This window comes from Alosa sapidissima, chromosome 1 (genome assembly GCF_018492685.1).
Source record: "Alosa sapidissima isolate fAloSap1 chromosome 1, fAloSap1.pri, whole genome shotgun sequence".
Lineage (NCBI taxonomy): Eukaryota > Metazoa > Chordata > Actinopteri > Clupeiformes > Clupeidae > Alosa > Alosa sapidissima.
This window is the reverse complement of record NC_055957.1, coordinates 7,726,869-7,798,957: the sequence shown is the minus strand read 5'-3', so window position 1 is coordinate 7,798,957 and position 72,089 is coordinate 7,726,869. Positions and strand designations below refer to the sequence as shown.

The following is a 72,089-nucleotide window of genomic DNA, read 5'->3' as shown; positions in this document are numbered from 1 at the left end:
TTACCAGACTTTTACCAGTAACATTTTATAATGTCTGACAAATTATAATCTCTCCGGTTACCATGTATAATGAAAATAATTCCCTCCAAACATTTTAGCAAATATGTGGTAAATACAAACTTTATACACTACCCTTTTATTTTGAACGAATATTCATTTTTGATTGAAAGTTAGACTTGCCTACGGTGCATCTAGTTCTGATTCATGTTCTCAGGGAATATGTAGCCTAGGTCTAAAGCTGAAGGGTGAGTGTGACGAAATTTGATTTTATTTGGAAAAATGGCCTAATCATGTCATTCTACTGTGTGTGTGTAATATATATATATATATATATATATATATATATATATATATATATATATATATACACACACATATACAGTATACCCTGCCTACTGTTGTTTAAGGTTATCATAAACAGATGGACCTGATATTTGACCAGCATTTCACCAAATGGTCAGGGAAATTGAAAGCTTGCCGGTCACGCAGAGCGGCACCAATTCTTTCCAACTGAAATGCTGCTGCTCGAAGTACTGTTTTTGAGTTGCTATTAGGTGGCACTCTTCCCTCTGGCCAAAAGTCGATCCCAGTGCCCTAGTGCAGTGACGGTGACACTGTTATAGGAGATGCCGTCCTTTGGCCCTGACGATGTGACCATTAAAGATCCCATGGCAGGGATGGGGGGTTCCCCAGTGTGTGGTTAGCGTTGTATAGGGACATAAGGCGTAGGGGGATACAGCGCCTTGATAAGGGACTAAAAATGCAAGTTGTTGTTGTCATAATTGTTCTTATATGTTGGCAATTATTGGGGGGGTGGGGGGGGGGGTTACCTTAAAATACAACAGTCAAAACATGTAAAGGTAACAAAACTAAGAAATTCTTAGCCTGCATATAAGAACATTTAGGATAAAGTTGAACTACACTAGGTTAAATTAACTGTTTTGTATTAGACCTAAATACAGTTAGGTTACCAGTTTGACTAATTGAGCTGAAACCAATGTGATGTCAATCATGGTGCAAATGGAGGAAGTATGTGATTGGTTGTGATGTCTGAATTCTTGATCTTTTAGGCCACAGACTCTACTGGCTGGCATGAACAAGTTTCTCTCCTTGCTGGAGATCACTTTCAGAAGAGACCCCAACAACTTTCGACCAAGGATCAACAAACTCAATTCCATTAAGGTATGGGGGTGACACTTGACACGATGCTACATTGTAATATTGAAAGGGATATTTTAATTTTTTCTTGGCATTTAATCTGTATGTTTGGACAAAAGTCATTTTCCAATTGTACACTTTCGAGCACCTTGGTTGCACAGCTGAAGTACATTCATCTCAAACATTATGATGTTTTAAAACCTTGAAGTACTTTTCAAAATGGCATTTTTTAATACATTTTGTTCTCCTCCCCATTTTTACCTAAAGGACGTGGAGCAGAAGAAGTCCGGAAACTACTTCTTCCTTGATGACTAGCCACACATCCTTCCCCCATCGCTTTGGCCTGCCGTGCTATCCATCCCACTACAACCGTCTAGCGTAACATGTACAGCTTGGAGAAGAGAGGGGGTCGTAACCTGCTCCGCGGAGGGTCCAAGAAGGGGCACGGACCACAGACCTGCTGCTTCCGCTTCCAGCCTTCACGTGTTGGTGCTCGGCTGGGCCTCTGTCATCCCTCCAGGAGTACCAGCAGCTATATAAAAAAAAAAATGTGTTATTTTATCTTTCTGAATTATCATATTGATTCTTTTTTTTAAAGAAAGAATATTCCTCTCCTCAATAAATGCTAGCTGCCCCACCTCCTCTGCGTGGCTGTACGTGAGTGTATGTGAAAATGTAGAGGTTTGACCCCCAGAGAGCCATTTGGAAAAACCTACTTCACTCCGCTCCTGTCAGCTGAAGTATGATCAGGTTATGACCAGATCCCCACTTTCACCATGGTCAGCAAACCTTTGAAACTGACCCTAGACCAGTGGTCAGGGGCATGATGTATCAACGTCTAATCTCCACTTGTGATGGAGCATTGATATCATAACTGATTATTCACCCTCTATGCTCAGTCCATGCTCCTGGCTTCTTAACATTGATTACAGCCTTTCCCAGCTCCGTGATACAAAACGGTCCTAAGGTATTATGGCTAATAACTATATTAATTATAATGTTTATTACAGTTAATTCCTAGTGTCATTTCCATCTTTGTCACAAATGGAAGTGCACTGGCATTCAGAAAGGTTCCATTTTTTTTCGGTCACCATTAGCTTAGTGTGTATGAGTGTGTTTGTGTGTATGCAAGTACTAAACCTGGGTGGTAATTGTTGAAGCCTGGAGTGGAAATTGTATCCAAACAAATGAAATAAAACCATTTACATAGATTATTTTGAAGACTATTGGTCTTGCTCTCTAAAAATGATACACTTTGGGTGTGTGAATATCTTTAATTGTTAATTGGCTCTAACTACACCTACATGTGAATATCTTTAATTGTTAATTGGCTCTAACTACACCTACATGTAAATGTCAGGCACCTGTTGGTATTGTAACGATTTGACAGCGACACACACACAGTTGTCCAATCAAAAGGTTCATTAGCTGAACGAGAGCAGGGACTTAGACCAAGACCCAGAATACAACACACACTACACATACAGGGGAGGACGCAGCCCCCCACACAAAAAGGATCACACACGAGGGAGAACTAAAAGGGAAACATGTTACAATAAAGACGCTAACTTTACACTCAGAACTAAGGAGAATTAACAACATAAACCCCCCAAACGTTCGCTCTCGTATCCCAGCATGCCTTTCGCGGGAGAACGCTAACACTGTCTTTTTGCGCCGACGCTACAGTATTAATGTTCCGGTCAATGTAAGTAGTTGAAAGACATTCTACATGATACAGTAGCCTATTGACGTAATATAATATGGTATATTGCAATCAGAATGCGTTACTAGACCGTTGGCATCCTAAACTGAAGCTTGGGAGGAGCTTGACAAAATACAGTATTTTATACATTTTAAGTAATTTATTCTCAGTCTACCTATTCAAGCTGTAGCATTTGGCTTGGACACTCCCTTTCACCACTATCTTCTATCTTCTTGTAACAGCATTGGGGTGTAGGCCTATGCATGGATCGTGCTTGACTCCTGTACGATCCCTGCAAAGCACATCACCACCCTGGCCGGCGACCTTGCCAAACACGCTTTTGCTTGTTTCAACTTGTGAAATGGTGTTACTGTAGCAAAAGGAGGATTCAAACAAACTCCATTTCAGTGAGAGCCTACGTGAATATTGTGTGTATGACCAACCAGCAGGTGGCACTGAAGAACAACCAACCAACAGTCATGAGGAGCCCATCCCATGGTACATTATTGTAGGAAATGTGAATTTATCTTTTATTTATATTTTTTTATTTGCATAGATGGACATGTCATACTTTATGTATACAATATGCAGACCGGAGACAAAAGCATGATACCCAACCCAAGATGTCCCTCACGGGATCATAAGAGTTATACAATCGTGTACTTTGTGATAAGAGCATAAAACCTGGTACACATACATACAGTATAGTGAATTATAAGAGAAACATTTTGAGGTATTGGGACATTTCCTATCTCTTAAAGGAGCCCTGTAATTGCAAGCCATGCAATCTTTAAGCCATGTTTTCACTAAAAACAGCAGCAGCAACAATGGCCACAGTCAATATATTTAACAAAACTCTAAAAAAGGTTTGGACAAAAAAAAACTATTATACAAGAGAAACATAGGACATACTGTATGTTGCTTTGATTTGAATCAAATGATGTTTATGGGAAACATAGGGGTCATTCCATGTCAAATCACCCATAATTCAGAAATGTTCTTTGTATAATAGATTGTTTTGAAAAAAAACATTCATGAAAAGTCCATGGGACCCTGCATTTACTCTGCATTGTAACAACAGTCAGTTGTAGCATGTACAAATATGGTGTTTAAGGAAATATTTGTGATGGTCCAGTCTTCCTTCATCATTCATGGAGGATAGATAACAATGTCTTCCATTTCATGTAGCCTACTTGGGAGATCAGTGATGCAGTGCTCTTCCTGATATACACTGGGCCTTGTGCATAAAACTGACCAGAATGACTCCATCATTAAACATCAATCATCCATCATCATCCAACACCCATAATGATCATCAAATGTTTCCATGTATGATCCAAGCCACCACTTCCCATACTTGATAATGCAAATTATTTTCCCGGACCACTGTAAAAAAAAATAATCAACTCGTGGATATCTGTGAGGCAGCCGTGGCCTACTGGTTATCGCTTCAGACTTGTAACCGGAGCAGGGACGTGCACAGGAATTTTGAGGGGCGGTTGCTCTGACCTTAAAAAAGGGCACCCCCCCCCCCCCCCCCCAAAAAAAACTCACGGGCTATATGAAGGACTGAGAATAACAGAGCCTTTATTAAAATATATATACATTTCTATATAGAAGTAAAACACTGAAATACAGCACTCAATCACCTTAACGCAGAAACACATGACTTGAGTCATGAAAATCACCAACATCAATATCCCTATCAATCAATATCCTATCAAGTCACTGATAGGTTTCTCCAAATGTGGGCTCATCATCTGACCAATTACATATTATTGTTATTGCCATTATCATTATTATTTTAATGCCCACTAGTGGTATTTATGTTCTGCTCAGGCAAGATCTTTGAAATGATAGCCTATGTTTTTTTAGATTACAATTATTTAGCATGCAGCTCTTTAACCCTGTACTTTCTAGCATGGTCCTCTCATCTCATATTTGGTGATCATCACTTGGGCCTACCTGCCCTATGTGCCTCCTCCTGGTCCACATTTTCCTCACATGTTCTGGAGGCTTGTGACCGCTCCTCATCTTAAATGTAATGTAATTATGAAACATTGCCATTAGTAGGATAAAATATGAGTCTGATTAATTAATCAATTAGCTTACACAGTGTCATGTCTTTATGTCATATCTTTATCACAGAAAGTTTCTGTCTCACCTGCTGGTTGGCTTTTTCACAGCCAACCCTGCAGTGATGTGCTGCCCTTTGCTGCCTCCCTGAATTGTCTCTCCCTCTCCTGAATCCGCCTCTTTTCAGTGGGCATCTTGGCTTCAAACAATACCCAAAATAGTGAATAGGATTTAAGCATTTAACCACTTTGAATAAAATAATTAATGTGATGCATTACTTCCATCATTCATTCTTGCTAAAACAAAATGTGAGAAAGTAACTATCAGCATACATGTAGCTTAGTTTGCCTAATGCAGGGGTGGGCAAACATTTTGGCTCAAGGGCCACAATGGGTTTTGAAAATTGGCCGGCGGGCCGCACAGTAGGCTAGTAGCATAATTGGGGGCCAAGCAGCGAAGCTGCGAAGGCACCCATTGTGTTTCTACGTTTTCTTATTATTATTATTACGCTTCCGTCATTGAAGTCAATGGCAGCCCATAGAACCGTCTGGTGAAAAGTTGTGAAATTTGGCACACTGATTGGGGACAGTCTCATGATTAATTTCACCATGTTTCATACCGGCACCTTGAGCGCTCTAGCGCCACCAATAGGCCAAAGTTGGACGTGCGTTCACGCGCGTAACTTTTGACTAGATGACCCGATTGTCAAAAATGATGTATTGTTAGAATCCTTGGACCAAGCCGAGTTCAACGCATCCTATGACGTCATTTTCCGCCATGATGGATTTTCCGCCATTTTGGATTTAATCAAAAACACTAAAAAGTTTTCACAGGTCACAAATTTTGTCCGATCATCACCAAACTTGACACACATGATCTTCAGACCAAGCCTCACAAAAGATACTCCTTTTCGTCTTCGGAACTCAAACCGTTCGCCCGTAACAGCCAATCGAAATATGCGGCGAAGCCGCCAAACAGGAAGTGAGCTCATATCTCAGCAACCCATTCACCTATCATAACCAAACTTAGTCCATGGACTCAGGACCCAATCAGGGGGACGCTCAAGAAATCTGGTGACCTTTGACCTCTAGGGGGCGCTGTAATTAAGAAACATGCCTTTTGGCCTGTACCAGCAGTTGCGCTTAGAATTAAAACGCACTAGTGGTGTCTGGTAATACTGTTGGAGGTCCTTAGGCCGACCCAAGCCAACTTGTGATGTCATCGTAATTGATTCGGCCGCCATATTGGATTTAATCAAAAACACGTACGAATTTTCGCAGGTCACAAATTTCAGCGGATCCTCACCAAAATTGGCAGAGAACATCTTCAGACCATGCCTTATCAGTGCATCGTTTTTTGGAACGATTGACAGTAGCATTCGGCTGTAACAGCCAATCGAAACTTGCGGCGAAGCCGCCAAACAGGAAGTGAGCTCATATCTCAGCAACCCTGCCATGTATCATAACCAAATTTACTACATAGGTTCAGGACCCCATTAGGAGGACGCTCAAACAATGTGTTGACCTTTGACCTGTAGGGGGTGCTGCAATTAGCAAAATTGCATTTTGATCTGTAGTTGCGATGTGTTTTATCGATCTTTTATTTTTGGATGTGAAACTGATGACAACATGTTCCATCCAGTTCATTCTAATGCGTGCGTGGTAGGGCGGGGTGGGACGGGCAGAGGTGATTAGGTGGGGGGGCTGGCTGGCGGAGGCGGTGGCAATACTCAGCCCTGTTTCAGTCCTACAAAATCAGTTATGTTTGATGTAACACTTGTTGAAAGTGTTTATCGCGAGTGTCTGCTGAGTTCTATCTTGTCGCCGTGGCTACTCCAGCCTATTCTGCTTGGCCCCCTCATTGCTGCTTGCAGCTATATTGTTCAAGTTAGTTCTGCTGCAAAGGAGATAACAGAGTAGGCCTATTGCCTATCATCTCTATTTAACATGATGTTTTGACATTGTAAACGTTCTCTAAGAGCAGTACTCCCCAAACTACGGCCCGCCACCTCATTTTGGGTGGCCACCCAAAACATGTTCGTAGTATATATCATCCGGCCCGCACGGGAGTACAACATCGTCAAACTAAAACCTCCGCAATTTCCCCCATTCATTCTCTATGGCGAGTCTTAACAGTACGCATGTAATACTCTTTTTGTCCACCGGTGGTTGTTTTGGCGCTGTTTTGCGTTTGCCATCGAAAACGGAATGAAATGTAGGCCTATACCTGCAAACAATGTAAGAGGCCTATGCTGACTGCATCAGTGCTCAAAGTATTTTAAAAATGTATCAATTAATTGTTAATAACTAACTAACTTCTATTCAAGTCATATTTCTGGGACTTTCTGGGATAATTATTTCTATTTTTTATTCACTCGTTCAAATGTTCATACAAAGAGTTCACAAAGTTCTCATCAGGTGACTGAAAGTTAGAATGGTGGTCATTTCAGACCACTTCAGCACTTCATAAAATTCTCATAGTTTGAGAACTTGAAATTATTTGTAGGATATTCACAACTTGAGTTGTGTATGCAAAGACACAGAATTCAGAGTTCACACATTTTTTAATAAAATATACTTTTGGGACTCCCTGCTAATACTTTTGGGAATGCAAACGTTTTTTTATTAGTATTATTTAATTTTACACTGATATGGCATGATGATAATATAAACACAGCTAACAATGATATTAGCCTAAATTGCAATAGCCTATGATTAAATGTAATAGAATATTCAACTAAGGTAGACTGCTGTTGTTCACAGCACTAAGCTATTTATGGTTACTGATATAGAACTACTCCGAGTCTCTGGCCCTCTCTTGGAGCCAGGCATAGTGAGCTGGCCCTCGGAAGAAAAAGTTTGGGGAGCACTGTCTAAGAGTGAAAAGCAGTTTGCGATAAAGCTAACCAATGTCGTCTCTGTCACAGGAAAAAAATAGCGAGCAGCCTGATAACCAAATTAAATGCTCGGCGGGACGGATGAAAGTGCTTGGTGCGCGGGCCGCAGTTTGCCTACCCCTGGCCTAATGCCTACCAAAACTGGCTATGTGGTAACGGGCTGCTTGTCTGCGAGCTATCTGTCTGATTATTTAGGCTAAACGTGGCAAACTCAGCCTGGATTTATGAAGATTTAAATTAATTTAATAAAACTTGATGATGATCGTTCGTTTGTTATACATCACAAACTCACTTTTTCCGACAACGTGGTTTCGCGACAATCTCCTTCTAGGCCGCTCATGCAGGCTCAGCTCGGTCGCGTGCAGCGCTGCAGCCACGTAAACAGAGTTTGCCCTTCCCCTACTGACTTTCACTTTCGGTGCCCGAATGGAAGTGAATTAGGCTTTGCGATTTTTTTTATCTAGGCCTACGTGAAATTCTGCATCCATTGTACGATTTATTTATTTATTTATTTTCCTCTCGGAAGGGCAACGTGAGTCGAGAAGGCCATATGAGGAGTTGCCCGGGCAACCTGAGCAACCCCCCTGTGCACGTCCCTGAACCGGAGGGTTGCCGACCAGACCAAATTTCCCCTCACAGGATCAAAAGAGTATACTTATACTTATACTTACTTAACTCTTCTTTTATAGCCCATTTGAAAACATCGACTTCAACATCAGCAACTTCATTTTTGATCAGTATTCCAGTCTAGTCCAGGGAAATACATTGCTTGGGATTGCCCTATATGTTTTTCATCTATATTTTCATATTTCATATATATTTTGTAGATAGATGTTTTTTTTTTGTAGTTTCTTTATTGTGACCATTGGTCCTGCAGCCTTTTTCAGTGTTAAAAATGTCTTAAAACTTTAAACTGCAATTACAGTTGCCAGGCTAACAGGGCTCTTGTATGAGATGAGGAAAGGGTCGAATATCTTAAAATGTTTATGTTATCATACACTGTGGGTGTGAGTTTGACAGCGTATTTTGCAGACAGAGCATGCGCACTGTGGCCAGAGCGAAGTCAGACACATGAAGAGGGCAGAGTAAAAGATAGGTAGACAGATCAGAATTTAACACTGGTTGCATGTGATTGGTTTATTCGATTTCACTGCACTGGAGAGGTCTCGCTCATTTGAGAGTCCCCACCTTGACGTAGTGGCCCTATATATATGTTCCCTGCTTTTATCACAAACTGCACGATTGGTCCAATATTTAGGACTATATCTGTCAGACCTCACACAGTTCCTCATAGCCACCACTAGGTGGAGACATTATTTTCAAGAACCTGTTATCTGGCCTTCTCAGCTACCTGTGAATTAATGAGTGGATTCACCTGGTGGTCACATGACTAATTGACAGAGTATATAAGCTGAGCTGAAAATGACTGCAGTGCTGCGACATGATTTTGTGCCTGAGCAAGCGCACAAGGTGGGCGCTGCATAGCTGAACTTCTCAGTGGATACTATCTTGAATTTCCCCTGGGGATCAATACAGTATCTATATCTATCTATCTATCTATCTATGTTGGATTACTCTCTGGAATTGGACTTCTTTCTCAGATTGTGAATTAAATTTTCATGGACAGTTTCTTGTGACTTTCCTCTCTGAACTTCTCTGTGGACATTTGGATTACTATTGTAAGTGGACTTTGCTTTTGTTGTGGATATTTACCTGTGAACTGAACTGTATCCTGAAGCTTGGACTTACCTCTTGTGAACTGTGTGCTCTGGTGACTATTTTGGTGTGATTGAGCCGTTTGTCTTGCACCTCTGTTGGATTGAAGAGACTCATTTCTGATAATTCTCTGCCTCTGCGTCTGTTCTCAAAACCACCACCTGACAGCATGTCGCAGCCACAAGCGAGCACAGTGGATTGCGAGGGACTCAATCAGATTTTAGTTAATCTTGGAACTTTACTTGGCGAACAACAGTCTTTTATTCCAACACTTAAGCGATTAATCTGACCCGCATGGGGGAGGCCCTTCCCATACAAAAATGTGATGTCAATCACATATATAATGTATATGTCACTGTATGCCTCACACATACATCACATGTATTTCAAAATATAGCAAAATTGGCCGTTTTTATATATGTCACATATATTTTCCCAGATATACAAATATATTACAAATGTCAGTTGCATATATGTTAATATATGATATGTATTTGTACGCATACCAATATATTGTAAATATATGTCTGGACATATATTTGCCCTCATATAAGGTAAATATATTGCAAAATATGTAATGTTCTGCTATGTCACATTTATAGACATATGTCACAATATATGTATCAGAAATATAAGAACACACAAAATATTTGTTTAACCTTTTATTAAAGTTTAGTTTTTCCACACAAGCAGTGAGTAAACTCTCCAGGTAGAAACTTTTTTTTTTTTTCCCCTTTATGGAAGTGGCACACATTGATTTGGCATATGCAGAATGCACTCGGTGTTCTCAGGGCAGCAGTCCTCACAAATCGCCACCTGCAAACGGGGAACAGAGAAGATTAATATGCTGTAAAACACAGAACATGAAAAGGCCATCACTGAAGCACTACTATCTTCACATGCATCTTTAATAAACACACGCCTTGGCACAAGTAAGCTTAAATAAGGGCTATGAGATGAAGAACATGTAGCCTAATGATCCATACATCAGAATACTTGATTTGGGAAAGATTCTTGAAAGATTGGAGTCTTTTAACTAATGCCCCCCATTCAAGCTTTACTAAAAAGACTATCTTTCAATAATCTTTCCCAAATCCTCAGAGTCTTCTGTTGTAAGGATGGCTTAACACTACCCTTCACAAACTAAAGATCCATTTAGGCCTACTAACATTCACGTTAGCCTGCATGGTTATTAGCAGCCACTTTAAATGTAAGTTAGCTGCAATATCTAGGTTAGCTAACTTACTCACACCTAGGGTTGCCAACTTTCTGATATGAAAATAAGGAACTGGGGGGGTTTCGATAATACACTTCAGTAAGTACACCGGCATCCACTTCAGTTAGTGGGGGGGGGGGGGGGGTATTGAAATTATGTATGTATTATTGTACTAAATAGTGCATCATTTTACAAAATTGTGAGCTATTATTTACTAAAATGCGCACATAATATACTACATTCTATAGCCACTAGCCTACTCATTTTCTATCTGGTGCAAAACAATCATTTCGATGCAAAAACACTTGATAAAGAAATAACTGTTTGTAGCCTATTATACTCAAACCAAATAACTCTGAAAACTGAACTGGCGGATATGCTGTCATAGAAAAAAAATATATTGAACGTCACAAGCAGCTCCAGAAGCTCTGAATTTGGTGAAGCCTTATTTTATTTCTGGCTTTTTTTGGCTATTCTGCAGCAAGTAGGCTAGCCTATTTGTTTATCTTGCACAGATGCACTGTAAAACTCATGACAAGACATGTCCTCTCACGCTACGCTATCAGTGTAATATACGTGACTCGCAGTGGCTCAAACGAAAAGTGCATTCTCTGTTAGGATAGTGATGACAGACAAACTGAGAGGGATAAATGACAGCAGCAAAGTTTCCCTTTATTTCATACAAATCGTGTATTTTTCGTTCATAGTCTAACTTATAATACTGATCTGTCATGGATTTGCACGAGTTGTGCAACATCGCTAACGTTAGCAATATTAGCTCGCTAACGTTATCGATAGCTAATTGATAACATTAACGTTAGCTAATTCTAACATGATGGTTAGACTGTTAACAAACGGATTTTATTCGTTCATAATCACACAAAAAAAAGAAGGTTCATTCGCAACTGTAGCACCTTGGCGGCCCCTATCATTGCACTCACGAAAGGGGCGCAGTCCAGAATTACCTGGACCCCTGAAGCACAGAAAGCCTTTGAGGAACTGAAGGAAATAATTTTATATGACCGTTTCTTGCCCCAGACTTGGTGGAGGCTTAGCCACATTTACATTTAGAGGGTATTCTCTTTCTCAATGCAGATGTAGGTGTGAAATGCTCCCCACTGGCTCCTACCATCTGTCAATCTCCTCTGTTCTGTCTTTGGGTTAAACAAAGACCTTATAGTTAACTTTAGCGGAATTATATGTTTGTGTCATTAACTGTAAATGTATTCATGTTTGGTATCATTTTTATAGTCTCAGTACAAGGAGTACAATGAATTAAGTGTAAGAATGTTTAGAACATCCTGTATAACATTTCTACCTGAGGAGGCTTCCTAATATGTTAAATAGTGAGTGGGTGTGTGTGATGTGTCTGGGTGTGGCTGACGGAAACGGTGGGAAGAGAAAGCCAATCAGAGGACGTTGTACCTATGATCACCACGTGAACCACACCCTTGCAAATTGAGCATAAAAGGCCAGCCTCTTCCGGTAGTCTTTAGAAGAGAATATACTGAGAATCTGGTGAAATCCATGATGGGGTGAAACAAACATGTACTTCTCTCCCTTGAGGGCCACTGGCCCCTCATTGAAAAGAATAAAGCCTGGATCCTGACCTTGCATCGTCCTGATTGAGTCTCAAGAGAAATATGGTAGTAAAAATATACTATCAGAGCTGAAGCACAGGTTCACCACTGCCCCCATTTTGACTCATCCCAACCCTGACTTACCGTTCATTGTGGAGGTGGATGCCTCTGATATTGGAGCAGGAGCTATTCTCTCCCAGAGGTTAGAGAGTGATGGCAAAGTACACCCTTGTGCCTTTTTCTCTCGCTGATTCTCTAGAGTGGAGCAAAATTATGATGTGGGCAATCGGGAATTACTAGCGGTAAAACTGGCACTGGAGGAATGGAGACCGTGGTTAGAGGGGGCCACACATACGTTCATGGTCTGGACGGATCATAAGAACTTAGAGTACATCAAGGAGGCTAAGCGCTTGAATCCCCACCAAGCTAGATGGTCACTGTTTTTTACAAGATTTAATTTTACTTTGTCATACCGTCCAGGTTCCAAGAATACAAAGGCGGATGCACTCTCTCGGCAGTTTGACCCCTCTGAGGAGGACCGTAATCCTGAACCTATCCTTCCCTCCTTTTGCATTGTGGCCCCAGTGAGAATCGCCATAGAAGAGAAGGTTCGCCAAGCCCAAGGTCCAGCACCCCCGCCAGAGGATACTCCCACAGGTTGCCTGTTCGTTCCCCATTCTGTGCGGTCTGAAGTTTTACAGTGGGGTCACAGCTCCCGATTGGCAGGTCATCCAGGAGCAGAACGAACCCTAGAGTTTGTCAGGAGACGTTTCTGGTGGCCCAGTGTCACTACTGATGTCAAGGAGTTTGTGGCAGCCTGCCAGACCTGTTCCAGTCAGAAATCCTCCACACAACGTCCAGCTGGACTACTGCATCCACTCCCCATCCCTCAACGTCCCTGGTCTCACATTTCGATGGATTTCATCACAGGACTTCCCGAATCTAGAGGTAATACAGTCATTTTTGTCATTGTGGATCGTTTTTCAAAGGCTGCTCACTTCATTCCTCTACAGAAACTCCCGTCGGCCAAGGAGACTGCTAATATTGTGGTACAAGAAGTGGTACGTTATCACAGCGTGCCCGCAGATGTTTTGTCGGATCAGGGACCTCACTTCTCCTCACGCTTTTGGAAGGCATTCTGGACTTTATTTAACACTTCTGTGAGTCTCTCCTCAGGCTATCACCCAGAATCCAACGGCCAGACCGAGAGGATCAATCAAGAATTGGAAAAGTACCTGAGATGCATCACGGCTGAGAATCCTTCTACGTGGAGCCAGAACTTGATGTGGGCAGAGATGGCACATAATCAACTGGTGTCCTCTTCTACAGGGATGTCTCCATTCAAGGTCCAGAATGGGTTTCAGCCTCCCCTCTTTCCTGACCGAGAGCAGTGGCAGTGCCATCGGCAGAAGCAGCAGTTGCACGATGCAGACGCACTTGGAGGAGGGCTCGTCAGACTCTGTTAAAGATGTCTGCTCGTCATCAGAAGCAGGCCAATAGAAGGCGACAGCGGGGACCATCTTTCAAAGTCGGGCAGAGGGTTTGGTTATCCACTAAGATTCTGCCGTTACGGACTGAGTCCAAGAAATTCACTCCACGGTATGTTGGTCCATTTCGCATTATGCGGAGGTTCAATGCAGTTGTGTACCAACTGGCCATTCCCAGGGCTCTTCGGGTGAGTCCGGTTTTTCACGTCTCTTTGTTGAAGAAAGTGCATACTTCACCTTTGTCTCCTCCGGTGTTTCGTCCCCCTCCCCCTCGTATGCTTGCAGGTGGACCTGTATACACAGTGCAAAGGCTGCTGGACTCCCGCCGGGCTGGACGTGGTTGGCAATATATGGTGGATTGGAAGGGCTATGGACCAGAGGAGCACTCCTGGGTTCCCTCTAGACACATCATGGACCCTGGTCTCATACGGGACTTCCACACCGCTCACCCTGATCGACCTGGGCCGGCAGGAGCCGGCCATTAGAGGGGGGGTACTGTCAGACCTCACACAGTTCCTCATAGCCACCACTAGGTGTAGACATTATTTTCAAGAACCTGTTACCTGGCCTTTTTCAGCTACCTGTGAATTAATGAGTGGATTCACCTGGTGGTCACATGACTAATTGACAGAGTATATAAGCTGAGCTGAAAATGACTGCAGTGCTGCGACATGATCTTGTGACTGAGCAAGCTCACAAGGTGGACTCTGCGTAGCTGAACTTCTCAGTGGATATTACGTTGGATTACTCTCTGGAATTGGACTTCTTTCTCGGATTGTGGATTAAATTCTCATGGACAGTTTCTTGTGACTTCCCTCTCTGAACTTCTCTGTGGACATTTGGATTACTATTGTAAGTGGACTTTGCTTTTGTTGTGGATATTTACCTGTGAACTGAACTGTATCCTGAAGCTTGGACTTACCTTTTGTGAACTGTGTGCTCTGGTGACTATTTTGGTGTGATTGAGCCGTTTGTCTTGCACCTCTGTTGGATTAAAGGGACTCATTTCTGATAATTCTCTGCCTCTGCGTCTGTGCTCAAAACCACCTCCTGACAATATCGCTGTACTATATGCTACTGTACAAGAAAAACAAAGCTGTTTCTCAGTGCAGGGCCTTTTAGCTATATTGAGGTTGCTTTTTGGAATTGAAATTATGTGAGTGGAGTTGAGCTCCAAGATGACTAAATACAATATGGCCCGAGTGACTAGAGATCGATTCCCATCCCCCAAGAGATGTCTCTTAGGTGACATGCACAACAGAGAGGTTATCAGAGGGCAAGAGCTCAGCTGCAGCTGGTTGGCCAGTCTCGGTCCTAAGAGCTCGTAATTGGACTTGATCGATGGCACTCTCCAAGGGCTAAGAGAGTGTGGGGGTGGGGAGGGCGATGAGGAGAGCTGTGTTGGGGAGAGGATGGCTTGCTCTATATTCTGTTGAGAGTAAAATCTGATCCAGGGTGAGCCTGGCAGAGATGAGCCAGTGAGACAGCTAGTTAACCAGGCTAACAGCTTGACCTTTGACCTGTGCAGCCCACAGCTGTTGCCTGTTGCAGCAACAGCTGGTACTGAGGTGGGGAGATCAGCGTGGTGTCAGACAGTGACCTCATCTCTCGGCACACCTCTAGCCCATTCCTCAAGTGGTTACAGACTGAAGCAAGGTCATGTTGAAGGAACATTTCATTTATTTTAAGCTCTCTGAACAGGTGAAAGTCAAAACGCACAATCTGCATAAAAACCCACCAATTCATATTGGTACCATATGGTGGACAAGAAAAGCTTGGTAATATAAAGTAAAAGAGGGAAAAATATTTCATCATATATTTCATCTTCTTTGAGACTTGAGGAATGAGAGATACTGTAAAGGATGTGTCATTCATATAGTATCCTTTTCACCCCCCAAAATACTGCCTTTGTGAAGAAAATGAGGACCATTCCAAATCCAGGTATTTAGTATTTCAGTTGTGTATAATTTGTGTAATCACAATTCTACAACACCTGGCACTGACTTCAGTCACTCTTCAATTAAAAGGAAATGAAATTACTCAGTTTTTGGTTAAGGAACTGAGGCTATTTTTTGAGCCTCATATGTTTAGGAGGCCATGCTATCACCCCAATACCCCAACCAGATGAACAACATATTCCTCCTGAAAGATGACTTCACCATCCAGTATTGAAACAAAGATTGCGTGGTGTGGCATGTGGCACTTATTGCAAATTATGTTAATCTTATACTCTATAATATCTGCCATCATCAAGATGGCCTGTTCTTTAATGTTCATCCTCTTTGGCTTTAGTGTTGATACATAACAGAAAAAGGATTTGTAAATGTTTCATTCTGGAAAAAATCTTCCTCATAAAAAGGCGGCCTCAACCGATTTCTCACATGCACGTACTTTATTGAGCACAAAAACTACCTCAGCATTATTTAATTTATAAGTGATACTTGGCAATAATTCAGTCAGGTGTGTGTGTGTGTGTGTGTGTGTGTGTGTGTGTTTTGATGTGTGATGAAATAAGAAAATAAATAAAAGGTCTGTAGCATAGGGAGAGAGATGTAAAAGTCATGTGTGTGTGTGTGTGTGGGGGGGGGGGGGGGGGGGTCATGAGTGCTGAGGAGTGAATGAGTGCAAAGTCAGTATAGCGTGAGTTCAGAGTTCAGATGGCCTGGGGATAAAAACTTCTCCTGAGTCTCTCAGTTCTGGCTTTGTGACTACATAGGCGTCTTCTTGATTTCAGCGGTAGGAATAATCCATTGTTAGGATGAGAAGAGTCCTTCAGAATCTTTTGGGCTCTTAGGAGTACTCTTCTGGAATAGATATCTTGTAGAGCAGGGAGTTGAGTTCTTATAGTACGTTCAGCTGAGCGCACTACTCTCTGCAGAGTACTACAATCTCTAACTGTGGAGTTCCCATACCAGGTGATGATGCTACCAGTTAGAACACTCTCAACCGCTGAAGTGTAGAAGGCCTTCATGATGGATGTAGAAACTTTGAATTTCCTTAGCTGATGAAGAAAGTAGAGTTGTTGTCTGGACTATGACAAGGTTGCTAAATGACAAGGTTGCTTTAAAGGGACACCAGGCAACGTTTTCGTGTTAATCATCTTTGTAAGTCGGTATATATGGTTAAAAGACTCATTACAGGGCGAATGAAGGCTCTCTCGCCCGCCCCTACAGCCTGTAGGAAGAATATCCCAATTGCAAGTTCGGTGTATCCTACCCGCCGACCGAAGCAGGATCAGTTTACAGCACAGAGGCAGGCTAACGAAACGCTAGAGATTGTTGCAAACGTGTGTATAATGGCAGAGCCGGCGAAGAAGCAGCGAAAACCCTTGACTGAAGATACAAAGAAAAGGAGAAGAGCTTCAGACCGAGCGAGGGGGGGGTTTCGTAGAGAAAAAGCATCAGGCTTGTCTGGTGTCCCTTTAAATGAACTGGTTTGTGCCACTAAGATGTAGGTGACAACTGAATGGACTACATGTATCAACCTTGTCTCAGAGGATAGTTCTCCTTCAAAATAAGTTGAAGTTTAGGTTTGAGCACATTGCCCACTGCTACTGTGATCTGAAGCTTAGTGACTCCATTCACCAGCAAGTATAAGTATATATACTCTTTTGATCCCGTGATGGAAATTTGGTCTCTGCATTTATCCCAATCTGTGAATTAGTGAAACACACACAGCACAGTGTACACACAGTGAGGTGAAGCACACACTAATCCCGGAGCAGTGAGCTGCCTGCATCAACAGCGGCGCTCGGGAAGCAGTGAGGGGTTAGGTGCCTTGCTCAAGGGCACTTCAGCCGTGCCTACTAGTCGGGGTTCGAACCGGCAACCAGTAAACCTCCAGTTACAGGTCCGAAGTGCTAACCAGTAAAGTGACCACAGCAGCTGTTGTAGTATTGCCAGTTCCAGGTCTATAAGCTCACAAATGTGCAGACATATCTCATACACAATGTTATGGGGTGAGGAAACTCTTAACAGAGTCCCAGGAACTGAGATTTGGGTGTGCAGGGGGCATTAGGGACATATGGGGTATGTGTATGTGTTGGAAGGGGGTTGGGTGGGGTTGTCCAACTGTCTAAAGCTGCTTAGACAGCCCATAGGAGCAGCTCAGCTTACACTTCCAAATACCATCTATTTACAAATGGCACATTGTTCATTTTAACAACTGCACATCAGTGCTGGACCTTTAGTGAGTGTAGTGCAGCCTAATGAAGCTGTCAGCTGGTGTGGGTGTGAGTTCAGGGCACTCATCTCCTAACCTGCATAGTGCTCAACCATAGTGCCTTCACTACCTCTGTGTTATACTGTGTAACCATAGCAATGAAAAGGCAATTAATAGTACATATTTATTGTGACAATTAATGATATCTTCTCAGATATTGCATTGCATTGCCCCGCATAAGGACACATTCTATAATTCTGGACAAAAAGTTGGTGATGTTTGAGGTCAACTACTAATGACATGATAGGCCTACTCGAAAATATAGATGTTTTAGCTCACTCAAAGGCGGGACAGGAGACTAAGCAATTAACTTGTAATGTATTGGATGAAAACCTTCAGTTGTGACACATATAACAGGCACTAACATGAACAAGAGCTATGGACTTTTGTGAGGGGATTTATTTTTTGATCATCCATCACAAAGTCTTTCACTGCCTACTACACAATCACAAGGAATTTGAAGATGAAGACCAAAACCAAACCTTTAATATAAGCCAATACGTTTCAAATTGTTGCAGTGCTGTTTTGCAGGATAAGAATAAAAAAAAAACAATGCTGCCTCTAGGCTATCACAGAAATAAGCCTATATATTTAATTTGTATATTCTGCTCAGTCTTAGCTTACACTTCATTACAAGTAGACTTCCTACAGTAATTCAGGCAATATAGACTTTGTCATTATAGAATCTTGCATCTCGAATCAAATTCCCTAAACGGCTCCACTAGGACAAGAGCAAGTGGGCTATTGCGCCTTCTGGTGTAGCCTTGTATTGATTCAAACAGAATTTACTTACGCTATTTATTTATGGATAACAAGTGGAGCGCAAGGCGGATGCTTCAACTCCTGTAAAGAGGAGCCTGATCCCTGCAGAGCTGACTAGTTACCCTCCAAAAATGTCAGCAGCCAAGTTTCATTAACCCAATAAACAATAGCCTACTACTGCAGACAATTTAATAAAAGTAGGCTACACAGGCTGATTTTGGTTGGTCACAGAAATACCCGAGCAAATAACAGTTACGTCCGGCACTGTTATAACAATATTAGGCTACAAACACACACGTATCGCATTAAAATGATTCCTATAGCTTCTTCATTCGGAATCTGTGACAGACATTGTCGTTTCGTCTGTTCCGTCTACCCTCACGCTCTTGACTCGCACTGTTTTCCCAGATTTCACATTCACGTGCAGCTTACTCGCGCCTCACTCAGACATTCTGTCGCCAGCCGTGTGACGTAACCAGCGCGCTCGGGGCTTCCACTTTCGTTGTTTTCATCCGCCGAGAAACCGAGCCAGCCTTCAGGAGAATGTAGTTCCACCTCTCAAGCACAATAGTTCAGCCATCTGTAGATGGGGGTGAACTTGAGATTTGAATTCTACCAGAATCCTAGCCATTTATTTCAGAAAAAACAGTGTGTGAATAGGAATTTTGTACAGATGTTAGGCTATGTCAAAATATTTAATATGCCTCATTAGACTGTTTTCTGTAGATTAACTGCAGTGCAACAGAAAATAAAATCTGTATTTGCTAATAACATTCTTCGCAGCTGATTATCACTCTCCACTCAACTTTGTGTGGATGTTACTCTAGGCCTACATATGTTAATGAGATGTTAATAATAGGCCCACACACACAGAATACAAGGTGATCTGTTATTCTAGGTGGACATTCTAGAATATGCCCCCCATCTATATGCACTTAAATGGTCAAACCTGTGAGAAATCCATATTTATATCCATGCTGTTCATGATGTGTCCAGAACTGTGGATTATTTCATAATTCTAACATTTTTATTAAATAATTAAATTACAATCTCTCCAGAGTATGTCTTGGAAAAGCTGTAACAATACACTTGGCTAACAACTCCACGAAAGAATACATTGTTTCACAGTTACATAATCTCGTTCCAGTAGGCCTGCAAATGTTAGATGTGTAAAAAAGTAGGTCTCATTATTATGGTACCGCCCCAAACTCTATCCCGCGATGTGATACCATATTCGTGCGGAGGGTGAGGCGGTTCCGCGACACACTGACGCCAGGCGAGAGCAGATTGAGCCCTATGATTGAGCCAGGCTGTAGGACGGACGCGCGGAGGGAACGCTTGGAAGTGCCACTCGAGGTAGGCTACAGCAAACTTCTTCTAGTCTTCACTAACAAAGCATGTAAAGTTACGAAGAAGCAGTGTCAGCACTGTGTTTATGCGTTCATATAAGACAAGGGCATCGTATTCAACTTACCGTTTGTATCCTAAAGTATCTTTGGGGAGCTTCGAAACTTTTGTCTTTTATAAGGGACGTCGACAGCATGTTGGGGGCTGTCGTTACTGGAAACATTTTTTATCATACAAGATAACTTTTCTGTTTTTGTCGATGTGAATACAGTCTACATCTTTAATGCATAAGAGAGATAAGATACAGTTGATCTCCCATCTTGTGTTTTTTGTCTACACCCTGCGATGTCTAGCTCATTATTATTTTGTATAGCCAAATATGTGGCTACCATACAGTCAAGCGTTACTTTCTTGACTGGGAGATGTCATGTTTTTTTTTTTTTTGACAAATGTTTTGATAAGTGTAGAATTATTAAAGGTGTAGAATAAGTGATGTAGACCCTGATCAACAAGGTGTCCAGTTTAAGACTTTGCAGTCTACATTTTTGGAGACTGTATGAGAGTAATGTGTATTTTAGAAGAATGTGCTATTTTAGCATACATTGTAATGTGTGTGTCTGTGCACGCATGTGTGGGTGGGTGCTCTCTGGATGCAGAGGCTGTTAGTCCTGGGCCAGATCTCCTGACATCATTGAAGATGACATATCAGATTACTCAAAGGACGCAGAATTTGTCCTTGTCTGTGATTTGGTTGAATTGTTACATTCTCTCACATTCCTCTCATGACTGGGTTATGTTTTCCCTTTGAATTGGTCTCTCTGGTGACTGGAGGTGTGATATTTTACTCAGACCAAATTACATGTAACCCTATGTGTTTATCGGCCTAATCTTTTTGTGTCTACCACTGAGGCTTTTTTTATGCAGTGCATTACATTGCATTAGCCACACTCATTATCATAACCCTGTCATGAATGTACAAATATCCGACATCTGTTTATTCAGAAATTTAGTAATGAGAAATAATGACTGCTGTTCACTAGAATAGGACCTACTTAAGAGGCTGCATATCTAAATGGACCAAGAGAAGTCCTCCAAAGGTTGGCCTATCCCATGTCTGTCCCAGAATCTACCGGATGTTCTGGTGAATAGATGACTTTCTCAAGTGTATTTCCCCCTCTCTCCAGTCATTCTTCTTCCTGTGTATTTATTTATTTCCCTCCATCACACTTCCCTCCATTTTTGGTTACATTCTTCAGTTAGTGTCCTTTCCTTTATCTTGTCTAGTCAGCCTCTCTTCCTCAGAGATATTGTGATTTCTGTTCCTTGGATGTCTTTTACCTGCATCATAAATGACGTCTGATCAGAACCATTTATATGGAGGTTCCGAGATGCTGGTGTGTGTCTCCAAAGATAGGGCAAGCTGCATCACATTTTCACCACAACAGCCCATTTCTTGTGCAAGTACTCTGTCTCTGTTCATTTCTATCCCCCCAACCCCCCCCCCCCCCCCTGCCCCCCAGCTATCACTTGAACGTCTCAATTGAACTGCTAGCTCTTAATGGAGAGCCTCAGATCCAGGCCCTGATAAATAATGTAGGTTCTCTATAATGCGGCGTCCCCTGGGATTACAGAGAGAGCACCATTACTGCCCCTTCATCCTCTGCTGCAGGGGGCTAAATTGATTAACAGCACTGAAGCAGCGCAAAATGATACATGCAGGAGTAGGGGTGGTGCGGGATAAAGCCTGTCATGTGATCAAGCTGCGTTAGCCTGGCAACGCTAAGTGAGCATGGTTTTGCATGCTTCCGCTAGTGTTTAGGCATTGGGTTAAAACATAATAATAGTATACTTGTGACATAAAGCACATCTTCATACTGTCAGGAAGATGTGCTTTATAGCCTACAAATGATTGTATTTTACATCCACGTCAGTTTCATCTCACTATTATTCCCTAGACAACCCAAAACATCTATTGTCCTTAAACACAAACACAATTGCTATACAGATCTATGTGTGGTAGAGTTAGTGGTTGTATAGATTCTGAGATTAGGGGCTCATTTGGAATGCTCTTGAAGATGACAGTTGGTGTCATTGTGCTCTCAGGCTCCAGATGTTTGGCCGATGTGCTTTCCTGGAATTAGCCACAGAACTGGATTAAAAGTTATTGTTTTTTCTTCTTTGTCTTACCCATCTGGTGGCAAACTGTGCAAGGTCTGTAAGAAGTTATCAACGCAGACCAGTGATTCCACTGATCAGTAAGGTATTCTTAAAGATGCTATTGGGCTCTTACTATGTTGACAGTTATCCAGCCTTATTTATAAATATAACAGTATTTCCCTTTGTTCAGAGACGACAAGTATATAAAATATACTTATTGTATTGTAGTAAAAAGAAGTTTAGGAAGACATGTAATGATTGTTCTTGCTCTGACATATAGTATTTTGAATGTCACTGTCTATCAGACCCCACTGAGAATCTGTCATCAGTTTCAGAGATACAGTTGAGATCATGTAATTTCTGCAAAATGACCTCCCGATTATTTTCTATTGAACTTGCCTATAGTGCCGTGGCAATAGCCTCCTGCACGTCTTCTGCGCCTGTCCCCTGCTCTCCTCATCCATCCCGAAGAGAGGTGTGTGGCCGATGCACAGACCCCTGGGACGAGTGAACGGAAAGAGGCACCACTCCCTCAATTGTTCCTCTCCCCCACCTGCATGGAGCCCTGGTGGCTCCAGGAAGTGAGATCAGTCCTTGCTGAGAGCAGAGGAGGGGTTTTGCCATGGTGGCTACTCAGAGAGGATATAAGATGTTTCCTTTGATGCCTCTTCATTGGAGAAGAGAAGGATGTGGCTGCCTTCCTCTGCAGTTCTCCCTGGTAACAACACAGGGTCCAGAGATTTTAAATTAGCAGTTGGCGCAGAGATTGGCCTGCTATGCTAAATATAGTTGAAAACTTTTTAGCTTTCCTGTCGCTGTGGACCATGATAGCAGCCACAAACCCCGCACAACCCAGCCCCCCTCTTGGGATATAAACAGCACCTGTTTTCATAGCATGTCTCTCAATCTTCGTATGGCACACTCTGAAACACACACACACACACACACAGTCCGTACACCACTCAGGTCTGTAAACTGTGCCAATCTCCTAGTGTCAAATCCAAAAATAAGATTCTGTTCTTTAGGTCCTGTGACCCTTAGGTGAAAGCCCAGGATTCCAAAGTTGCTGTTTTTCCTCTTCATAGAGATAGGATTTTCCCACCTCAGCCTGACACAGTTTTGACATCCGTTTTGTTGCTCAAGTGTTAAAAATGTTGCATGTATGAGGTAGCAGAGGAGCTCTTTGAAAGAGCCATATGCTATAGCCATCCACACATGGAGCTAAGTCACAATGTTATGCACAGGCCTACTCTGCTCTCTCCTGACTGATTCTAGTGCAGTCATCCGATGATGTTGAAATGCATAGCTTTCTCTTTATGTGCCTTTTTCAGAAGTTATTGCCAACATCAGTGGTGGTACTAGAACTTGTTTGATTGCATTTGGGTTTGTTGAATAAGTGCAAGCGTTTTCTCTGTGTCTGCTTTCAGATGTCCCAAACTATTTAAAGGGTGACAAATACCACATTCACACTTTTCATAGAGTATCACATTACATGAATGCAGGGAGTCACCACTGCTTCTTTCTAGTCAACTTCAAAGCGGGGTGTAAACTTTCAAGTCATACGTCCCTGTTTCCCTCCAAATTCCCACAATGCCTGCTCCTCTGTGCTATGTGTCCTGGGACTTGCCTGAAAAAATGACACATTTATGGCAAGTTCCACTTGCATTTCCTGTCCCATTGTCATGCATTGTGTTGATTTGAAGTTTCCGACAAATTCGCAATAACATATCTGTCCAACCATTTACTGAAAAAGCAGAAAAAATTATCTAGCATTAAGAATGATCTAGTAACAGGACATGGGAAGTGTACTAGCACCGTTGGAATGGGCATGTCAATTTTGACATAACTTTTTTATTGGATAAATGCAAATTACAAAAAAACTCCATTCTCCCCATACTGACAGCTCTGAATATAGTAATGTAATTAGTTACAGTGAGAGCATAATCTCTACATCTGATTCAGAGAAGCCTGATATTTGAACTTTGAATAGCCTAATGTAATGATGATATCTGTTTTTTCTATCAGTCCAAAATTATGCTTATTGTAGCTCATCTGTTGCAGAATATTTTGTAGGGGACAACAGAGGTGCCTTTTATGCCTTAGTTCATCGTTTCCCAACCTTGGGGTCGGGACCCCATATGGGGTTGCCTGAAATTCAAATGGGGTCGCCTGCGATACTCGGTATATTACAAATGACATTGCATTCAAATATACATACATTAAATACAAAATATTAAAAACCCCATGTAATCAGATCCTTCATTACAATCTGGCTACAAAAAAAAATAAATATAGACAGCCCACATTAGATGCCAAACGAATTTGCTTGCTAGGACGTTTGGGGAAGATCAAAGTCCCACTCTCGACTGGGTGTTACAACAGAGATGTTGTCAATGATTGGGTTTGCCAACATTTTGTGACATCAAAAGAGGGTCACCTGCCAAAAAAGGTTTGGAACCCCTGCCTTAGTTGAAAGGTTTTTGTTTAGTGTTTTAACAAAATCTCTCTTTCTGTGTCCCTTCTGTTTCAAGGTTTCCTGGGTATTTTCTCAGATCTCCCTGATCATCAACTCCAGAGGACCAAGAGTGGTTGGGGTGCTTTTGACGTGCCTCCCCTCCACCATAAGTGTGGGTGTGTGTCCGTGTGTGCTTATGCCTGTGAGTCCTGCGTGGGGGTCAGCTGGAGTCCTCTCCTCTCTGTGAAAGGCCCCGACCAGGACAGGTGGTGTGGGGGGGTGGGCTTTGGTTGCCGGGGCGTGCAAGGCAAAGCCGCCACCATGAACGTCACATCGCTGTTCTCTTTCACGAGCCCGGCCGTGAAGCGGCTTCTGGGCTGGAAGCAGGGTGACGAGGAGGAGAAGTGGGCGGAGAAGGCGGTGGACGCGCTGGTCAAGAAGCTGAAGAAAAAGAAGGGTGCCATGGAGGAGCTGGAGAGAGCCCTCAGCTGCCCAGGCCAACCCAGCAGCTGCGTCACCATTCCACGCTCGCTGGACGGACGCCTCCAGGTGTCCCACCGTAAGGGTCTGCCACATGTCATCTACTGCCGCGTGTGGCGCTGGCCCGACCTGCAGTCTCACCATGAGCTAAAGGCCCTAGAGTGCTGCGAGTACCCTTTCGGCTCCAAGCAGAAGGACGTCTGTATCAATCCCTATCACTACAAGAGAGTGGACAGTCCAGGTGAGGCCATCTCCATCTCTAGCCAGAACAATTCCTCTCCATTCCATAGAGTAAGGTGAACCAATTTGTTGTATACTAAGAATAAATGTTAAGCAGCTATGACACCTATATGAAACTGATAATTAGGGGCTTTGTTATCCGCCTCATTGAAATAGCCTGGACACTTCTCTGTTGGAGGTGGTGGAGGTGAAGACCAGTGCCTAAAAGCCCTTTAGGGTGTTGCTGATGTAACATGCTCATATGTTTATCACTTATATGTTTATAATTGTAGTTAATTATAATTACCTAGAATTCAAAAAAGGACATTTTAAAATGTATACATGTATACAATTTATACATGTTTATACACTTTGGGATATTTCAGGTGGTGATAAGTCATGATATTTCCTGCTCTGCTTTGAAAATGGGCCCTTGTCTTTGAGCTGAACTGACGAAATGTTAATGTACAACATAACAGCAATAATCAGTTTTACTGATCACTGAAAGCATTTACTTAAACCACAAAAAGACTTTGCTGTGTTCCTATAGTCCAGAACTCACTGGACTGTTTGAGATCAGGTTGTTAAGCATCTCGTCTGTTTCACCTCCCTCATAACTGGTGCGTTCAGCCTCCACTTGGGATCTGGAGCTTATGGCCTCATCCCTTTATCTTCTTCCTCATCCTTCCTGTGGCCTCTGCAGATGTGCGGTCTGCTTGCTCTCCCAACCCCCTCCCTCTGCTCTCACGCTCTCACGCTCCTCTGATTCTGCTGCAGAACACTTTAGCGAAGGAAGGGTGGTGGAGCGGTGCACATCAAAAGCGCAGCCCTCTTTTGTTGGCTAAGCAGAAGATGAGGGTCAGCTGACGAGACAGAAACAGCTGTCTGCAGGCTGTGTGTGTGTGTGTGTGGGGGGGGGGTGCAAATCTGTGTGTGCATACATGTGGTTGTGTGTGAGCAGAACGGGAGCAGGAAATTCCAGCCAGGGGAGAATGAGGCCTTTGTTTCATGGCAAACTGTGTGTGCGTGTGTGCGTGCGTGCGTGTGTGCGTGCGTGCGTGCGTGCGTGTGCGCAAGTGGGGTCTGTTTGTGTGTATGTGTGCGTGCTGCTGCCTTGCAGGCACAAGTGAACATGTGGCCATGGAAGAGTGTTACAGGAACTCCCTCCCTCACACACACACATGTGCAGGCACACACAGAGGCACATTCACTCACACTCTCACACACAATAGGAGGAAGCAGTGGTTGCCTAGCTTTAGTGCTCTTGCTAAGGGTCCGTTGTAGTCAAGAAGAGGACACCTGTCTCCCTTCCAAACACAAGCCCTCCTCCAAGTGTGGAGAGAAACAGATGCAGCCCATGACTCCCCCAAACCAATTGTTATTGGACAGACTCGGCCTAGTTGCGCAAGAGTGTTGCGGAAGCCCTATTTATATATGCAGCTGAAGTGCAAACGGCTTTATGTACAATTAAAGACTGTCTGTTGCAAGACGAGGCCTGTAACAGGACTTAATTTGTCACTTGGGGTTTTCCTTTTTTAAATAACATGACTAATGTGTAGCCTATCTATAGAGTAGGTCTGCTGTTCGCTTCACAGGATGAGAGTGAGCACTCAGGTTTACGGTCTTGTGCACTCTTTCCTGTATAACTCTACTGTTGTTTGGACATTACATATCTGTTGAAAGAGTCCATATTTTCATGTGTTTATATGAATGATGAAGACGAAAAGACGTCTAATTCATGGCAGAATCTGCCAACCCTCTCACCTTATCAAGGAAGAGACATAAATGACTTCTGTAGAGTGATCCTCTCATCTCTTTGTCAGTGCTGCCTCCTGTGTTGGTACCACGCACCAGTGAGTTCAACGCGAAGCTGAGTATGCTGCCTCGCTTCCGGAACCCTCTGCACCAGGCTGAGCCTCACATGCCTCAGAACGCTACCTTCCCTGACTCCTTCCCGCAGCAGCCACCTCAGCCACCAGCCGGCAGCCTGCCCTTCGCTCCACACTCGCCCACTAACAGCTACCCAAACTCCCCAGGCAGCAACGCAGGCAGCAGTGCCACTTTCCCACAGTCACCCTCCAGCTCTGACCCCGGCAGCCCCTTCCAGATGCCAGGTGAGGCCCTCTGTTGTATTTGAAATATTTTACATGACTATATATTTATATGAAGACATACAGAATATTTTACATGACTATATTCATATGAAGAAGTACCGAATATTTTAATTGTTTTTAATAATACTAGTGCAGTGCCCGTTCAAAAATGCCATTCCTGTAGAAAAGCCGTAGCCCAATTACATGCACGCAGGTATGCCTGCTTTAAAAATAGGATGATAGGGAAAAACATCATTCCAGCTAAGCATTCAATAATGAATACTGAATATTGTATTATAATATATAAGCATATCATTAATGTGTAGTAATCAGAATTTAGGCATGGCAGCATGTGACATTTTTACAGATCAAAATGACATAAGCCCAACAGCTGTTTTTAGTTAAGGCCAGGGTAGGAATTTCACGGCGGCCACGACGGCCATGAGGCCCCTTTGAAAATCAGAGGTTTACAGGCCACGGTGGCCTTGGTGCCCCCTTCTTTCAATATTCTGCTTTGCATCCTACCAATAGCGATTTTTATTTAGCCTGTGGCCTGTCAAAATAATCTTAGCATTCACAGCGCAAATTAATTTAGTCTTTTACGCAGTGGAGAAAGTGACATCGCAAGAAAGTGCGTCCAAATTCACCCATTCTTCTCAGTTGAACTACTCACGAAGTAGCCTATTCATCACACAGACATCATAAGTGATGTCACATGAAAGAGCTTTTTCTCAGCTTTTAAACGATGTTACCCGTTAGTTGAACGGTTCGCGAGAAAAGTAAATAATATAATTCAATTTAATCATACATTCTACTGAAGGTTTTGCGTCCCATGATCTCCCAACCCATTCATCTCGGTGGAATACTTCACGAACCCTTCTTTTAACACACAACAAACCAATATCAGAATAAACAGCATACCTTACTGAACACAAAGGTGTAAACAGTCCCCTGTACAGTTAGCCGTTCCAGAGTAATCCAGTTTTGAATTTGCAGTAAATTTCGACATGCATGGATGTCTCCAAATTTGGGCTTTAAGTTTTACTATGTGTTTAAATTGTTCCACATGATTTCATAACCAAATACAAAACAAATGTTACAAATATCGCCTAGATATTGGTAAATCAGAGGACAGCTGACTGAGTTTGTGAAAGTAGCCTTAGCCTAATGAGCACAAAATGCTAAGCATGCATCTAGGCTATTTGAGTTTCTTAAAGCTGAGCTGTGGTTAAATTGTTCAATACATGATTTTATAACAGGCCAAATATAAAATAAATGTTATATATAGCCTAGATACCTGTACATATTAGATGATCAGATGATTTACAGTTCTATGTAATATGTCATGTTTCATGTTTTTGTAATGTTTCATACAGTGATGCAGGTCTACTGCAGTGAATAGGCTAAATAAAACTTTGATCATTTTTATAGCCTACTACTGTATAGTTTACTTTGGCCTTGGTGCCCTGACATGTGGCCTTTGTGCCCCCCACCAAATATGCCCAACTGAAGGCCAAGTGGCCTTGCCCCCAGAATGGTGAAATTCCAAGCCTGGTTAAGGCTATATGTTTATTGTTAAGCTTATTGAATAACTCCTGATAGAGAAGACAAATCATTTTGTGGAATGATGCATCATTGTATGAAATTTACAACGATTTACTCAGCAATCTCTGGTAGCCTTTAAGTGACATCATGCTCTGTCTGCCACTCGTTGTCTGTAGCTGATCGAAAAATATAAGCCTAAAGCTTTGATGTAAGGCTAGATGTTTAGCCTGTTGAATAACTTAATGATCTAGAAGACAAACCATTTTGTAGAAAGATGCATCATCATATGAGATTTGCAACGATGAGACTCAAATCCTTTGGTAGTATAAGTGACATATCGCTCTGTCTGCCACTTGTTGTCTAGCTGTGTGCCATTCTGAAATGTCCTTAAATTCTGGACCATTAGCCTATCGCTCATTTCAATTTGGGACCTTGCAGTCGGAATTGTCTTTGGTTTATTCAAAGGCTCAAGTCCAAAATAGCCTGGGCTATTCAAAGTGTCCATTTATTGCACATAATATTTACATCATTTTGAATAGCCACTGCATACCCGTGTTTGTTGGCGTGTTGTTGCAAAATCCGCATAATCATTTTATGCAAGCAAACTGCATACAGGGAGTCTTTATTGTTGATGTCAGACATGATAATTATCCAAACATCTTGCATCTTGACCTGTGATTCAGTACTGCTCATCCCCGTATCAAGACACCTGTCAAGTTTGAAATCAGTCGAACAACGGTGTGAATGACAGACAGACGGACGTTCCTGTAATTTTTAGATGGATTAACACAATGAAATTATACTGCTATATGGTAATCCTTTGATTACTTTGTCAGGTATTCAGGAAAATCACAGCACTGAAACAGCTCTTATTAAGGTTAAGGTTAAATGATAAACGCCTCCATACAGATGCAGGCAAAACATCAGTCCTAGTGCTACTGGACCTGATTTGACACTGATGATCACAACATACCTACACAGACTGGGTTCGATTTACAGCTATAGTTATCAATTGGCTCAAATCGTATCTATAAGAAAGGAGCTTCTTTGTTGGCAACTGTACCTCAACACCAACGTCCTTGACCTATGGTGTTCCCCAGTGGTCGATCTTGGGGCCACTATTATTCAACCCTTATATGCTCCCACTTTGAAAAATCGATTGATTGATTGATCTATCTCAGCTATGCTGATGACACCCACATTTACTTAGCTCTGTCGCCAAATGACTATGGTCTCCTTGAATCTCTTTGTCAGTGTATTGACCAAATCAACAATTTGATGTCTCAATTTTCTTCAGCTGAACAAAGAAAAAACTGAAGTAATTATATTTGGTGGAAAGACTTAAGGTTGCCACTCTCTTTGATATAAAAGTGCTCAAAGCAAAGGATACTGTTAAAAATCTTGGTGTCTTAATTGGCAGTGACCTAAATTTCAACAGTCACATGAAAGGAATAACTAAATCCTGTTTATAAATCACTAAATCACTAAAGTGATGAAATATGACTAAAATGAAAGGAATAACTAAATCAGCTTTTACCACCTCAAAAACATTGACAAACTTAGAGGTCTGATGTCAAAACATGATTTAGAAAAACTCATTCATGCATATATATCCAGCAGGGTTGATTATTGCAATGGGCTTTTTACAGGCCTTCCTAGACTCAGGTGATACACAATGAACGGGTGATATGAAAGCTAAAGAAACTGACCACATTACTCCAATACATAAGTACCTGCACTGGCTTCCAGTAAGTCACAGAATTAACTTTAAAGCACTACTGCTTGTTTATAAATCACTAAATGGAACGGCCCTAATTAGCAGACATGCTTGGGTGATACACACCTTCCAGACCTCTCAGATCTCAGGAGAAAAACTTGTTGGTAAAACCCACTTGTTAGAACTAAACATGGTGAAGCAGCTATGCGGCTCAGCTCTAGAACCAACTTCCAGATGACAATAAGGCCCCAAATGTTTTAAATCTAGACTTAAGACCAAACTGCTCTCAGATGCCTTCTTCTAACTGATCAAATATACTTTCTGTTAGTGTTACCACTGAATTACAAATTCTGAATCTGTCTTTTAATTATTCAACCTTGTGTCTTTTATGTTTGTTTTTTAATTACTTAATTACTTAATAATTATATTATGTACTTTACTTTTTAAACTATTGCCCTTTTATGCTTTTATTTACTAATTCTATTAGTCTGCTTTGGTTTATTTGAGGCACATTGAATGACCCCTGTGTATGAAATATGCTATATAAATAAACTTGCTATACTTGGTATGTTGTGATCCTCGACATGAACAGAACAAGGTGTTTTTAGACACCTTTGGACACACAGGGTTAATGATCGTAGCATTGTAATTTTCTGTAAATTACAAAAGCAACTAGTACACTCAATCAGATATAATTGTGGTAAGAGTCACTCTTTTACGAGAGTAACTACTGTCCTCTTTCACTTTTTATGTAATCCGGGGAAAATCAACTTCACTAGTAGTGAATACTGTTGTTGTTGTTGTTGGATTGTTTGAAACCCTTCATAACACTGTATGATTGAAAATCACTGAGCCTGTAAGTTAAGTATTGATGAGTAATTGTTCATTTGTGGTTGTGTATTCATGTTTTATTGTATAGAAACCCCTCCACCTGCCTACATGCCCCCAGATGAACCAATGACCCAAGACTGTCCTCAACCAATGGACACCAATCTGCTGGCTCCCACTCTGGCTCTTGAGAACAGCAACCGCCCAGGTACTCTAAAGGGACCTATGTGTCAGAAGAGCAACCCAACACTGATCAAAATACCATTAGCAATTTAGCTGTTAATATGGTAAGCATTACACTACCAAGTGAAAGAAGAATTCCTTAGAAGAATGAAGAGTATGTTGGAGAGTTCACTAAATGCATTTACTTAATGCCACATGTACTCCTAAACAACATTTAGATTTGCCATCCCTTAGGCCAAGGGGTTTACTGTTGCCAAGAGCTTTGCTGCTGCAGTAATTCCATAGCAACTCTCCTTTCTGACTTGCTTGACTCAGATTTCTTAAGTGGTGATTAGGAAGAGGCACCACCATCAGATTTGATCTAATTCCAAATCTAATTTGGTTGTTGACCTACCTAGTCTACGTCCAGAAATGTTTGTTTACAAGGAGGCACCAATAAATACATGCTTTAAGAGCAAGGTGCAAAAGTAGTAAATCATATTGTTTTAAAGGTTGCAAAATGTAGATTTGTCCTTGATTTGAATCCTCTAAAATGCTACAGTTAAACTTAGCATCAGTTACAGACCTACAGAGAAGTACTGCAGATTCAAGGATGTTGGCAGGAACAAGTTGAGTTAGGAAATGAGTGCAGATGTGGGGCTAGGAAGTGATGAGTTTTGGGTGGATGAGTGGCCAGTGGGAGGCTTTGGCAAGCTGCATCCTGAATGAGTACGTGTGTGGGTGGGGTAGCTACATTCACACTTCTATTGTTGGAAGCTTCTAGAATAAGGGGCCTAGACAAAACACACCTGGCGAGCAGAACCACATGACCAAGGAAGCAGGGGAGAGGTATGAGCTAGATAAACACAGCCAGTTCCCTGTCCACTGGCATTGTGTAGCTGGCAGAGCCTGCCAACAGATACCGCTTTGAGGGCACAGAATCAGCAGTCAGCACTGCACACATCATGCATTCATGTATATAAAGACCGATGGGAAGTTCTATGCGTGTCTAGATTTACTTACTTAGATATATCATCCATGTGACTTTTATTATAAAGCCTTTTAAATTACAATTAGTGATTAGCAGTGCTCACTCACTCACTCATGATTGAATTGTATTCATTTGATGGCCTCCTTGTTTGAGCTGTAACAAATCCAACCCATGGTCATTTCCCAATCCCACCCCATCTCTCTCTCCCACTTGCTCCCTGTCACTCGTTATTGTCCTATCTGAATAAAAGAGGAAAAACTATATATTAGTCATATGATGAAGTGTTAGTCCACTCTGTTTGTCTATCAGAATCTTAGTCATTGTGCATGCTTGTGTATTTCTCTTGCAGATGTGCAGCCAGTGGCTTATGAGGAGCCGAAGCATTGGTGCAGTATTGTTTACTATGAGCTAAATAACCGTGTTGGCGAGGCCTTCCAGGCATCTTCTACTAGCGTACTGGTGGATGGCTTCACTGACCCCTCCAACAATCGCAGCCGCTTCTGCCTGGGCTTGCTCTCAAATGTAAATCGCAACTCCACCATCGAGAACACTCGACGCCATATTGGCAAAGGTACAGCTTTGGTATAGCATGTAAATAAATGGATCATGTTGTTGTATTAAAAAACTAATATTCTGGAATTCGTTTTTTAAGAGCACTGGTGTTATTTCTGTTAAGTAAATGCCACAAAAAGTAGTCTCTCTGAATGCTATAATTGTATGAGCAATACAATTACAATACAACTAATGATCAGTTCCAATTATGGTATATCGAGGCACAGTATAAGACATGGAGATATATTCATGGTTATATCCTGGCTGATCTCTCTACAGGCGTGCATCTGTATTATGTGGGTGGAGAGGTATACGCTGAGTGTTTGAGTGACAGCAGCATCTTTGTGCAGAGCCGTAACTGTAACTACCACCATGGCTTCCATCCTACTACGGTCTGCAAGATCCCTAGTGGCTGCAGCCTCAAGATCTTCAACAACCAGGAGTTTGCGGAGCTACTGGCCCAATCTGTCAACCACGGCTTTGAGGCTGTTTACGAGCTTACCAAAATGTGCACCATCCGCATGAGTTTTGTAAAGGTATTACGTACACTTTATCTGACAAAACAGTTTACTTTTCTGGACTGGATCACATGTAAAAGCCTCCCCCCAACACATACGGACACACATGACATGTCTGACTCTGTGCTTCTCTCTGATTTGTCTCTGCTCTCCTCTCTTGCTGCAGGGCTGGGGTGCAGAGTACCACCGGCAGGATGTCACTAGCACCCCCTGCTGGATTGAGATCCACCTGCATGGCCCACTGCAGTGGCTGGATAAGGTCCTGACCCAGATGGGCTCTCCTCACAACCCAATTTCTTCGGTGTCCTAATCGTAACTGAGCCTGGATGTAAGGGTGGGCTGGGGTGGGGTAAACAGAGCACCCATCCCCCCGGGTATCTAGAGCATTAGTTTGACTGATGGGGGGGGGGGGGGGGGGGGGGTGAGGTAGCTCAGGTGGGTGTTTGTACTCAATTTCAGAGTATGCATCAGACCAGTTCTAGAGGGCCAGTGTGTCTGCTGGTTTTCAGGAGTGAATTTCTTATTGCAGTCAGTTGCTTCAACCAGTCCCTTTGTGAGCTTTCTGAAAACTGGTTCACACCATGCCCCCTAAGAGCCAGTCTGTGCAGCTCTGTTCTACTTGAAGGAGGTCTAACTAGGGCATAATGGGGTAGAGAAGACTGACAGGGCAGTCTTCAGAGTTGTTATTTGGGAATCTGGAAGATACTTGATTTAAAAACAAAGTGTGACCAAGCGTAATAAAAAAAATCAGACTAGCATACTCATTGCCAAGTATCCTTCCTCTAGAATCTTCTGGTGGCCTTCTTTTTGCTATTGCATTTTGTTTATCTTCTCTCTGTCTTTTTTTCCAGTTTCTCCTCCGCTCTTTCTTTTAAAGTTTACGTCACAGTATTCCATGTGGGATCCCCTGGAGAGTTCCATGGGGAGTTTGGGACAATGGGTGGGGGGGAGGGGGGGGGGGGGTGCATTTTTTATGTGTACAGACTTTGAATAGTGAAGGAAACACTCAGTTGAATAGAAACTGAAAAGAAAAAATGTTTAAATTAATGTAAAAATGGATGTCACTAGATTTTAGATTAGGCAAGTTTACATATTCAGGTTAATAAAATAAACCAGTGTGCCAGATACTTATAGGTGGTTATGTCAAGATGGCAGGAGGAATGTCACAGAGATTGTTAAGTAAGTGACAGAAGGATTTGGACACACATGATCTGCTCTTTAAATGACACGCAATAGTGTGACTTGTCATGATGTGCTCTTTTCATCATACTATTGTGTCTAAGGGAATGTGCAAGTTGGGCAGAGCCATTTGAAAATTCTGTTGTCAATGTGCATTATGCAAGTCAGCGTTTTGGAAGATTGCCTTAAAAATTCCAAAATTCTTAATGTGATCTACAGTATCCCTGATTTTTCTGTAAAAGCAATTAATTGCGGTAGAAGGGAGTGTGAAGACAACAGTGGGTGGTCATTGAATAAACATGTTTGGCTACATGTTTCAGTAGTGTTAAAGGTGAGACAAAAGACTTTGTTTTAGATGCACTCATCCCCTAGACTAAGTGCTATGCAGTCTTTATCTTTATTGCTTCTTTGATCAGAGTTTGTTTGGTCACGTAAAGAATATTTTATGCCAACAATGTATTTTTTTCTGGAGCAGCAGAAAATACAGGCAAGTCAGTACTGACTTGCAGAGTGGATACCATAAAGATGCATTGCATTTGTTTCTTTGACTGAATCTGACTCAGCTAAATCATGTACCAATTCAAACAGTCATGTTCTGCCTGAGCCTCTCCAGTTAGTTCTTACTGGAAAAAGTAAACATTTCATATCTGTGTTCTTGTGAGTTGCTGTGGGTTATAAATTGATCTTTTTCTAGTAAAATGCAAACTAGATAATACTTATTTCTTGTCCATTGTTTAGGCAAACAGAAATCCCATCCGGTGTTAATGTAAACATTTTTGTATTTTTGAGATGTTTTACTGTTTTTTTTTTTTTATATGCACTTTCACAGATGGCTCCTTTCTGCATTTCTCGTTTGTCTCTTTTTTTAGCTGGTTTTGCTAGTAGTAGGCCTATTCCCAGAAAGCAGTTTTATTCCATGAATATCAAGTCTACTGGAAGATTCAATAAAAAAAAAAAACTGTTTCTTTATTAATGTGTTTTGTTGTTATTCTTCTCCATTAAGCTGATGATACACAAGGCAACTTTTTGAGAGCTGAGCTTTGGTAGGGAGAGTGGGGGTTCCAGGCAGAGGGCAAGAGCTAGGATGTTTGTGAGGGGGCACAGGGTGGTTCACATCTTTCATTGAGTGATGGAAAAATATCTATCTATCTTTCATTGAGTGATGGAAAAAAGAATCCTGCAATGTTGTTGAACCCTCTCCGACCCTTCAGACAGAACCTTTGTCAACACACCCCAAATTGGGCTGGGATATTCAAGAACTGGACTAATTAAGGTTATGTCGGCTGTATTTGAACCAGCTTAAAAACCGCCAATACAGATAGACAACAGCCTACTCTTTTGTCCAACAGTAACTGACCGATACAAAAATGGACAGAGCCACTCCTTAGGACTTGAATGGAGAGAAGTGAAGTCTAGTTGAACCAGATTACTGTTTTATTTCATTTGTTTTGCGCAGCCTGAAGAATAGTTTGGTGACGAGACATAATGTAGGGGCAGCCGTGGCCTACTGGTTAGCGCTTCGGACTTGTAACTGGACGGTTGCCGGTTTGAACCCTAACCAGTAGGCACCGCTGAAGTGCCCTTGAGCAAGGCACCTAACCCCTCACTGCTCCCCTAGCGCCGCTGTTGTTGCAGACAGCTCACTGCGCCGGAATTAGTGTGTGCTTCACCTTTTGTTTCTAACCCAGTCCATATCAGTATACAGTAGATAGCCAGCATGATGATTTTTCCCCTTGAAATCTGATGTGTTTTCAAAGTGTTCCTTTATTTATTTTTTAATAGTGTATAGTAAGAGTTAAGGTTTGCTCAGATAGAGAACAAGGTAGAATAAGAATTTATTGATGATGTAGGTAGTTACTATCCTGGAAGACCAGACCCAATCTGAAAGATTAAGGGTCTGGCTATGAGTAATGAAAATGGCCCAACTCAAGGGGCGGCACCAAGCATGCATTTAAAAATATTACTGCACGCAATTGGATAACACTACGACCAATGTTTACTGACCGATTCCGAACATCGACGCAATTAGATAACACCGTCCACCACCAATGTTTCCGGACATCAACGACGCAGCGCTGTCGTCATCTGTTTAGGTCGCCTCTGGCCCGTCTATATCAGATACACCGATGTGATTGGTGCAGCTCGGTTTCATGGACATAGGTAATAGTCATAGTCACTTGCTGAAGAAATTCAAATTTAGCTCTCGCGAGAACTCTGGATTTCCAGGGTAGGTAGTTACTCCATTAACCAAAATAGAATAATTGCCTTATTCTCTTACACATGATGACCATATTAGAATTTTAACATATTGTACTTGATGCCTCTGATATAAATTTTTAATTAAAATGGGGGCAGCCGTGGTCTACTGGTTAGCACTTCGGACCTCGAACCCCGACCAGTAGGCACTGCTGAAGTGCCCTTAAGGCACCTAAGCCAAAGTCCTTTTAGGCAAGTCCCTCCACTCGGCGGCCATATACCAACGTTTTATGGGCACTCATCGGGCACAGTCTTTGGGTCGAACTGCGCGTGCGCAAGGCTTCACGACACCAATCTTGCTCCAGCGGCGAGATCACAACACATGATTGGCACGATGTCTTCACAACACACCATATGATTGGCTCAATGTATTCACATCACACCACATGATTGGCTCAATGTATTCACATGTCAACGTTTTGCCGAGGAAGGGGTGGGATATGTGTAGACAACGGCCATATTGGCGTGACAAACTAGCCCCATGCATTTCTATGGAGTATCTATGGAGTGCTGTGTCTCCACATTAGAAAGTCTCTGCCTAAGCTCCCCGAGCGCCGTTGTTGTTGCAGACAGCTCACTGCGCCGGGATTAGTGTGCTTCACTAATTCACGGATTGGGATAAATGCAGTGACCAAATTTCCCTCACCAGATCAAAAGAGTATATATACTTTATACTATACTATACTTTCTGAATGATATTTCATGAATAGAGATGGTCAATATTTTCACATTTGGTATCCGCCATATTAGATTTCAAAATGGCCAACATCAGGTTTGTTTGGAAATCATGTCAATAGCTTCCTTGACCCTGAAAATTAAGTGTTAGAACTTTGATTTACTTTTTTTTTTTATCTTGTTTAATTTTGAAGTATCAACAATTCTATTAAGAATGGTGGCCATATTTGAATTCAAGTTGGCGGCCACTAGGGGGCGCTATGTGTTGGGGTCCATTTAAATCTTTGATCACTAAGGGTAGTATAACCAGAGTATGTAGAGGGCTCTGGTGTATAACTGTGCTAAGTTTCATGCTTTCTGCAAAAACTGAACGATTCTGGTGCTGGTCCACTGTAGGCTACTAATCAAACAAAACATTGCTTGATGTTTTCAAGTTTCTGATAGCCTATGCACCTCAAACTTTCGCGTGCGCAGCAGAACTTTCTTATGTAGGCTACACATGAGGTGACGTTCACGATTACTTTTCCGATGGAAAAAAAGGTTTTCCACCAGACCCCACGAACGCACCACCCAGGATGGGGACGTGTCTCAGTCCAAAGTTCCCGGATGTTCCTGTCCAACTCCTAACAGATAGGTTAGGTAGCTAACGTTAGCATGTACATGGCTCTGGTATAGATATAGAAAGCTAGATACCGCTTTGGGCTCCAAAACGTACGTAAAGCGCCGCCATATTGGTGGGGGCAACAACAGCTGAGAAACACGTACTAACTGGAAATCAGACAGGTGTCTCCGATCGCCGGCAGAGAATTTGTTTTTTGTAGGGTGGTAGCGGAAGAGTCCCGCCCTACTCGCCCTGTGATTGGCCGGCTGACGCAACTGATAGTTGAAGCTGTCAACCAAAGACTGTAAAATAGACTGTTTTTACTTATTTTTTTAAATTCCCTACTGATAGGTGTGTATATATTTCCCATGGCTAATACTAGTGATAGAAGCCCATCAGTTTTGTCTTTTGATTTTTTTTAACGTTCTCGTCGTACTTGTCCGATTTAGCCAGAGGCAGCAACTGTCAGTCATGCACAGCCAATCACAGACAGAGTAGGGCGGCGACCGGCAAGTGTGTTGTCCTCAGCAATATGGCGGCCGCGTTTACGTGAACTCGAGCCCAATGCGGTATCTAGCTTTCTAATCTATGAGCATGGTGTCAGCTCAGCTGGATCAGGAACGAATTTTTCTGCTATTACCAACACAAGTTTAAAGAAGGATTCTTTGGTAGTCATAGATGTGCCAGGTGTGTCGCGCTTAAGGTACGTTCACTGTAACATAATGTTAGGGAATTAGCTGCAACGCATACTAGGAAAGGAAAGTAACAATGTTTATGTAAGTTGGTGATGATAACAGTGGTGCATGTGTCCAACTAACTAGCTGGCTAGCATCTCTGGTCAGTATCCTCAACGTTCAAGTAGATGTGATGTTTGTTATGTCCCGCCAGCTAATTTCGCAAGCTAAGTTACATACGGCTGTTTCCCCATTAAATGCATTATTAATGGATGGTTGTATATTCACTGTCTTACTTCATCCTCCGAGATTGTATCTCGGTAGTAGACAGTTATTGTACATAGCTCTTTAGCTAGCAAACTGTTAATAACCATGGTGTCTCGTTCAAGTGAATGAGCTGCAAAGTCAGATCACTTGTCAGAAAGCTGTCCTGTCTAGAAGCTAGAGTTGGGCTTCTTCTTGTACGGTAAACAGTCAGTTGTGCATCGTCATTCTAAAGGTGAAATGAAACGTCATTCATCAAACTGAAATATCAAGTGCAGATCTAGTTCACTGTGCATGTAAACCAGAGAGACGTTAAGTGATCAAGGATCTTTGTGTAAACTTTAGGCTAACTTTAAAGTACGTGTGCACGTAAATACGCATAATGAGAAAAACGTGCTTAAAATGTAGTTTTAAATACCCCATAATATTGAATAAATTTCACGTTAGATGACGCTCTTACTAACAGCAACTCCATTAACTAATTGCTGATATTGACAGTCGTCCTGGATAGGAGTATCTTGGGGTAAGTGGCTTGTGTAGGGTCAGAATGGCCTGGGGCCTAGATCACAACTTCCAGGTGCCTCACAGGCTGCTCGATTATGGCAAAAAACATTATCATGATTATTTTATTCAATATTGATTGATTCAATATAGATGATTATTAAACATGATTACTAAGTGATTTTGGAATTATCATCCATTTCCAAAAGTTGCATCATTTATATTTTTAAATTGAATTTAAAATAGGCCTATAATTCAACAGGAAAAATACAGTAAAAAGATAATGCACACGACAACTCAAGACAAAAAGTGATGGTCATTTTGATACCATAGATTTAATAGAGACCCAGTCAGACCAATAGTATGAAAAATCAGGGACAGAGTTTATAAGTATAAGTATACTCTTTTGATCCCGTGAGGGAAATTTGGTCTTTGCATTTAGCCCACCTTGATAACAGGGCAGGGAATTATGTTAGAATGCTGTTTATAGATTTTAGCTCAGCATTTAATACAATCAAACCTGTATTACTACTCACTAAGTTGGAAGATCTTGGACTGAATTCATCTCTGTGTAAATGGATTTTTAACTTCCTGACTGGTAGACCCCAGGCCGTGCGGGTGGGTAGTCACATCTCTTCATCCCTTACGCTCAATGTTTTAAGTCCATTGTTGTATTCCCTCTACACTAGGGGTGTAACGGTACACAGAAGTCACGGTTCGGTTCATACCTCAGTTCGGACATCACAGTTCGGTACGAGTTCGGTACAATGGAGGGTAAAGCAAAACAAAAATGCAGAAAGCAATTTTTTTTTATTGTGCATGTCTCAGGCTGTACCACTTAGTGTCATAGTCTCTTCCCTGAGCTATCTGCAACAGCCTGAAGTGTGTAAGATGTAGGCTAAACAGTACAATAAGTACCCAGACTCCATCTGTAACTTGTAAACAAAATAAGACAATCAGCTATAAAACTGAAAATAGGCCTACAGCATCTCTTATTTCTGAAAGTGCAAATGACATAGAATAATGATTTTTAAAAATCCACTTAAGCAAGAACTTCGACATCTGTGTTTAGTTGTATATGGAAGGGTCTACAATTTGCCTCAATATTTTACAGTGTGTGTACAGTAATAATCAAGCCTACTAACTGTGAACATATCACACTATTTTGCCTTATTTTAAAAAACGAAATCGCTCCTTTCATTTCATAAACAGACTACAACTAGAAGTCATGTGACTTTGCCCTTCTACATTAACTCACATAGACTGTTCTATATACAGTCTATGTTAACTCACCGTAGCATGGTTTGTTTATTAGCCTGGTTAGCATTGTCACTTTCTTTTACTGTCTATGCACTAAACATTACCAGCTCCTCATGTGAGAAGTTACAAGTTACCCCAACATAAAGGTAATTACCACACGATTTACATAGCTTTCTGTCATTACGAAATCATTTAATTTAAGCCATAGGTTTTGGCCCTATTTGTATGTGTATCAAAAGGCTGCTGAAGCGCATGGGAAGTTTTTTTTTCTCGTTTCAGAGATTGGTAGCCTACATCATCATCTGGGTGATGGCTTCGAATATGTGTAGCATATAATAAAGCAATAGCAGGTCCCAGGCACTCAAATATATAAGAGGAGAAGGAATTCTTTAAAAAGCCTTTATTGAATATGGCTTAGGTCATTTAAAATATTGAGCCAACGTGTTTCGACCGAACATGGTCTTCTTCAGGGAAAAGTAGCAACATGAATGAGAATGCCACAGACTTATAAGTTAAGTCCCACCCACAATACAATCATTTAATTAACTCAATAAGATCTAATATAATCAATTAGCCTAATGAGTAAACAGGTCTGCAAGAAAACCACACACAGTAATCAAAAACTACACACACACACACAACAATCCTAGACATGACAGAACTACATGAGATCACAAAAGAGCGCAAAACTTCTTATTACGACATCATAAAAAAGACTTAAATTCTATGTCCTCGTTCAAGCCAGGATAACTTGACGCATCCAGCTGATGGATCCAAAATGTCTCGCGCTGGTTGAGTCTGCGGATCCCATCACCGCCTCTCTCCAAAGGCCTTACATGTTCTAACCCTTCTATTTTTAATAGAGAATCATCTTTATTATGAACCTGTGCAAAGTGTTGGGCCATCTGATAATCAGGGTTGCTAGTCCGAATAGCGTATTTATGTTCCGCCAAACGATCGTAGACGCCTTTTTGTGCGCCCTACATAAAACACCTTACATGTACAGGATAGACGGTGAATAACAAATGTGGTGGTACAATTTATGAAATCTTTTATTTTGTAGGTTTTGTTAGATTTAAAATCCACAAATGTTTTTGAAGGAATGACATTACCACAATGGGGGCAATTCATGCATCGGTGTACACCGATGGGTCTCTTAAGCCAACTCTCCTTCTTCTCAGGGGGAAGAAAACTGTGAACTAACTGATCACGAAGGGTCGGGGCCCTCCTGTAAGAAACAAGGGGGGTTCAGGAAAGACCTGTTTGGAGGGTAGGGTCAGAATTAACAATGGCCCAGTTATTCTGAATGATTTGTTTTATCAAGTTAGCTTCTGTATTATGTTGTATAACAAAAATATCATTAATATAATTTTAAATGACCTAAGCCATATTAAATAAAGGGTTTTTAAAGAATTCCTTCTCCTCTTATATATTTGAGTGCCTGGGACCTGCTATTGCTTTATTGGATTTTTCCTACCCCAAGAGCACCGCTTGAGGACTTGATAACTTCACCTGAGCGCCTGGTTGAACCTCTTGCGTGTGTAGCATATATTTCCACTCACATACCATATAACAACTGCTGAACAACGCCGGCACACGGTTTCATCTTATCCACCACTCTCTCGCCTGTACTACTGTAACTGAAGTTCTCAAACTTGCGATCTTAAAGAGACCAGCGGATCTTCTAACTCTTGTGGGTCGCCACCTTAGTGCTGCTAATGACTGACTGACTCGACCGACGACTCAGACGACCTGACAAAAAAACATAGGCGCCAATCAGAGCTAAAGCGAGGCTACAGATTAGCGTTAGGTGTCGCTAAAGAACTCCCGTAACTCTCGCTACTTAACAGTAATTGCGCATGACATTAATGAACTAATTACAGTGCATGAAAATGCACTGTTCTGTTATCCGAAGTCTTATTCTTCTTATTATTATTCTTCTTCTTATTACAGTGCATGAAAATGCACTGTACTGTTCTTCCTAGGCTTCTTCTTCTTCTTCTTCTTCTTCTTCTTCTTCTTCTTCTTCTTCTTCTTCTTCTTCTTCTTCTTCTTCTTCTTCTTCTTATTCGTCTTCTTCTAACGCAGTTAATGCAGCTTCAACCGTTTAACGTAGAAACCTCATTCAAACTATGTTGCGTAGGTTAGGACATGGGGGCTTTGTATTTTTCATTTTTGTAACTTTTATACTTTTTAAACTATTAATTATTAACTTTTATAAAATCCCCATAGACTTAACATTAGGCTGATGACATCACAATGGACTAATTAACTTGATTTGCTGTATCAACTTCCAGCTGCTCATCTAGGCCCCATCAAAGAATCAGTTCAACTGATTGCACCTGTATCAACTGCTTTCTGTTGAACTAGGCCAACTCTCTCTGTGTCTCTCCATTCTACAAGGATATAAGGCACATTTCATCCAACTTTCTATCCATTCATCCTCTTCAAACCATTCACTCATCCACCCATTAAACTATCCATCAACATCCATTAAACAATCTGCCTATCAACATCCATTCAACTTTCTGTCTATCAACATCCATTACACTATCTACATTTTTTAAACTAAATACTCTGTCTCAGGCTTTAAGCATACAATATGGCTCTATTAAGACTGCCGTTAAGCAATTAGAATCCTAGGCCAGGTGGCCAGGCTATATTAAACCTCATCTACCTAGTTTAGTCATTCCAACTATTAAACCTCATCTACCTAGCAAATAATTTAACCTTTTAAACTATCCACCTATTTAACTGTTCAGTCATTACAACTATATTAAACCTTATCTACCTAGTTCAGTCATTCCAACTATATTAAACCTCATCTACCTAGCAAATAATTTAACCTTTTACACTATCCACCTATTTAACTGTCTAGTCATTCCAACTATATTAAACCTCGTCTACCTAGCAAATAATTTAACCTTTTAAACTATCCACCTATCTGTTCAGTCATTCCAACTATATTAAACCTCATCTACCTAGTTCAGTCATTTCAACTATATTAAACCTCATCATGTTGGTTGCCAATTAGCACATCATCTGTTTTAACAATATATTTCACACCATATGTTTTGCATTTTCATGCACTAGTAATTCCCTGGAATTGCGTTTTCTAGTTATTATTCTTCCCACCAAATGTCTGCATCTAATTCAGCTTTAACCGTTTAATGTAGAAACTTCGTTCAAACTTTGTAACGTAGTTCTTGAAAAGGACACGTGGGGAATGTATTTTTCACTTTTGTAAACGTTATACTTTTTGAGATATTAATAAAAAACAAGCTTATTTTTCCCCATAGATTTTGTATTAGCACTATGACATCACAATGGACTAATTAACTTGATTTGCACCTGTATCAACTTCCAGCTGCTCACTACTAGGACCCATCAAAGGGCCAGTTAAACTGATTGCACCTGTATCAACTGCTTTCTGCTTAACTAGGCCAACTCTCTCTGTGTCTCTCCATTCTACAAGGATATAAGGCACATTCCATCCAACTTTCTATCCATTCATCCTCTTCAAACCATTCACTCATCCACCCATTAAACTATACATCAACATCCATTAAACAATCTGCCTATCAACATCCATTCAACTTTCTGTCTATCAACATCCATTACACTATCTACATTCAACTTTTAAACTATATACTCTGTCTCAGGCTTTAAGCATACAATCTGGCGCTCTTAAGACTACTATTTCCTCTGCCCACAACTGTTTCAAAATACATGTCCTCACTACAACAATTCACTATTAAATAATTTAACTATTTAAACTACTCAACTATTTAACTGTTCAGCCATTTCAACTGTCAGTTGTTATCAACTATGACTCCTGCCAACTGTTTCCCAATAAAAGTTTGTTTGGCATTTTATGTTAATATACAGTATGTTTATATTTTCATGCAATGGTAATTTCCTCGAAATTACATTTTCTAGTTAACATTAACAATGAACATTAATGACATTAATGGCCTACTGGTTAGCGCTTTGGACTTGTAACCCGAGGGTTGCCGGTTTGTACCCCGACCAGTAGGCACGTCTGAAGTGCCCTTGAGCAAGGCACCTAACCCCTCACTGCTCCCCGAGCGCTGCTGTTGTTGCAGGCAGTTTACTGCGCCGGGATTAGTGTGTGCTTCACCTCACTGTTTGTTCACTGTGTGCTGAGTGTGTTTCACTAATTCACGGATTGGGATAAATGCAGAGACCAAATTTCCCTCACGGGATCAAAAGAGTATATATACTTATATATACTTATATATACTTATACGTCATCCGTTGCCAAACTGAATTGTGGGTCCGTTGCGTCGCATTTCTCCCGTAGCTTGCGTTGAGAAGTTCAGCTGTTGCTGCACCGACAGACGGCACCGGCCAATCAAGCCAATCGACGGACAGCACCAACCAATCAAATTACGGTTATACTACACATTTGCATAGCTACCGTCGGGAACACCCACTGGCATGCGTTGACGGAACGCAACTGTGGGTAGAAGCCGTAATACGCTTCCGTAATCTTCAGCTAACTCCATAGACAGTAAAGTAAACACTCAGGCTTGCGGCTTCAGGTTTTGTGGCTTCTGTTACATGACATCAGCCATAGATATACATAATAAAAGCCTAAAGGAAGTAGGTAAACAAAATGCATTATTGCGTTGATATTTTATAGCCCAATGCGCTATGTATTTCAAAATTAATCGCAGCAATTAACACATTCATTTTGACAGCCCTAATTTTGAATAATGATGGATTGCTGCTCAACCAAGGGCGTAGGTTTGGTCTCAGCTTTGGGGGGGGACACATCCCCAACTCCTGTTGTCACAATACCAACATTATTGTTTCAATACCAATACTAAGTGAAGAATCTCAATTTCGATATTTTCGCTCGAATTTCGCTCAATTTTGCGATTTTTTAAAACTTGATTTGGTTTGTGTGATTTGTGAGATCATTCACATAAGTGGCAATCACAGAATTTGATTGACTTTCCACACACACACACACACACACACACACACACACACACAAACACACATAGAAAGTGATGGTTGTCATCAGTGTTGGGCAACTTACTTCAAAATCGTAATGTATTACTCATTACTGTCATTTCAAAGTAATTTGTTACATTATAATATGTATCTGAATTGTAAGGCATTACACTACTATTGTATTACTTTTGAGTTACTTTCACCAAAATATCTAGAAATATGAATTTGGAATTCTAAATGCAGTTTATTATGCTCAATGCAGCTCATTGCACTTCTAATAGAGGGCGATGTGGTATAACATAATGACTGAGCTTAGCCTGGTGCCACGGATGTCTATCAAATGCGTCTGTGCATAGCTCATCATCATCTTGCTTTCCCCCTTGTTCTGTGATTGGTCCCCTATCTCAGGCGAAAATTTGCTCCATGGTCTCCAGGCTGCCTTAGCAGCGTGAATCAAATCGCGCGCAAGGCAGCATGGGAACACCCAGGCTAGACTGAGCTAGGCTTAAGGCTAACAACAGTAGAATGCAATAGGCACAGTGATGGCTCATGATGCAATACAAGGAACAATCATAGCCAGAATTTTGTTAAAAGCAGGCCAAAGGTCAAAGTCTGGTCAATTGTGATAGAAATGCTGTAACTTTAGGCTTAGGCCTACTCATTAAAATTAACAGAGAGCCCACTACCTGTATATTGCAACCCAAAACATAGACATGTCAAGATAGGCTACACAGTGCCGCTGCTGGCAATTTTGGTGCCCTAACTGGTGAAATACAGTATTACCCTAAGCATGTCATCATATGGCCAACTATAAAGATGTAATCTGCCTGTTCTCAGGGATGAGTAGTATTTCTGAAACATGTAATATGTATTTCAAATACAAAATAGTATTTTGTCATTTGTATTTTATTGGGTTGAAGGAAATGGCTCTGTATTTTGTATCAAAATACTTTATTGGTGTGTATTTTTGTATTTTAAAAATACTGCAAAATACTATATGTGAAAAACACTAAAAAAAGTAGATACTACACACAGGTGTAATGAATAATTGGTAATTAGGCAACAATGGTTAATGTTTATCGCAGTTAGCTAATGTGAGAACAGCTGTGTTCAACGACATTCACAGCTTTTCAGTGACGACCTTTGCTGAAGCATCAGCTCTGGTCTGAAGTATAAATACTCTTTTGATCCCGTGAGGGAAATTTGGTCTCTGCATTTATCCCAATCTGTGAATTATGTTTGAATTTCCTTCCTTGTAGCATCCTTTTCTGCATTCCACAGTGGGGAGAAGTTCACCTTGTTTAATTAAATAACAATTCTATTTCCTTATTAGCTGCATACTTGAGGTTGGAGATATTAAGGCAAGTCAAGTTTCTCACATACTGTACTGGAAGTTCAAGATATACAGCTTTATGATTTTCTTATTCAGTTCTACACAGGACTTGAATTACGAAATTCGGCACAGATACACAATTATGATTTTGGCCTATTGATTATAATGTGGTTAATTGTAAGTATAAGTATATTTTAATCTCTGCATTTAAGAAAATATAATCTCTGCATTTATCCCAATCCGTGAATTAGTGAAACACTCAGCACACAGTGAACACACACTAATCCCGGCGCAGTGAGCTGCCTGCATCAACAGCAGCGCACGGGTAGCAATGAGGGGTCGGGGTTCGAACCGGCAACCCTCCGGTTACAAGTCCGAAGCGCTAACCAGTAGGCCACGGCTGCCGAATTGAAAGCTCTGTCAGTCGTTTTGGATAAGCATCAGCTAGATGACTAAATGGAAATGGAAATTCTTGAATTATTCTTAATTCTGATCACACTACATGAACTTGCATACTGTATACTATTTGGCATGACAGGGGCCAAATTGTATTGTTTTTTACTGTATAGTTTATAGGCTCAATGTTTGAAAAAAAAGGAAGCTTTTTTTGCAGTGCTTTCATACTTCCTTGAAAAAAGTATTTTGAGTATTTTCTAAATACAAAAATACAGTATTTTATTTTGATACATTAAAAATGAGGGTAGGCCTATTAGGTATTTTATTTTGAAATACATTCTGATGTATTTTTTTCCCATCCCTGCCTGTTCCCAGCATTAGCACAACACTTTGCTATGGTTAGCTTGTCACCTGTGACGATATATGCTAGGCCTAAGTGACTGACCTATATGGGTGCGTTTGGAGATGCCTGATGGAATCAGACGTTGTTGCCACACACCTTGCATGTAGCTGTTCGCTTATTTCCTCTGTGCACGAAGTTATTTTAACCGAAAGTAATGATAAAAGGCACAACTCCGGGAGGACTTCTTGTCGCCATGGTCAATGCATTTTTTATCTGTGAGTGTGCGCACATGCGTTACGTTGCACATTATGGCAAAGGGGCCATGCCGCTCGTTATACGTTTTCCAAAGTATACTGTATGTTGCAATAAAATAGAAATACATGAATACATTTAGATTTAAAAAAAAATAATTGCATGAAATACAGCTTGTTCAGGAGTCTCGAAGCGTCCAAGTCTGAAGTCTTTTGAGTGGAGTCGCAAGTCAAGTCTGAAGTCATTGTTTTTGCGACCTCATTGTTTTAGGCTAGTGAAAAATAGTTTTCGCAAGTGCAAGGATATGTGGATTCAATTAATCATGTTTGCTATGTCATTAGATAAAATAAATGTTCAAAAAACTAACAAGTCAAAGAAAAGCTTTATGGGATGAGATCATAGAAGAAATATCTGGTGTCTCGCAATGTTTTTTAATTTCTATGGAAATGCACCTAGTTTATCTTTGATTTCTTTGCATTGTGCAGGCTACATTCACAAATACACTGCAAGATTGGCAGCCTAGTGACTTCTTTTCTGTGCTATAGCCTATGCGACTCTCCGCACGGCACACCCATATTCAACATGACTCCTAACTTTGGTTGAAAGATTACAGAAGCTAGGTTTAGCTGTGACAATATCCTGGGTACTCCCAACAGCTAATGTTATTTTACACAGTATGCTAAAATCCGAATTTTAAAGCCTGGTCACTAGTCGCCAGTTTGTATGGCTAGTTTGCCTACTTAGACTCTGCATAATGAAAAAGCTTTGTATGTCCCCTTTCTTCTTCTTGGGGGCATAGCTGATCTACAAACCACAAAAAGGGGCAAACATGTACATGCTTAAGGGCAAAGGGAATATCAAAATGTTTTACTTTGGCCTTTTATGGGGTATGTATTGGCAGACAGCCCTGGTAACTTACCATTGTCGTTGACACACCTGCTCGCTTGACTGCCACTGCAAAGTAGCCTGTGCATCGGCATTCTCCATGCGTGTAGCCTGCGTGTCAGATAACCCTGACGTTTCTTGTATTGTCGTGCTGGCTGTCGGAATGATCAGCAGTACAAATAAGTTCGCTAAAATATTGGTGAGGACAATTTTGTCATCTTAAAATTTTGATTAGGACTAGTCCTTAGCGTCCCACCCTAAATCTACGCCCATGTGCTCAACACTGTTGCTCTTCAGTTCTGAAAGATTTAATGTTATTGGAAGTTGCCAATCCAGCAGCCTTAAAATTTGCCATGCAAAATTTTGTTTTTACAGTGCTGAACATTTGACCATTTCTACATCATACTTCCCACACACTTTGTTGCATCAGAAACTTCTGTTTTTCCATGAACATTTTGAATATTTGATTTGAGGCGGTTTGAAATTCTTCTACAAAGATCAAGGCTTAAATCTTACGCCATTTTGTTTTACAAGCTCCTAAGAATTTTGCATGGTATTCTATGCTCAAATCAGACTTTTCTCTCTCTTTCTTTGCAAGTCCATGCAGCAGCCTACAGTTTTACTGTACATCTAAACGTGCCCTGTTGGTGGCAGTATTAAGGCTGCAGTGGTGGGATTTGGGATGGAGGATTTGTGTGTGTGTGTCTGTGTGTGCCTGCATACGTATCATAGCCCTCCCCCGCCATCGCTGAGTGGGTGGAATCTATTGGTTTATTTGTCGTGCTAGGCTGCCAATCACAGCTGCTAGTGTGTGTAATGCCCTCCTCCAGGGTATGTGCTGCTTTGTGAGGCAGAGAGGTAATCAGAACACTGCGTATAAAAGACTGCATGAGCCGGGTGACTGAGGAGAGGAGGTGATAGAGGGAGGCAGTTTTTAAGGGACAGCAGAAGAATACAGTTGCTTACGGATTGCAGGAGGAGTCATGTTCGCTGGTATTGAAGGCCGTAACCCGCATGTGAGTCTGCTACCGTTTCTGTCTTGGTCCTCTCGGCCCCTGCCCCCATCATAATGCCTAGTGTAGAGCTCCAGTCTTGTGATGCTACGTCTCAGAAGAGCTCTGGCTGGGTTGCTTTGATGACAGAGGGCTGTAACCCGGCTGTTAGCCCTATAATGTTAGCATGGGGGGACTAAAACAGGCTGCTTAAAGAATGTGTGTCCTTATTGTGACTTGGTCCTGCAATTATGTTCCAAGATCTTATTTGTAAAACACTGCTGCCTCTAATTTTGTACTGTTGTACTGAGTGGCTGAATCGGCATCTAGTCTATGGCTATGACGAGCTGTGTAATGAATGGTGTGGTTTTGTTGGCATGAAGGAGCATTTCACACTGACTGTCAAGTTGAGCGAATTGCAAAGAATTTTTGAATAGCACAGTGTCTGGACAATATGTGTAGTGTTATCAGGCTCTCAGATGACTCTGCTAGAACAGTGTAGAAGCACTCAATTAAAATTCATGATGGTTAAGAGGTGGAATAAAGTAAGAGTGGTACAGTGTTGGCCAAATATAGATTGGACTGCATTAATTAGGCTTTTTCATGAAATTGTTACATTACAAAGTAACCACTAACTAGGCTATGTCTCCCCATTTCCCCTCAACCTCATGACAGCAGTTTGTTTGTCAGCTCAGCCGGCTGGAGGGGGCTTCCAGCTGACGATACAGCTCTCACAGCAGTTTAAGGGTCAGCAGGCCGTTCAAGATTGTATGGTGGTTCTTTGAAAATAATCTCAGTTACCAACATGTAGGATGGTAGTGCCAAAAAATGGCAGTTTAAAGCTGTTATAGCATAGTGGAGTCACTCCCAAACTCATCTTTACTCACTTCTGCTGGGAAGATACTGGACAATAGATGATCCATCACAACCAGCGCTTAGGCCTAGAATGGCTGGTTAGGACTTAGTTCATACTGTATATTCAGTGTAATATAGATGGTAGGTATAGGGTGTTTTCACATATAGTACTATTTAAAATAACCGAACTCAGTCCACTAAAAGGGGACCAGAAAGTGGACCAAAACAAAAGGGACTCTGTTCATTTTGTATTCACATTATGAGTTCCTTTGAAAGAGGACTCGGATCTCTTTCTTGTGCACTTCTGCTGCTCTGATGGGGCTTCAGTTTTCTTCCTATTCAGACTATACCTTCTCTGGGGGTCTCAGACCTTAGGCTACTGCTTTGGATTATGGGCTATATAGTTGCTCATTTCCATCATCATTCATTATCAAGTTGAAATAATTAGCATAACCCATAGGCCTAATTGGTGTGGTGATTTTGTTTCATAATTTTTTCTGAAAAAAAAAAAAAAAAAAAAAAAAAAAAAAAAAATTATATATATATATATATATATATATATATATATATATATATATATGTATGATAATATATTTTCAGAATTAATTCTAATCTGAAGTTATTGCAAATATCCTCTTGAACAGTCAGTCAACACGCCAACCAATCACACTGTCTAATTCAGTGGTAGACCCGCCCCACCTGGTTACTGAAAAATGGTGAGAAATGGATCCAAAGTTTGCTAATTCTTCATTAGTTAGGCTACCAATACCTTGGATAAAAAGATATTCAGCTGAACGATAACTTAAGAACACACCAAATTTGTACATTTCAAATGTCTGTAGGCCTATCATGAGCCTAATGATAATAGTTAAAAAATAATAATAAATGACATGCCTTCTTTTTTGGCAATGGAAAGTCAAGTAGGACAAAATAAGCTAGCATACAATAGCAAAATGTGAAAGAGAACCCAGGGCGATTTGTGTTCACAATGCACAGATAATGCGAACCGTGCCATGGACTTCAAAGCGAACCGTGCCAAAACTACCTCCTGAGGTGGTCTCAGTTCGGTTTGCGTTAGGCCCGTTTCACACCAGGTGCGTGGCGTGAGCGTGTCCGCTGCGTGGACGCTTCTGGTGTGCAAAGACATAGAAAATGCTGAGTCTGAGTCCATCCCAGCTGATCTGAGTTCGTTTAGAAGCCTGAAGATGAACTGGTACGTTAGGATTATTATGTGTTATGTGGATGAACTGGTACGTTAGGCCTATTATGTGTTATGTGTGATGTACCCCATGATAATAACATGACAAGTTGTGTTAACTAATTAAGGAAAAATTAAATAAGAAAATGTGTTGTAGCCATGATCGGACTAGATATAAGCACAAATATCTAGGCTAATCATCTGTTACTGAGTTTAATGAGGTTGTCAGAACTACAAAGGAAGTACCCTCTAATAGATGGTAAAGGAATTGTGTAGGCCTATAGCCTAAAACGAACTCCAGATGGAAATAGATGAAGATAATCATAGTGTCTTGTCATCTTGTCTTTTCTTTTTTTAGGGGGGTGGGGGGGGGGGGGGGGGGGGTAGGAAGCCAAGTGCTTGCTTTGGCCAAGTTCCTGTAACTGCTCTGCTCTGTTTGTCCAAGAGACTCTCATTATGTCAATATGGGCACTTGCTTTCTCCTAAACATGGAGCAGTTAAGGGACTATGGAGCTCTGTACTTTTGTCAATGATTATCAGGGCTTTGGCAGGGCATTGGGGGAGGGGATAGGATAGGAGGAATGACCACTCGTTACAGAGAGATAGCAAAGAGCCGCTTTAACCCTCTCTAGTCTGCAGATAGTTTGGTAGTGGTGGGAGTTCATTTCTATCAATTGTGTTGCTTGGTGAAAATCAGGACCAAGATTATCATTAACTGCTTTTCAGTCAATTTACATACATTCCCTATTTCTTATGATCATCATTGACTAATGGCTTTCTCATCTTGAATTTTTCACCTGACTTTTAAAACGCAATTCCACTTTACAATATATTGAGTTTGATTGTAGTCTAGTGATTATTACCCATTTGACTCAAGGAAATCCTACGTTGATAACAGTGTTGTACCTGAACACTGTAAGTGTCCTCACAATAAAAAGTGACTTAGTTGTGTTTTTCCCTTTTTAAGTATTTGTTCTCATTTGTTTTCATGCCTCAGCGACTCACTGAGAGGAGCACTCATGTAAGTATGGTCCACCATAGACATAATATCTATATTATGTCTATGTGGTCCACACCCTGGCAACCTTCTGGCATGGTGATCTCAGGCTTGCATAGATACCAGCGCTGTATCTTATGCCAGGACACTGTGCACTGAGCGCTGAGCTGCATCCTGTGAGCTGCATCCTGTTTCAACATTTCAAGCACTGAGGATCTCCTGTGACCTCTGTTATACATGGTCTCACCTCACTTGCTTTATAACCCTACTTTGGCTAGGATGGAAAACAATGATGAGACTATGACATGACTTATCAGATGTCAAATTAAAAAAAAAACTGGAGCGACCAGGTGTAACAGATGACAGATGTGCTGTGCTGTGTCTTTAAAGGAATTATCCGGAGTAAAATGCACTTTAGATCGATTTATGGATGATTGGGAGTACATACGTTGAGTTGACATCCAAATCATGTCATTCGGATGTGTTTTGAGAAAGTTAGATGTTACCGTTTTTAGTCAAAGCTCGTTAGCGTGGAAGTGAGAAGGGCATATTATTTTGCCGCTACAAAACGCTATTTTTATACCTCTTCTACAGTTCCAAACAACATTGCACTTACGTGGTAGTGAGTAGAGGGTCCCTAAAGCCAAACCGAAGTATCCCGAGGTCTTTATGTGGTCTGATAGAGAGCCCAGAATGAATTTCATCAAGCCAGTACCTTTCCGGAAATGTTGCCATCTCGATTGCCAAGTGTGTTCACAATTTCGTCGCCGTTTAAAAAAATATATAAATAAAAAATAGTCCAGTATTTCTTTTGAAATTGAAATGAAGTTGTATGGACTGGACTATGTTTTTTTTTTTTTTTTTTTTTTTTTTTTCTTTTTTCAAAACACATCCGAATGACATGATTTGGATGTCAACTCAACATATGTACTCCCAATCATCCGTAAATCGATCTAAAGTGCATTTTACTCCGGATAATTCCTTTAAGACCTAGTCATGATGTGTATCCCATGCTGTCTGTTCTTTTGTTTTAAAATATTGTGGAACTAGTCTGGCTTGTATTGACTTGTGGAACTGGTTGAAAATCGTCCACACCAAGAGTGACAAAAGGGAATATGGCATGAATTGCATTTTTTAGTCACTCCTAGATCTTGAACACAATTTGCTAAAATTTGTTTGCATACTAACTGCTCTCTCACAGGGATGAGACTGCCGATCATCAACAAACACAAAGTAGTTTCCTACAAAATATTCATATTTTTGTGTTTTCTATTTTTGGCAGGAGCTGTATTACCTAAAAATGCAAAGGGAGAGGGAACAAGTGGAGAAGATGGAAAATAATGGCAAACGGAAGCTGAAGGTGTGCGTCGCTACCTGCAACCGTGCTGACTACTCCAAGCTGGCACCAATTATGTTTGGTATGAAGGCCAATCCAGAGGTTTTTGAGCTGGAGGTGGTGGTGCTAGGATCTCACCTTATTGATGATTATGGGTAAGATAACATTAGTCAAGATATAAGCCACTGCTCACATTATGTGCTTAGGTTAAGTTGAAATTCCAGGAAAGTTATGCAAACATGGCTTTAAATGCCTCCTGGTATTCCCTATTCCCCACAGAAACACATTCCGTATGATCGAACAGGATGAGTTTGACATTGGCTCCAAGTTGCATACGATTGTGCGTGGGGAGGATGAGGCAGCCATGGTGGAGTCTGTTGGCCTTGCGCTGGTCAAGCTGCCTGACGTCCTCCAGAGGCTTAACCCAGACGTGCTGATTGTCCATGGCGACCGATTCGATGCCCTGGCCCTGGCTACTGCGGCAGCCCTCATGAATATTCGTATCTTGCATCTGGAGGGAGGAGAGGTGAGCGCATTTCGTAGCATTACGACTGGAAATTATGGAAATTTGGGCTGGACAGTTTTATCAGTTGAGCAGGCTAGCTTTCATAGGGCACCATTAGGCTTGGATTGGATCAGGACCAGGGAGGCAGTGAGACTCGATCAGCCATCATCCTCCACACTCATGCAGAAGGATGGACTTAACATGGACTACAGTCCAAAACTAATAATGATGGTCCATCTGAAGCACTGCACTCACATGTGCCCTCTAACAATTGAACTGCAAACTGTAAATGGGAACCAGCCTTCTTCATCTTTTAAATCAGTCAATTTATCCATCTAATTGTGACTTTTCTTACATGTTGTCCATTTTGTGTGCTATGAATACCTTTTCACTATTGGTCTCAAATATTAAAAATGAAATGCTTTTAGATGGATGTTAGAATGTGTAGTGTGGCATTTAGAAATAATCATGAACAATGCATCATGTTCATGCATACATTTGGGACTCATTTTGTTAAATCAAAAGGTGACATTCCTAATGTTGTCTGACTTGACTATGCGCTCTAATATCAATATGCAGTGCGCTCTACAAACAGCCTTCCGCACTGCTGAGAACCAGTGGTGATAACAATACTTGTACATTTATTGACATGTCGCAGGCACAATCAAATCTAAATCACTTCAGTAATTAGAAGCATTTTTTAAACATTTAGGCTAGAGGGACATGATGAAGGTATACTTTAAATGACAGTTTGTAGTCTAAGGGCCCTATCGTAGCGATCAGATACGGGTGGTCAGAGGCGCAATGTTTAAAGACATTAAAGGCACGGCCAGTCCATATTCACTAATTTAATGCCGTGATTATGTGATCCAACGCTGGGAGCCAGGTGCAAACGGGTTGTTCTTATGTTTCTTAATCAGTCATGGGTGGGTTTTTGGGGTAACATCCTTTAAGGACTTTAAGTTTCTCAAACTTTTCCAGACCAAGGACCACTTAACCAATGAAAAAAAATATCACGGATCATCTAGCTGAAAAAAATAGCAGACCTACTTCAACAGTATATTATTACACAATAGGCCAACTCACTGAACCACCTTACTTGTTGTCTTTGCACCTTGCTATTGTGTCAGAGGATTCATATGATTTAAAGTGGCATAGCTTACATAGGAAGTGTTGCAGAACTGTTTGAATTTACAAACAAGTTGGTTCAATATTGCAAACAACTCCTCTATATTGTCTGCTCGCGGACCACTTGGGATAGCTTGCGGACCACCTGTGGTCCCCGGACCACACTTTGAGAAACACTGCTTTAAACCAATGAGAATGATGTCACACAAAAGGTCAGGTTCGTACTACCAGCATAAAAATTTCCACTGTTGGAGAATGGAAAGACCGTTTAACAATTTATTAAATTTACACAAACACACCCCCATACAATATGCACGTTATATCACAAAGAGTCCATAAAACATTCAGTCCATTGGCACAGAGCTAAAGATAAAACTCCCAGAGTTCAATAGGGAAGCTAGGCATATGGTGTCAAGTCCGTTTAGTTCGGCACGGGGTTGGGAGAACCGGATCGTCTTGTTATTTCAGGCAGACTCCAATCATTCCGAAACACTCAGTCAATAGCGAACGTAGAGTGAAACTCCACATATGGCAGCCAGCGCCACGTCGTCTTACTACTACAGGCAGGCCCCAGTCACTCTGACACTCAGGACAAACAAAAAGAGGCTCTCAGTCTCCGTCGCATCCCAGTAGACAATTATTATGTACACACACGCACGCAGGCAAACCAACTTTCGTTTACTTAGCTTTAGTGAGTGTTGAACCAAACTCATCCGGCCGCTGGCGTCACGTCGTCTTGCGTTTGTAGGCAGGCTCACTGCGTAGGTTACAGCCAAACACTAGGAGAGAGGGAGAGCTCCTAAGTCGCAAGCAGATAACACTCATATCCCACTCTCACTTCGCTACAGGCAGATGGACTTTCCTTTACTTAGCTTTAAAATCTGTGGAATCAGGCTTCAGGTCCCGTTCTCCAGACGCGGCACCCCACTCCAGCCCTTCGTCTCCTGTGGCGTGCTGCCTGTGTTTTTCTGCTCGTCCTGCCTCCGTGTGTGCCTGATCAAACTCCGGTGTCGCGTGCCCACCTGGTCATCAATTAGCAGTCAAAAAAGTCTCACGTGCAGTAAGCGCTATGCAGAGGGGGTAGTCAGCTGGCTGTAATAATCAGCTGATCGCTATGCAATCACAGACCCATAGTTCAAGCACACAGTGCCACAACAACCCACAGCAAATAGTATTGACATAAACACAGCAAACTTCACTGCACACAGTATACACCCAAACCCAACGAATCATTAAATATACACCGCACACAAAATAAACAGCAAACCATTTGGATCAATGAGTCATAACAATACAGCAAGTGTTCTACTTTTGACAATGACATCTGTCATTACCTTTAACAGCAAGCAGCGCAACTTCAAACAGCGCATCGGTATTTTGATAGTCAGCGGCGCATTTGAAGGAATCTGCTTGCTCGTTTATGCAAGCTTTGTTGACTTCCTGTTGATATCTGGTACACAATGGGAAATGATTAAAAGGAATCTAGTTGCAGTCTTGTAAATAGTGACCCTGTAAGATTCCTAGTCGTTGCAAAATCTTGTCTATATAGTCTATGACTATAAAATCTGTGTCTTGTCTTTAGATGTGAGAGGGTGTGTGACTATAGTCTTTCAAACATATTTTCCAAATCTTTTCAAAGTCTTCTGGTGTAGCTTAAAGGAACCTTCTTGATCTAAATCAATCTGGGTTCAAGAGTGGCTGCTCAACATCCACCAGGGCTGCAAGAAACTTAGAAGTCATGCTAGACAAGCAGCTAACCTTCTCTAATCACGTTGCCTCGGTTGCCCGGCCGTGCCGTTTCGCACTCCACAACATACGAAAAATCAGGACTTACCTGACTCAATGTGCTACCCAGGTCTCTCAGCCTGCACAGTGAAACCCCTTCAGATGATCCAGAACACGGCGGCGCGCCTGGTCTACAACCAACCCAAAAGGGCACATGTTGCCCTGCTGCTCATCCAGCTACACTGGCTATCTATGGCTGCTGCATCAAATTCAAGGCTCCAACGCTTGCCTACAAAGTAGTCTCCAGTTCTGCTCCCACCTACTTGAATGCCCTCATACAGGCATATGCTACCTCCAGACCGTTGCGCTCCTCAGACGAACGGCATCTAGCTCTGCCACCGGTACGCTCAGGCCAATCCAAACTTTTCTCATCTGTTGTTCCTCGTTGGTGGAACGCGCTATCAGTTCCTACTAAAGCAGGGACCTCCCTCTCCATCTTCAAAAAACTCCTGAAGACCCAGCTCTTCAGAGAATATCTCCTCTCATAGCACTACTTACAACTAGCGTTGCTAATTCTAGCACTTGCCACCTGACTAGAACTGACACTTGACTGTATAAAAAAAGCACTCACTGATGCACTAACTTGTTCTTATTGTACTCTACCTTTTAACGGCAGAATCACTGGATCTAAACAAACTTTCGAAGTGGCATAAATAGCATTGAATGTAGGCATGTGCCATCATTTCTACCTAATAAAAATAAATATATCCATTTAAACGTGTTTTACCTGCTAGGCAGCAGCTTAGCCACATAACACGGATTCCCTGGCAGGTGTAATAGAAAGAAACAAAATTCCAGTGGATATTTTACGTCTTCTCAAAGACTGGTGGCTGTTAAGAGCGACGTTTTTGCCAAAAAAATAAAGCCAAAACACGTCCGTGAATTTAAGGATTTTAACAGCATGCTGTGAAGTTACATGCAGGTCTCTTTTACGGAGGAAACCCATGTTAAAATAAAACTGTAGTCACGAATTTGATCGTGTTGGTATGAATATATGTTGTAGTATGTGAATCCTACAGTGTAAAAAAAATATACTAAGGTCTTAGAAACGTTGTAAAATTATTGAAATAGATTAAGAAAGCCACCGTTATGGTGATTTCTAATGGTAGATTGATTTGTTTAGATCCAGTGAAATTGCTGCCTTGGCAACGCTACGTCATGGCTTCAGTACTCTATTGTTTTAAAAAGTTTTAATCTGTTTGCCATGTTGTAAGTCGCTTTGGTTAAAAATATGTCAGCTAATGTAATGTAATGTAACTTAATCTGGACTTTGTACCAACTTATGACCGGAGAGATTGACAAAGGAGATAAATGAGAGGATGGCGAGGGCACTGCTGAGTCCACCCATAAAGCGCATTCAGCCAGTGCCCACATTTAACAGGAAAACACAGCGCAAAAGACTGTTGTGTACAGAAGCTACCAGAATCCATTTTCTGTTGCTTGCTATTTTCTAAATTTGACTGAATTTGAAACATGCTGGACCATGCTGTACCCCTAACCTACACCTTCTGTGCTATCAGAACTTTTTAACGGTTGTCCTGATTCTGGAATTTGTGCTTCCAAGCAAAGAAAATGTCACAATCACATCTTCCTGTGGTTCCAGGTGAGTGGCACTATAGATGATTCCATCCGACATGCCATATCCAAGTTGGCCCACTACCATGCCTGCTGCACACGTAGTGCTGAGCGCCACCTCATCGCCATGTGTGAGGACCATTCCCGGATCCTCCTGGCCGGCTGCCCCTCCTATGACAAACTGCTGGATGCTCACCACCGTGATGACTATGCTGATATCATCAAGGCTTGGCTGGGTACGTCCTAACAAACATGCCTGTAGAAGCAACTGTAGAAATAACCTCTTTGCTAAACACCTGTGAAGTGTATTTTGGGGACTTATTTTTATTAAAGGAACATGCCAACATTATGAAAAAACTCTTATTCGCTGTCTCCCCCAGAAGTAGATAAGGTGATACATACCCTTCTCGTCTCTGTTTGTGCAGTAACTCAGTCTGAAGCACCCACCGTTAGCATAGCTTAGCATAGTTAATTGAGGTGGGTAGCACCCAAAAGTGACAAAATAACTTTTTCCTATTTACATGCTGTGACTTGTATACAACATATAGGCTACAAATAGGCGATTTTCTAAGCATAAACAAACATAGAACTTTGTTCTCATTCAGGAAAAGCACTGCTACTTGGGCAGTGCTATTTACACACAGCACCTGAAAAGCTGCAGTAGCAGTGCTTCGCCTGAATGAGAATGTAATTCCAAGAATGTATACTTATAAAATCGCTGTGTTGCATTTTACATTGAAATGTGTGTGGGGGGGGGGGGGGGGGGTTATTGGGATGGGACAAGATGTTTAGGAGAGAGGGAGATGGGAGTGGGATTAGGAAATGATAGTGGGCCAGAACCCAGCCCAGGTCCCTGTGGGCAGCTGTATATGGTGGTATGCAGCCACTGGTGCCATAACTTCCCCACACTACACTTGTCATTTTTTGACAATACAGTATTCATTTAATGTTTTATGTCTTTGATGATGGAGCATCTCTTTATCAGTAAGCTAAACCTTAACTCACAAGTGCTCCTATATAATTAGGATTTACCAGAGGAAATCAGACCTGATATATTGCTCAAGCATGGATGAAACCTCACTAGAGTGAGCTAAATCTTGTCATCATGAACAGGAGATGGTGTCAAAGAGCAGGACTACATCGTAGCGTTGCAGCATCCTGTAACAACCGACATTAAAAACTCCATAAAGATCTATGAGCTGATGCTGGATGCTCTTATCTCATTCAACAAGCGGACATTGGTTCTCTTCCCCAACATTGATGCTGGTAAGACTGAGCGATTGGTTGTGTCTTCTTCCCCTGCTCCTTTAAATTAGCGCCTCACCTCTTTATCTCCATCACACGCACATATCAACATTTGGTTGGATGGACTTCAGTAGTGTTTTGAGCAGTTGAAATTTACAATTCAACATATTGTAGGATGCCTATTGGCTCTCATACTTTTACACAGTGGTTGCTCTGTGTGTCAGTTTTAGCAGTCATGATGACTTATTGTGTTCTAACATTGCTCAATCTTTGTCAGCAGTAGTCAGCAATACCTTTACACATTATGGAATAGCAGTGTTTAGTCCTTGTCTTCATGAATTAGTTAGCTTTAGTGTCAACTTGTAGTCTGATCGGTGACGCCTGTATTGAATAAGCTTCATAAATAAAACAAATTTGTTTTTATGTCTGCTGTTACTCTCGTAATTACAGGGTGTAGACTATACCATCACCTTCTTTAATCCAGAAATTCAGTAATGGTCCATGGTGTCAACTGGGACTATGTTGTTTTGAACTAAAGCTTCTCTATATGTTTCTGCAGTCAGCTGCATGCACACTGGCTATTACACTAATGTACAGGTATTTTTTTTATTTTTATTTTTATTTTTTTACATAATGACCAAAGGTGTGTAACTGAAGCCTTTTCTTCTTTCAGGCAGTAAGGAGATGGTACGTGTGATGCGCAAGAAGGGTATTGAGCAGCATCCCAACTTCAGGGCCGTAAAGCACGTTCCCTTTGAGCAGTTCATCCAGTTGGTGGCCCACGCGGGCTGCATGATTGGCAACAGCAGCTGCGGGGTGCGAGAGGCAGGGGCCTTTGGAACACCCGTAATCAACCTGGGCACCAGGCAGACTGGTCGAGAGACAGGTACTGTCAAGCACTGGACGCTCTATCTCTGACACATGGGGAGATTGCTTGTGACTTAACATACATTTTTGGTTGTGTTGAAATGTTCTGATAAATGTTCTGATAAATTTGGTTGTGTTGAAATGTTCTGAAGAATCTGATAAATTACTGCTTGATTCACTAGAAACATTCTGTCTGTCAGAAGATTGGGGCTTTTCTACATACTTATGTCTGGTACATGTGAAGACAGTAATTATTTTATTTGTGATGCATGATGTTTGTTGGATAGGGGAGAATGTTCTCCATGTCAGAGATGCGGACACTCAGAATAAAATATACCATGCGCTGGATCTACAGTTTGGGAAGCGATATCCCTGGTGTGTACTCTGATCCTTACTGACCTGTTTTCATTATGTAGTCATTTACTAATGTAGTCATGTATCAAAAAAGATGCAGCAGTTTAACTCTGTCCTCTTTGTTTACCTCTCAGCTCCAAGATCTACGGTGATGGAAATGCAGTTCCACGCATCCTCAAGTTTCTGCAGTCCATCAATCTGGATGAGCCGCTGCAGAAGACCTTCTGTTTCCCAACAGTAAAGGATTGCATTTCTCAGGATATTGACCACATTCTGGAGACCCAGAGTGCCCTTGCTGTGGACCTGGGAGGCACTAACTTGCGTGTAGCCATTATCAGCATGAAGGTGAGATACAGGCATACGTGTTACTGGATGTGAAATGCTTTAAGGTCACCATACGTGGTTTGATGCAGGCATATGTGTTACTGAATGTGAAATGCTTTAAGGTCACCATACGTGGTTTGATGTCCAGCACCCCACATGTCTCAATGCTGTAGGTACCCTACAGGTCTTTTAGAGACAACACCTCAAGTCAAACTCACAGTCAGGTACCACAACTTCACAGTTCGATCTGTGCCTACTGATGGTATCAGTCAAATAAATTATAATCATACCATACGGCACGATGTGATTTATGGACGTAATTACTAATCAGCCCAGGTATCAGACTGAATACGGTGAGGACAAAAGGCTTGATTCAAGATGGGGACATAGGAAATCCAATTTTTCCAATATACTCTCAATGGTTTTTCAGTTTGTATAATAAGCATGTTCATATTTCAAATTGGCTTTGAGTTGGGATTTTTTTTTCTTTTGGGGGAAGTGTGTCCCGCGCATGTCCATTCCTCCTTTGTAATTCCCGCGCATGTCCATTCCTCCTTTGTAATTCCCACGCATGTCCATTCCTCCTTTGTAATTCCCACGCATGTCCATTCCTCCTTTGTGATTCCCAAACTTCATTGCTCTTAAGTCTCGTTTCTTTTGCACGCTGCCTCTCTCTCTCTTGTACAACAGGGTAAAATAGTGAAGAAGTACACCAAATCAAACCCTAAGACCTATGAGGAGAGGATAGATCTCATCCTACAGATGTGCAAAAAGGCCCTCGACGATGCTGTGGGTCTGAACTGCAGAGTCCTTGGAGTTGGTGTGTAGCCCTTCACTCCTTTATATAAGCTGTGCATATCTGTATGTCACACATTTAACACTGGATTTTTAAATAACAAAGTATATAAGAAGTGTATTCTAAGCTGAAGTGTATTCTAAGATGAAGTGCATTATAAGCTGAAGTGTATTATAAGATGTAGTGTTAGGTCAGCTTTGGCAGGCACCAGGCCTGTATTGGAGCTTTATGAACTGGTGTAATAGACTGGGGAGATTACAGAATGCCATGTTCGGGCTGTCTAAGAGCATTATCATTAAATCTGCCCTTCTGCTCTCTGTCAGGTGTGTCAACGGGGGGCCGAGTCAACCCCCAGGAAGGTGTGGTCCTCCACTCCACAAAGCTGATTCAGGAGTGGAGCTCCGTGGATATCAGGACTCCCATTTCCAACGCGTTGCACCTACCTGTGTGGGTGGACAATGACGGGAATTGTGCTGCCTTGGCTGAGCGGAAGTTTGGTCACGGAAAAGGCGTGGAGAACTTTGCTACCATTATCACAGGAACAGGTACAGTCTGACCGTCAATATGAATCCCAAATAATATTGATGATATTACATCATCAATGATCAGATCAGATTCCAAAAATAATTCCGTGAAAATGCATGGATTCCAGTTGCTGCTACTGGAAGCCACTGGAATCCATGCATTCCACGGAATTATTTTGGAATCTGATCCCTTATCGTACCTGTTCATTCGTACTCGTCGCTTGACTTATCGTGACTAAATTCAAGATGGCGGCGAACGGTAAACTTCCTGAAGGTACTGTCTGTATAAATCGTCTAGTAAATAAACTACCAGTGCTTTTTCAAAGTTCTCAATGTCTCGTTTTAAATGTCAGGGCCCTCGGAAGTCTACCAATGAAATGTGGAGCTACTTTGAGCCTCGTAAATGGTGTAAAACAGTGATCTATTTGCATGGGTAGCCCGATGCCTGAGGCACCCCCATTGAAAACCTGTTTGTAGCATCGGCTAACTAGCGCCAGATTTCGGAGTGCAGGGTACAAGCCGAAATGAGCTATGAGTCAAAAGTTCACACTCGGTATCATGTTTCAACACACTTTAGGTCAATATCAGACCGAACTGCTCCTTTTAATGACAATAATTGACAATATGTCAAATATGACAATAATTAAGACTTACATCCTATTCGAGTCCCTGAAAGGAGCAAAACCTGTTTTACCACAGTTGTATAGCCTTGCGTGTAAATTAGTAGTTAGTAATTAGTAGTGTAAGTATTAATAGGTATGGTGCTACAACATTAAATGTCCCATCAACAATTGATGGGAACAATATCAGATCCTAACATTACGCAATGGGCCGCTGGCTAGATACATAGGCTTATAGAATTTATTCTAGATATCAATTGTTAAGTTTGTTTAATTTGTGGTTACATCTACAATTAATTATTTCGGACAGCAGTGAGTGATAGGCTATCATAGTATAACAATTTATGTCTTTATATTAGAAGGACATTTTGATCATAGTTGAATAATAGATGGGGGGGGGAGATATGTCCCCCCTCAAAGTATACTATGATTACGTAAGGGATAATGTATAGAACGCCGGTCATTACTGGGAAAATAAGTCCCGACAGGGCGAACCGGACCCCGACGCGCAGCGGAGGGGTCTTGTTCCGCCCTGAAGAGACTTATTTTCAATACAATACATATACTCAATACACAGCACATTGTCTCATGAGGAAGCTTCTCCAACACACATATTGCACACTGCCCTCTCCCCACATACACAGCACACTATCCCATCTCCCCTGTCATCCCCCCAACACACACACCAAGACCCCTGGCAGTTGGGTTAGCCCCTTGAGCCGTGGATCTGCCCAAGGTTTCTTCCTTGGTAAGGGAGTTTTTCCTTGCCCCTGTTGCTCTTGGGTGCTCCTTGTTGGTGCCCCCCACCCAATCCCAATCCTCCCCCACCTTTTTTATGCAGCCCTTGCCACTTAATCTACTAAACCCCTCTTCTACTGCACTTTTTACCCCCCCCATTAATGCACAAATAGGCTGACACCAGACATAATTTCACTGCATTTCTTACTTCCAGTAACTATATGCATGTGACAATAAACTTCCTTGTATCCTTGTATTTTCACAGTAATGACCGGCGTTCTATACATTATCCCGCTTATTATAAGGCTACTTGCCAAAACGAAATAATAAACTGTGTGTATGTGTGTGTTTTAAAATGAATAGGTATAGGTGGTGGGATTGTCCAGCACAACGAGTTGATCCATGGTAGCACATTCTGTGCAGCAGAGCTCGGCCACATTATGGTGTCTTTGGATGGACCAGAGTGCACGTGTGGTAGCCGTGGCTGCATTGAGGCGTATGCATCCGGTATCGCCCTACAAAGAGAGGCCAAGAGACTCAATGATGGTAGGAAATCATGCACAAGCACTGTCACTCTCCCTCACACTCACATGCTCATACACATCCAGATGGAAACATACATTTTCTAACACTGTAAAACCTCGATTACAAGATGGGTTCCAGTAAGACGCAGGCCCTTTTTCCTGGTCTGGTGTGGCCACAGGTTTAGCCCTATGGGATATGGGATTTTATGGGATTTAGGCTATGGGATTTGCCTTGCCTACAAATACATGTAGGCATTGTTCTTTTAGCCTCCTTGTTTGTTAGGTAGCCTAGGTTATGCAGTCTGTTAGACAATGCAAATACAAATTATTTGTAATACATTATTGGATAACGCAATTTCAATACTACTAGGCAAATATTCATACTGTTTGAAATAATCAATTTAATAATACTGCTGAGTACATTTTGTGTGAAAGGAATTCAAGGCCTGGCCCATATATAAGCAGCAATTGAATTAAATTAAAGCCTGAGTTATTAATCAAGGTTGGTTATGGTAATAGACCTTCAAAAAAGTAATTGTGTGCACATCCCACCTTCTGGCAGGTGCAGGACAAATTAAACTTACTCCAGTGAAAAAATGTAATGTCCACAACACAGCTTTAAACTCCCTTATTTAATGTAAGAAAAAAGGATAGGCAATGTTTGGACCCTGCTGGGTCTTCAAAATGATTTTGCCTGAAAAAGACCCAGTAGGGTGAAAATGTTGCCCATTCTCCTTTTTTCTTCCATTAAATATGTTAATAGACCTACCTCCCTACCTATAATTCATGATTGTGTCTCTGCATGTGCTTGCAGAAGACCTGTTGTTTACAGAAGGAATGGCTTTAAAGAAAGAAGACCCAGTCAGCGCCATCGATCTGATCAATGCAGCTCGTTTAGGAAACTCCAAAGCTGACGCTGTACTGAGAACAGGTATGTGTCTTCAGCTGTGTCCTTGTTCTCACACTAGCTGTAGTCCTGTGCACTGGTACCAATACTTCAGCTACATGTGATTCTAATTACCTGACTTTACTGTACTTAGCTGGCGCAGCACTGGGTGTTGGCATCACAAATATTCTCCACATGGTGAACCCGTCCATGGTGATTCTCTCCGGCGTTCTGGCCTCCTTCTACGAAAGTCCTGTGCGGCAGATCATCAGTCAGCGCGCTCTCACCTCTGCGAAGGACATCCAGGTTCTGACCTCTGACCTGGAGGAGCCTGCCTTGCTGGGCGCTGCCAGTATGGTGCTGGATTATGCCACGCGCAGGACTTACTGAGCGTCCCTCCTGGGAAGGCTGTTCTACGGCCTCGGCCTCACCCTCCAGACCTCTATAGGAGCCCAAGGCTGAGATGGCTCAATACCCTGACCATGCCTTCTACCTAAACAAATGCAAATGTATGACAAAACGTCTGAATTTTCTCTTAGATGGATAGCCTTTTTATCTTTTGTTTTTCACCTGAAACCTTACCTGTTCTTCTTTTACTTAGTGCACCAAATGTGTGCACAGTGGCTGCCAACTGTTTTCTAGCAGAGGGCTCATTGCTTAAACAATGGTTCTTGCAGTTGCTTCTGCTGTGTACAGTGACTGATGACCATTTACAATTGTAGTCACCTGCTGTCTTTCATTTATTTGTCTGTAAAAATATTCAGTCAGCATTTAGTATTGATTATATATGCACTGATGGTTGAACTTGGATCAAACATTCCTGACTGGTGTGACATGAGGATGACTTCTGCAGTCATAATGTGTGACAGAAACTGGATTAGCATGCCCACAACAAAAAGGCATTTTTAAGAGTTCTGGAGAGGACCACAACTTTTGTAGAAGAACAGTATCGCCACATAAAGTGCACCTTAGTAGTGACAGTGACATAAGAGTGAGGTAACACAAAGCTAAAAAAGGTGAGCTGCTCCAATATTTGATTAAACCAACCAACAAACAAATGAACACATGGGTGACAACTTATCTTTCTGTAGCCTAACCGGACCATGGTGTAGGTATTATTATGACCGCTGCGCAGCAAAACGCTTTTTTTCTGTCCAGATTTTCTTTTTTTTTTTTCTTCTCTAATTTTGTGTCAACAATTCCCAGGACACTGAAAGACCGGGGTGCACAAAACTTGGTGGGCATGTAGCCCCATAAGGATGACACGGAACCATTGTTTTTCGTTTTGATCCGTCTCCTCCCCACCGGACTGGACACCCTGAAAGGAGGGTAGGGTGGACACAGGTTTCTGTGAATATCTCGAGAACTGTAGGCCCGGGGAGGACCACATTTTTTTTGTATGTTGGTCTTAAGAGGCCATGTCAACCCATCCCATAACTACCCATTTGATGTGTAGTGCCTCCTAGTCAAAAAGTCAAAAGCAAAAATGAGGGGTTGTAATTGCAGGTATCTCTGGCTGATATGGTCAAAACTGCACGCAATTGGATTTGTAGGATCATTATGACACCCTCCGAATGCATGCCAAGTTTCGTTCATGGGGGACCATACAATAAATGAATATGTGTACATTTAGTGACTGTACACATGCACACACACACGCACACAAATAAACGTGCACGCACACACATATACACACGATTTATTTTTGCGGAGTGAATGTGCAGGACTGAGCGGCGGTCATTTTTTGTACAACTTTGCAGTACATCTAGTTTACACCCAGTGTATGCATGAACCAGTCTGCAGTAGCTTGTATCTCACCATTTTGTGTTATCATCAATAGTTAAAATGCTAAATAGATAGATAGATAGATAGATAGATAGATAGATACTTACTTTATTGATCCCCAGGGGAAATTCCTTGTACGAGCCTTGTACAAGCTTTGCAATTAAATGAACAGATCATAATATATATTACACGGTGGCTTGAAAAGGTCACAATACTTCCAAATGAAAAGAACACTTGCATCAATTTGACAGCACATGACATACAAATCCACAGAACACACACAAATGAACACAGCACAACGAAAGAATTCACTACACCAGAGATTTCCAATCGGAGAACTTAATTGAGACAATTTTATGTTTCCAGTCTTTTTTGGTAAGTTGAACTTAATTTCATCTTAAAGATGTTAATAGTTATTTATTGACTTGTTTAAATTAGTTTACCCCAAGCAATAGCTATATTTAACCAGCAGTGATAGATCAGTTAGGATTGTCACAGTTGTCTGACAGTAAGATTGAACCTCTTTCGTGTTGTGAATGCTTCTGTTGTGTGGGCACTATCTGCATTTGTTGTGTGAATTTGCAACACACAAAATAAAGTTGTTGCAAAGCTTTAGAATATTTGATGTGTTATTGTAGTGTGTAGCAATAGTTGTCTATTTCATGTGTTGTGTGCTGTAGGCCATTTTATGTGTTATTATTGAAGTGTTTTTTGTATTTGCAAATATGTTTTTTTTTTTTTTTTATGTGCAAGTGTTTGGAAGCATTGTGACCTTATCAGGCCATAAATTATAATTGTATATTTGTATACATCATATGATCTAGCAAATTCTTCATCAATGCCTAACTGTACAATAGCAATAGCAAACAACCAACAATATCACAGTAACAACTACATGTTGCGGTCCTACCTTGTGATATTCTTATGTGAATACTGGAAAAGACTGGATGTATGTCACTGAATGCAAATTATGCAATTTGCCAACACCAGACCTTGTCTACAAATAAATCCTAACATTCACCTTCAGTGCATTTATGACTCAGTAGTTGTACATCTGTGGGAATTGTGGGATTTTTTTCCAAATGTTCCAAAAATACCATGATTCAAATGTGTAGTTCCATTGAGAGGTACAGAAAAGCTTGAATGTACAGTGCTGTACTTCCATTAGAATAAGGAATTTCCCCTTGAATCATTGTTTATCTGTGGTACATTTCGAGTTGAGACTTTGGCTCGCCCATCTTGGGTACACAAATGCTTTCTGCTCAATTTCTGTGTATCATATCAGCCTGGGCCAGGGCCACTTTGCTGCCTGGGAATCCCATAAGCCTAATATGCAGAAAAACATTAAAATATGCTCACACTGGTTTCATGATAGACGTTTGCATACAGAGCTCACACCACTTACTCTACAGTCAGACGTTCCCATTTCACAGATGCCACTTGGCTGTCGGATAACTCGGTAGAGTGTGGGAAAAGAAAACAGGGCAAGGTTTCCCTGATAGAGAGCAGCTTGAAAAGTTCCAGGATCAGTTCATGTCCCATCTAAACAGCATTCTCCCATCCCCCATCTAAGAAACATTCTGAGGAGTAAAGAGATAACGCTCTTATTATGACCGCCGCTAGCGAAGTGGTCATATAGGGATTGTCAAAGTTTTTTTTTTCCCCCGTCATCTACTTCCTGAATTTTTGGTCAACGATACCCAGGACACCGAAACACCGGGAAAAAATGAAATTTGGTGGGTATGTAGCCCCACTAGACTTTTACGGAAAAAATTTGTTTGGTCCCCGGGGGCCCGAATCCCAAAAAATGCAGTTTTTCCTAAATACCTGAACCGTGGCACTGAGGATGAAGAATTTTTTATGGTAAGTTGGTCTCAAGGGCCCACATCAACCTAGCCCATAATCACTCATTTGTGATTTGATTTAATATTAATTAAGAACAAACAATATAATTTAACACAATATATTAAAAGAAGGATAAAAAGAAAGAAAAGTATTTAGAAACCTTGTTCTCCGTAAGAGTCGTGTCCTTAAGCTACAAAGTAGCACCGTGAGAGCTATACAAGTAGCCTTGCTCTCCGTAAGAGTTACTATTCCTAAGCTACAAAGTAGCACCGTATCCAAGACTTTACTGTAGCCTAGTTCCTTTAAAAGTAAATGCATTCTAAATAATGCCGTTGCCGTAGTGACAATAACAAGCGTGCAGCCAAAGCCTTAGAATGCACCTTGTGGAATGTCTTATGTAGGCTACTGTACCAATGGAATTAAGTCAAATATAAATGATACATATGAGTTGAAATTAAACAAAAACAAATAAACAACAGGTATATTTAAACAAAAACAAATAAACAAGACATGTTTATTTACACACACACACACCAGAGCTAGTGAGCGGAGCTGAGCAGTGCGAATATCCCGCTCCTCGCTCAGGTGGCTGTTCACTCGGCCGCTCCTCGCTCAGGTGGCTGTTTATTTGGCCGCTCCTCCGCTCAAATTCACGTCAGGCCGCTCCGCTCAATTTCGCTCCCCGCTCCACTTCAAAATCCTCCGCTCCAGTGAAATCGCTCCACGCTCGCTCCAATTTAAAAGAGGGAGAAATAATCTACCAGCCGAATTGTCACCTTAGAAAACTTAAATCCCAAAGAACTAAGAGAAACGGCAATGTCACTCATAGAACATGTATTGTAAAAGATGCCTAATGCAGTACTTTTCAAAGTGGGGGCCAGGGCCCCCTGGGGGGCCGCGAGGGGGTGACGGGGGGGCCTCAGAAAGATGGAAGGAAAAATAAAAGCAACAAATAAATACATATGGAAAATGTAAAATATACCTATTACTATGAGGGTTGTTATACAACGCCATTATAATAATTTGTTGCATATCTGAACATTATATTTTCCATGATAATGACTGGGAATAATAGTAGAGTGATAGCTCTCATATAGCAGAAAGCCCCAAATGCAATTTTTACACACTGTATGCTCAAATTGCAAAGTGCTTGTGGCTAAAATAATTATTAGGATTAGCTTAATGTATTTTTACATTTGCCGTAGTACTGTCGATGGGTTTAATAACAGATCAAGGGGGTACCTTGGCCAGAAATTAGTGGTATTTGGAGGGCCTTGTCGTGGAAAAGTTTGGGAACCCCTGGCCTAATGCAACACCGACAGTGCAACAACGAACAAGCTTGGCAACGTACACATAAGCCTCAAACTAAAGGGATGAGTGGGATTAATTGCCTAAATAATACAGGTTTAGCGTCCAAGTTTTACTTCAGCCTTACACGTTTTCCTTTGCTCTCTGCAGCACACTCATGTTTTCGCGAAATGTGTCTTCTTAAATTCCAAAATAAATCTCACTGGAACAGTGTCACGACATAGGCTAGTTGTTCTTGCTCTACATTGTTTGTATCTAGTTGTTTTGTAGGAATAGTACGTTTGTAAGCCCTATGACTTTCAGTTTCCTTTCTAAAATATTTAGCGACTTCATCCCCAACGAACTCACTGTAACGTCGGCAAGCTGGACTATGTGCTACGGACTCTGGGACAATGCATTCTGGGATACGGGGGAGAACTGGG

The 72,089-nt window shown here is 41.5% G+C and overlaps 3 protein-coding genes and 1 long non-coding RNA gene across 9 annotated transcripts in view; 3 read left to right on the top strand and 1 right to left on the bottom strand.

The window, feature by feature from the left end:
- abce1 (ATP-binding cassette, sub-family E (OABP), member 1) overlaps window positions 1–1,796 on the top strand; it is a 13,234-nt gene extending 11,438 nt beyond the window's left edge. Inside the window, exons 17-18 of the mRNA XM_042081751.1 lie at window positions 1,071–1,182; window positions 1,426–1,796. Coding sequence (XP_041937685.1) covers window positions 1,071–1,182; window positions 1,426–1,473 — 160 coding nt within the window. The 3' untranslated portion in view covers window positions 1,474–1,796. The remainder of the gene's footprint in view (window positions 1–1,070; window positions 1,183–1,425) is intronic.
- Window positions 1,797–14,566: 12,770 nt separating this feature from the next.
- On the top strand, window positions 14,567–36,026 carry smad1 (SMAD family member 1). 2 transcript variants are annotated; one of them, XM_042082100.1, is made up of 7 exons: window positions 14,567–14,683; window positions 24,850–25,494; window positions 27,296–27,586; window positions 31,747–31,863; window positions 33,158–33,379; window positions 33,640–33,896; window positions 34,045–36,026. In XM_042082100.1, the coding sequence occupies exons 2-7, from the start codon at window positions 25,095–25,097 to the stop codon at window positions 34,186–34,188; spliced, it is 1,431 nt and encodes a 476-aa protein (XP_041938034.1). In that variant the 5' UTR covers window positions 14,567–14,683; window positions 24,850–25,094; the 3' UTR covers window positions 34,189–36,026. The 2 variants fall into 2 exon arrangements, with proteins under 2 accessions (XP_041938034.1, XP_041937956.1); XM_042082022.1 differs by lacking the exon at window positions 14,567–14,683 and adding an exon at window positions 20,086–20,170.
- Window positions 36,027–38,977: 2,951 nt separating this feature from the next.
- gne (glucosamine (UDP-N-acetyl)-2-epimerase/N-acetylmannosamine kinase) lies at window positions 38,978–67,791 on the top strand. 5 transcript variants are annotated; one of them, XM_042081306.1, is made up of 15 exons: window positions 38,978–39,292; window positions 53,523–53,546; window positions 54,805–55,013; window positions 55,138–55,384; window positions 59,880–60,087; window positions 60,965–61,117; window positions 61,770–61,982; window positions 62,251–62,338; window positions 62,452–62,662; window positions 62,815–62,865; window positions 63,332–63,461; window positions 63,761–63,982; window positions 65,683–65,865; window positions 66,658–66,774; window positions 66,884–67,791. In XM_042081306.1, the coding sequence occupies exons 3-15, from the start codon at window positions 54,823–54,825 to the stop codon at window positions 67,117–67,119; spliced, it is 2,250 nt and encodes a 749-aa protein (XP_041937240.1). In that variant the 5' UTR covers window positions 38,978–39,292; window positions 53,523–53,546; window positions 54,805–54,822; the 3' UTR covers window positions 67,120–67,791. The 5 variants fall into 5 exon arrangements, with proteins under 5 accessions (XP_041937240.1, XP_041937155.1, XP_041936915.1 ...); XM_042080981.1 differs by lacking the exon at window positions 38,978–39,292 and adding an exon at window positions 49,773–50,496; XM_042081221.1 differs by lacking the exon at window positions 53,523–53,546.
- Window positions 67,133–70,037, bottom strand: LOC121703303. The gene is made up of 3 exons (XR_006029693.1): window positions 69,920–70,037; window positions 67,312–67,477; window positions 67,133–67,222 (listed from the first exon to the last, which is right to left on the bottom strand). It is a non-coding gene; the product is annotated as an uncharacterized LOC121703303 (long non-coding RNA).
- Between the last annotated feature and the right edge of the window lie 2,052 nt (window positions 70,038–72,089).

What these genes read in the sequence shown, in the direction of transcription:
- gne (XM_042080981.1), top strand. Translation starts at nt 50,464, where the DNA reads ATGTTCGCTGGTATTGAAGGCCGTAACCCGCAT. An exon ending in TGCATCTGGAGGGAGGAGAG is followed by an intron (nt 55,385 to 59,879) that starts GTGAGCGCATTT and finishes CTGTGGTTCCAG; the next exon opens with GTGAGTGGCACTATAGATGA. An exon ending in TAGCCATTATCAGCATGAAG is followed by an intron (nt 62,663 to 62,814) that starts GTGAGATACAGG and finishes TCAATGCTGTAG; the next exon opens with GTACCCTACAGGTCTTTTAG.
- smad1 (XM_042082100.1), top strand. Translation starts at nt 25,095, where the DNA reads ATGAACGTCACATCGCTGTTCTCTTTCACGAGCCCGGCCGTGAAGCGG. An exon ending in TGAGAACAGCAACCGCCCAG is followed by an intron (nt 31,864 to 33,157) that starts GTACTCTAAAGG and finishes TTTCTCTTGCAG; the next exon opens with ATGTGCAGCCAGTGGCTTAT. An exon ending in TCGACGCCATATTGGCAAAG is followed by an intron (nt 33,380 to 33,639) that starts GTACAGCTTTGG and finishes ATCTCTCTACAG; the next exon opens with GCGTGCATCTGTATTATGTG.